At 52.1% G+C, this 69,830-nt stretch overlaps 3 protein-coding genes across 6 annotated transcripts in view; 1 reads left to right on the forward strand and 2 right to left on the reverse strand.

Annotated features, from left to right (window-relative positions):
- The first annotated feature begins 22,895 nt into the window (after positions 1-22,895).
- On the forward strand, positions 22,896-32,227 carry Ninj1 (ninjurin 1). Its single transcript, XM_055595274.1, has 4 exons — positions 22,896-23,037; positions 29,416-29,644; positions 30,851-31,014; positions 31,554-32,227. Exons 1-3 carry the CDS (start codon positions 22,963-22,965, stop codon positions 31,003-31,005), a joined length of 459 nt encoding a protein of 152 aa, XP_055451249.1. The 5' UTR covers positions 22,896-22,962; the 3' UTR covers positions 31,006-31,014; positions 31,554-32,227.
- Positions 32,228-39,643: 7,416 nt separating this feature from the next.
- Card19 (caspase recruitment domain family member 19) lies at positions 39,644-50,681 on the reverse strand. 3 transcript variants are annotated; one of them, XM_055595261.1, is made up of 6 exons: positions 50,554-50,681; positions 44,524-44,666; positions 41,922-42,075; positions 40,659-40,718; positions 40,432-40,503; positions 39,644-39,872 (listed from the first exon to the last, which is right to left on the reverse strand). In XM_055595261.1, the coding sequence occupies exons 1-6, from the start codon at positions 50,558-50,560 to the stop codon at positions 39,784-39,786; spliced, it is 525 nt and encodes a 174-aa protein (XP_055451236.1). In that variant the 5' UTR covers positions 50,561-50,681; the 3' UTR covers positions 39,644-39,783. The 3 variants fall into 3 exon arrangements, with proteins under 3 accessions (XP_055451236.1, XP_055451235.1, XP_055451237.1); XM_055595260.1 differs by having other exon boundaries at positions 39,644-39,933; positions 50,554-50,677; XM_055595262.1 differs by lacking the exon at positions 40,659-40,718 and having other exon boundaries at positions 39,644-39,933; positions 50,554-50,677.
- Positions 50,682-65,538: 14,857 nt separating this feature from the next.
- The window catches only part of Susd3 (sushi domain containing 3), an 11,472-nt gene continuing 7,180 nt past the window's right edge, over positions 65,539-69,830 (reverse strand). For both annotated transcript variants that reach the window (XM_055595217.1, XM_055595218.1), the window contains exon 5: positions 65,539-66,068. In XM_055595217.1, coding sequence (XP_055451192.1) covers positions 65,873-66,068 — 196 coding nt within the window. In that variant the 3' untranslated portion in view covers positions 65,539-65,872. The remainder of the gene's footprint in view (positions 66,069-69,830) is intronic.

Below are 69,830 nucleotides of genomic sequence, written 5' to 3' on the forward strand. Positions count from 1 at the left end.
CCAGGTCAGACAGAGCACCTAACCCCAGATACTTGGGCCAACTACAGGCAAATCATTCTAGCTCCATCTTCCTGGGTCTCAGATACGTGGAGACCTGCCTGGCTCTTCAGATGGCCTCTGAGTCTCAGCCAAGGCCAATCCCTCCCTCTGAGCCCAGTGGACTAGATTCAAGCCCTATCTCAGGGCCAGGCCCAGCTTAATTGCACCTGATTAAAAAAGAGATGATATGAAGCCTCAGTTTAACCTCTGAAAACAGAGCCTGGGATCTGCTCACACACAAAGAACAAGACAATGCCTGCAGAACTTGAGGCGAGCAACTCAGGCGAGGCTGTAGCCTCAGCCACAGTGTCTCCATGGAGCCAGGACTCCAATTCCCCAAGTCTTCTCCTTCTGTACCCAGACAGTGAGAACATGAACTGTGTTGACCTCTCTTTCCTTCCTTGTTCTCTGGGCCATAGTGACAGAGGATGGCTTGGTGGCCTCTCAGTCCCCATTGGCCATAGCTCTACTTTACTGGCTACCAGGCACTCTCCAAGGGGTCCAACTTTAGGCAGCAGGGGACCCAACCCTGCCTGCATCCATCCCCATGTTCCTCAAGGCCAGCACTCGAGGCCACACGTTCTCTTATCTCATGGACCAATGAGTACACACAGGGCCAGGTACTCTCACAGTATCTCAAGGCTCCATGGGTGCTGGGGGCCAGCCAGGAGGCATGATGCAATACACAACAATTCCCAAAACACATGGTCTGCAACTATCTTCTCGTGGTGACCTTAAGAGCAGGTGGAGGGGGGCAAGGATAAGAGGGGCAGGCAGTATTGTCCCATAGGAGATGAGCAGCTAGCTGTTTTAGATAGTACCAAGGGACAAGGAGGCATCTGTTAAAGTGTGAGCTTGGGGGCTGGGGAGATGGCTGGGCTTATAAAGCGTTTGCCATGCAAGCATGAGGACCTGGGTTCAATCCCCCAGACCTCAAGTGAAAAAGCCAGGCATGGAGGTGTGCCCTTGTAAATCCCAGCCCTGGGGAGGCAGATCCAGGTCCCTGGAGCTCATTGGCCAGCCAGCCTCATTGAATCAGTGACCCTCAGACACAATGAAAAGGTGGTGGCTCCCGAGGAAGGACACCTAGGGTTGGCCTCTGCATGCCTGGACACAGGTGCACCAGCCCACGCAATAAGCACCACGGCCCCTGAGCAAGGATGATGCACAAATTCATGAAGTGTTCTATGCTTTTAGGCAACAAGAGAAAATATTTCAAAAAAAGGTTATCTGACCCAAAAGAAGAAAAAGAAAATATTTCCCCCTCCTACCCCAGGATCCAGTATATTGCTTTACCAGGTCCCCCCACTCCTAGCTATGTATACCTGGGTTTGTCTTCTGCAAGCCTAGTCACTAAGCCCATGCTTGGCAAACCCTGGTCCCATAGAGGGGCTCAAGCTCTGTCTGAGGACCTGAAGGAGGCATGAGGTGGGGGCGGGGGGAGCAGACAAGGAATACTCACAGCTCAGTTACCCTAAGCAGCTGCCTGCTCACGCAGCCCAGCTGTGTCCCCGTCCTGCTGACTGACCACATCACAGCTTCTAGAGTGAAGTGGGAGGCCTGAGCCAGCCCTGCACTTACACCTGCTATCGATGGGGAGGTCTCACCTACCACAACGGGAGACCCCCTCCACGCCTGCAAAGCAGGGCCTGAGAGAATGAAAGAAACGGAGACAGAGAGGATGGAAGGGAGGGATTGGAATAGCATGAGTGACACACTGAGCTACACTGGGGACCAAGGCAAGATGCCGGCAACTTCTCCCATCTCCTACCGCCATCTGGGAGGTGGGAACTGCCCTCGCTCCAGCCCTGGCACACCTTTACGACAATGCTGTCTTCATGGCCCTGGTCCCGGGACTAGTCTTCACAGGCCTCCCTCTGCTCTGGAGAGGGTCATGCCAGCAAGTGGTGAGGCAAAACCCAGCAGAGCTGCTGAAGGCTGGCACCTTGGGTGGGCCTGCAGAAGGGCAGGCTGCACCACCGGCCTCCATTCCTTTCTGGGTTGTTTTTTCTGCCAGCCTTCATGCACGCATGTGGACTCGGCCACGGAGCCCCCACCCCAGGCTGTCACGCAGTGGGACACATTCATAATCCGAGGCGTGCTCTGCAACTTTGGACTTCTAAGAACCTGCCCATGTTGGGCTGAGGAGAGGGCTCAGGGGGTGGAAGAACTTTCCGTGAGAGTGTGAGGACCTGAATGTGAATCCCCAGAAGTGTGCAAAAGCTGGATGCAGAAGCGAGTATCTGTGATCCAAGCACCCACGCATAGGAACGTTAGGCAAAAGCAGGAGAATCCCTGAAGTGCCAGGGCCTGAAGTACACAGCACAGCAGCCAAACAAGCCAAGAGACCCTGCTTCAAGCAAGGCAGAAGGGGATTGTCCTCTCATAGGCACAAGTATGCCTGGACATGCATGTCTACCCCTCCCCAACATACATACACACAGAGAACATGCCCACGTCCTGTGAGCGTGGTGGGGTCTATCCTCTAACAGGTGTGTGAGGCCGTTCCCCAGACCCTAACACACAGCTGCCCAGATGATCTTCTCACGTGACTATCCCACATCACAGCCCTGAGACAGGAAACAACCCCATCCCAGCCACCCTGTCAGCACCTGGCTGCAGCCTCAGAACACTGCAAAGGAAAACAGGCTTTGGAAGGGAAGAGGGACATGTCTGGAAACTGGGCAGAAACGCTGACCATCGGAGTGGGGTTTCCAGATGTCCAGTGTGGCCAGGAGATGAGCCAGCGTGCTCTCACGTTAAACAAGTCTTTTTAGGACTGTGACACAATTCAGACATCATAAAATCTACCTGACAACAGTAAGGGCTTGCTATGTAGGCCAGGCTGACCTCTAAATCAAAATCCTCTTGTCTCAGCCTCCCAAACCCCGGGATTTCGGACAAGCACCTCCACACCTGGCAGACTGTCTTTCAGAGAAAGTAGTTTGCCAGGTTGTATGACATTCACAAGGATGAGCAACCATCACCACTATGTAAGACCAAAGCATGCCACTAGCCTAAAGGAAGACCCTGTAATCATCAGCTCTCACCCCTCCCCCTTCTCTGGGCCTCTGACAGCCACTACCCTGCTTCCTTTCTGAACGGAACCCCAGTTCTGAACATTTCCTATAAATAGACCACACAACATAGGATGTTTATGTTGTTGGTGTTTGTTTGCTTGCTTCTGGTTTCTGTTAGGGCTCACACCCAGGACAAATGGCTAACTCAGGTGCCTGTTAACATGTCAAATCAGACGCTGGCCACCAGGTTCTCCCAGCATCCCTCGGCCCCTGCCTGTTACAGGGCATGGCTGGCATACCTGCCCCAATCCCAGCGTCTCCAGCCCAGGGCCCTGGCTGCCCTCCCCCTCTGCCCTTCTCTGTGTAATCCAGCTGTTACGGTTACCTGGCTTTTCTTGTCTCCCCTTCCTCAGCTCCTCTCTCTCCCCTCACTCTCTGCACATGGCTTGGCTCAGGGTCCTTTCACTCTAAACTCTCCAGCTGTCTCTGCCTCTGGCTATGCTTTTTTTTTTTTTTTTTAATCTACAACCTTCTCTTCCACCATGCCTAGGGCAATCATGTCCTTCCTCTTTCTTTTTTTTTTTTCATTCAGTTTCTTTCAGCTCATGTGGTTTCAAGACTCATCCATATTCAGCAAAACAAAAAAAAAAAATCAGAATTTCAGTGCTTTCATGGCTGAACAATTCTAAGACTGCACATACCACATTTTAAGCATCCATTCACCAAGATGATAATGATTTAAGTTGTTTCTATTTTTTTTTTGATGCCTTATGAATAAAACTGTGATAATTTTTGTTTTGTTTTTCAAGACAGGGTTTCTCTGTGTGGTCCTGGCTGTCCTAGAACTCACTCTGTAGATCAGGCTGGACTCAAACTCAGAGAGGCACCTGCCTCTGCCTCCTGGGTGCTGGGATTAGAGGCATGTACCACCACTGCCCGGCTGCAATAAATATTTTCATTCCTTATTTTTGTGTAAACTTAAGAAGATATTTTTACATTTAACCCTCTGAGGACCTCCCAGGCTGTATTAAATACTGTGAGGCCACTCCATTTTACGCTCAGCAATGCCAAGGGTTCCGTTTCTCTGCACTCTCACCAGCACTTGCTTTTTATTTACCTTTTTATTCTGGCTGTTCTGCCCTCTGTGAAGTGGTAGCATTGTGGTTTTGAGTTTGTTCTGTGAGTAATAAAGCCCAGCTTCTTCCCCACATCCCAACCCAAGCTGAGTAATTTGCATATCTTTCTTAGAGCCTTGTTTATTCAGATCCTCTGTCCACAAGTGGATTTGGTTCTTGAGGGGGGGGGGGGGTGTATGTGCGTGCCTCTTCCCTTCTCTCATCCCCCGTGCTCAGGCTTGCATCATTAGCTTAGACAGCATCAGTTTATTGTAAGAGAGAATTACTTACATGATGGGAATTACTTACATGATGAAAGATTTCAGAAAGTCAGCAGAATGAGCAGTTTCTTAGGATGCCGTTTCAACAGTGACCTCTGCCTGCGTACTGTCCAATAATATCCCCAGCTCTAAATGAGAACCATTCCTCATAGGGCCGGCCACACGGCTCAGCAGGTAAAGGTGCTTTCTGCCAAACGTGAAGACCAAAGTTTGAAACCCAGGACTCACACAGTGGAAGGCGTGAGTCGGCTCCTGCGAATTGTCTTCTGACTTTCACATGTGAATCCAGTGCCATTCAATGCGCCCCCTTGACCCCCCCAAAAAAACCAAAAACAAACAAACAAACAAACAAACAAACAAAAAACGCCCTTTAGAAATGCTCTGACGCCTCTCTCCCGGGAGAACTTTGGTTGGCTGTCACGCTGACAGGGAAGCTTGCTCCACCTTTCCTTTGAGGCTGCTCCGCCATTACAATGTTGCTTTTGCTGCTTCCCTGAAGACGTCCCTCCGAATCACAAAGCCCCCTTGCCTACAGTTTCTGCTGCACTCTTTTCAACCAATCCTGCGCCAGACAGTGAAGAAACTTTGTAACCAACTCCGGCCGCCCCTCCACGCTGCTGCCCCGCCCTTGCCCAGAGACACCTGCGGCCCAGGAGTCCAGGCGCGCAGGTGTGGAGCTTTCTGAGCTCCTTGGAAACCGGGCTGCGAGTCCCTTATCAGGTTTTAGATTTGCAAATACTGTCTCCCCTCTGTGGGTTTCTTTTTCAGACTTTTTAAATTTCAACCGAGTCCAGTTTGTCCCCCTTCCCCTTTGATTGCCTGTGCCTGACAAGCCTTTGGCCTGATTTCCCTGCCCCTGCGGTGGGGTCCTCCGCCCTCCCTCCTTTTCAGCTTACGCTGAGCCGGCCCTCGAGTCCGCAGAGCCCGGTGCGCTGCGACCCCTGCCGGCAGCCACAGGTATCGCAGACCCTGCTGCTCATCCTTGGAGGTGGGGCCTGGCCTCCTGCCCCTGCCTGACTGTCGCAGGGCTGCCTAGCTCAAGGCCGTTCAGGTTAGGACTTGACAGAGAGGCCTCTGTGTTCTCAGATGGGAAAGAAAAAAAGCAGTGGCCCCGCGGCCACTCCCCAGGCCGTTTCACATAGAAACCTGATCTCACCCTGACTACTCGTAAAGATTTATGCCCCCATTCTACAGAGGAAGAAGCTAAAGGCTCAGGAAAGTTAAATGTCTAAGGTTCCAGAAGTACTAAATTCAGTTCAGTGAGCAGGGGCCAGCCAGGTGGCCCTGTTAAACAGACTTAGGCCCGCAGGAAGGGTGCAAAATTAAGGAGTGTGCGAAAGGCCTTCCCTCGGTCCGTGCACATGGAAAGAACATTTCTCCGTGTGTTTGAGTCACACATTTGAACAGAGAGGCTCAGGAAGAAATAGACCTGAATACAAAAATAAGAGCTGTGAATGGGGGAGGGGCGGGCTGAGCAGGCGGAGTCAGTTCAGAATCCGAACAGTCACTTGATATGGCCATTCCAAAAACAAAATTGAAAGGGAGGCTGCTGAGCACATCCTGCTACTGGTGACAGACACAGCTCGGTGGAACGCCGGAAGCCGTTAACACGGACGCTCCGCATAGGCGGACTGTGTGCCGTGGGAATTCCACTTGGCTATTAGAGAAAAAGGAAGAGGTGGGAGCATGGCTCAGTGGAGAGCACCTAAAAGCCCCAGGGAAGAGCTGGGTTGCCTTGGCAACAGCATCTGCTTAGACACACCCACTGAGGAGCTGCAGTGTAGTTCCGGGGTAAAGCACCTGCCAAGAATCACCCAATGTTTTAGCAGAGCAGAGGCCTTGCCTAGTATTCAGGAAGTCCCGGGTCCCCAATAGTGCAAGGACAAAAAACAGTAGAGAGGGGGGAAGGAAAAGAGATAAAGAATGGAGAGAAGGGAGTGGAGGAAAACTCAGTTGGGCTGAGTGTTGTTTCCTGGGACAGTTGAGGCAGATGCATTGAGCAGTGGATCTCCCTGCTGTGATGGGGACAGGGACCTGCAGAGGATGGTTCTCTTGACCCCGTATTGAACAGGGCTCTCAAGTGTCAGTCAGTGCGGGGCTCCTGGAGAACATGGCTGAGCACACACCAAGCTTTCCATATCTGAAGTTTTGGGGGAGAACACATCTTAAACATGCTCCCAATGACGGTATCCCTAGAATTGCTTTGTGACCCATTGCCCTCCACAGCCTCTGGGTGCACTGGGGACCTTAGGAACGAGGAGACAATTTCACAATATACCACAAAATTCCATGCTGTATAATTGCACTATAACATATGTGTAAGAATATATACATACATGTATGTGTGTGTGTGTGTGTATATATATATATATATATATATATATATATATATATATATATATATATTCTGAGCTTCAGCAGTTACTAGAACTTGTTAAAAAAAAAAAAAAGATCCACATCATAGAGATGGTTCTACAGCTTTCCCCCATCTCATTCTTCCCAAGACATAGAAAATCTAAACTTCAGTTGAAAATGTGACTGTAATAGAAACCACATCTCCCAAATTCTCCTGTACCTAAGTGGAGAAACGGGGGATGGCCTGGCCATTGAATGTAAGTAAAGGCATCTAGACAGTTCCATGAGGCTCCAAGAGTGGGAGTGTGCCCTTCTTTCCCTCTTTCCTTCCTGCTGGCTGGGATGAAAGCTTGATGGCTGGAACAGAAGCAGCTATGTGGGGGCAGGAGGTGGCGGGTATATATTGAGCCTAGCCAAGCAGGAAGAAAGGAAAGTGGGTTCCTGAGGATGTGGCATTCCCACCCCCGGCCTGTCCTGAACTTCAGCATGGCTTTTATGTCAAGGAAGAAATGTCTGTCTTCTTAAGAACAGTTCTGTGGCACTCACAGTCACACTTGGCTCTGAGCTGCAAAATGTATGCAGTCCCTGGTCTGGGTCCTGGCTTGTCTAGTGTGCCCACTGAGCATCTGACCAAGTCACTCAGCTAGGGCTGGGGGGAGCTGGGTCTCAGCTGCATCTCTGGGACTCCTGTGAGCCAGGGAAACAGTGATGAGGAAACATAAGATCCCACACAGTCCCCGCTGCAGCCCAGGCCCTGTGGGGTCATGGGCTATCGACCTTCAAAGGCCATGCTGCACACACAATGACCATCCCAGCTGGCACGGGGCATCCCCTAACAAGATGCCATGTGTCAGCCACACGCCTCTCTGGCCACACAGTCTGCCAGTTACATTCGTTTTTTTTCCTCTGGGTGATGCGCATACCAGCCTTCTTTTCCTGGCCATCTGCTCTTTGGGTGGCAGGCAAGCCCTTTGGGTGCCAACAGAACGGCAGCCAGTGACGGGAACAGCTCCACAGGAAAATGGGCTTTGCGTGGGAGGCCCAGAGTCAGATTGCAGCCTCCAGGGTGGACAGGGTACCAGGGGCGGGGGGCTAGAGTCCCCAGCTTCCCAGCCCAGGGTCTGAGCCTCAGTCTCCGGCTCTCAGAGTGAGCACTTTGTTAGTTTATGAGTGAATCAAGAATGGAGAGACATTTGAGAGGTGGGGTGGGAGCACGGAGCCAGGAAGGCAGTGAACATCCTTGAGCACTGAAGACTTGGGAAAGGTCCCAATCAACAGCCCTCCAAAGCCCAGAGGAACCCAGCGTCCCGCAGCACCCTCTGCTGGTCGAGCCTGGCGAAGCGCTCAGCGGGAAGGATATCTCCAACCAGCAACCAGAAGAAACCCAGCAAACAGCAACAAACAGCAAGGGTAGCAGGAGCAAAGAGGAGCCGTGGCTGTGGCCCCGTGGCCGTGGCGTGGCGGCAGCAGTGGCGGCAGCAGTGGCGGCAGCAGCAGCAAGGAGAACGGAAGCTGCCAAAAGGTCTCAGGGCTCTAGCATGTTTATACCTTCTCAAGAGTCCCCAGAATTCTAAATGTAAACTATCTGCAGCTGGCAGAATCACGCCCCTGCTACTACACAAAGCAAATCATAGTCAGCTGCTGTGGACAGTCTGAAGCAGCCCTCTATCCCACACCTGGGATTAAAACAAAAATATTCACGTAACATTTCTTTCTTTCTTCTTCTTTTTTGTTTGTTTGTTTGTTTTTTGAGACAGCGTTTTTCTGTGTAGCCTTGGCTGTCCTGGACTCACTTGGTAGACCAGGCTGGCCTCAAACTCACAGAGATCCGCCTGCCTCTGCCTCCCAGAGTGCTGAGATTACAGGCGTGCACCACCGCACCGTAACATTTCTATATTTTAAAACAAAACAAAACAAAACAAAATTCTCACTACAAAGAGCAGCTGCAGCAGCTGTAAAGAAGAGCTAACAGGGGCTGAGAGATGGCTCGGGGGTTAAGAGCACTGGCCGATCTTCCAGAGAACGCAGGTACAAATTCCCAGTGCCCACATGTCAGCTATAACTCCAGATCCAGGGGGTCCAATGCCCTCTTCTGGGCTCTGCAGAAGCCAGGGGTATATGTATTGCAAAGACTTAGACACAGACAAAACACCCAGACATCACTAGACTGGTGTCATCTCCCATCAAGGAAGTAATGGTACTTCCTTGTTGTTTCCTCATGCCAACATTCTAAGGCGATGTCAATGCTATGTAGAGCAATGCAGAGACTTCTTCCTTCATGCTTTGCAGTGGGGTAGCCACTTTGGAAAAAGGCCTGACAATTTTCTTTTCTTTTCTTTTCTTTTCTTTTCTTTTCTTTTCTTTTCTCTTCTTTTCTTTTCTTTTTACAAAACTAAAGAAAAGTTTCTCATTTAACCTAGAAATGTTACTCCATTTACACATTTACCCGGGAGAAATGGAAACCTATGTGCTGTGACTGAAATGCCCCCATGGCTCATGTGGTGCTGCTCTGAAAGGTCATGGAGCCTTTAGGCAGTGAAAGAAGTGTCACCAGGACCAGGCCTTAAGGTGTGATAGCCAGGCCTCACTTCCTGTCCATCCTCTATTTGTCACCATGCTGCCCAGCCATGATGGACCGTAGCCTTAACCTGGAGGTTGGAATTAACCCGTCCTCATTTGAGTTGTTTCTCCAGGTATTTGTTCACAGTAACAAAAGTAACTAATATACTGCTGGAGTATGCATTTACATATAGCTGTCTTAAAACATGACGTTAGGACCGAGGACATGGTTCTGTCAGCTAAGTGCTTGCCTTGCATGCATGATGGCTGGAGTTTGGTTCCCAGCATCCACGTAAAAATCTTGGCACGGCAGCACACTCTTGTTCACATGGAGGTATGAGCAAGAATGGCAGCTGTCTCCCAGGAAGTCACTGGAGCCCAGGCTCCTTCCACCTTGTTGCTCTGCCTCCTAACACACGGCGTCTATCTCGTTGTCCAAGATGGCTGCCTCTGCTCCTGCCATGCCAATGCATCTCACTAGCAGTCAGAAGGAAGAGCAAAGGAGAAATGAAGGTTGCACATTGTTTCTGATCACGTGTTAGCAGAATTTGCTCACACGGGCATGCCTGGGTGCAAAAGAGGCATGTAATCTGAATTTGGGGCAACCATCAACACAAATACAATTTTAGAATTCAGTTATTAAAATCAAGAAGGGAAAATGACCAAGCCAGGTGTGGTGGCACATGCCTGTAATCCCAGCACTCAGGGAGGCAGAGGCAGGTGGATCTCTGTGAGTTCAAGGCCAGCCTGGTCTACAAAGCAAGTCCAGGACAGCTAAGGCTACACAGAGAAACCCTGTCTCAAAAAAAAGGAAGATGACCAAAGGGGAGCCACCCCCAGCCCATCTCTGTGGAGGGCAATGGACCAGTCCTAGAGGTGAACACTGCTCTACAGAGCAATGGGACCTTCCCTGAGGAGGAGGTGACCTAGACCCGCCTGTCCTTTCCTCCTTCCTCCTCCCTTTTCCCACTCCACATTTCCTCGTTTTCTTCTCCCTCATAAAAGCCTTACAGCTCTGTTTTCTTGGACCAGCAAGATGGCTCAGTGGGTAGAGATGCTTGTCACCAAGCCTGATGTTCTGAGTTCAATCTCCAGCACCTACGTGATGGCAGGGGAAGACTGACTCCACAAAGCTGTCTCCTGACTTCCATACCCATGCCATCGTATGAGCATGTGCACACATATGCGCACACACACACACACACACACACACACACACGCACGCACGCACACACACACACACACACACACAAATAAATGGAACAGACTAAAGATTGTCTTAGTGTCCTTGACAGAAAATGCTGGTAGGTAGTGGCAGAGGTGGTAAAGACAGGCGTGGGGGGGGGCACTTCTATACCTACCAGCAGTAAAAGGGTCCAGGCCCCAGCTAAAGGCCCTGAGCAGGCCACCCTCTGTCCCAAGCTTCCACTGCAGATGGGAGCAAATTCAGACGGTGGCTGCACAGTCCCCAGGCTGCATCTGATCCTCTCCTCAGCTGCCCTGGCAGAGCTGCTAGCTGGCAAGGGCAGATTTTTCACCCCTGCTTATCTCTTTGAGTCCTTCACATGGTACTACAATGGCCAGAGTTCCACCAGACCTACAGTCACAGGGTACTGAAGGAACACACATATCCAAGTCATAAGGTTGAGCAAGGAAGCCCTCTCACCCACGCCCACAGACCACGTGGATCTTGCTGTCTCAGCAACAAAGAGTCTAGAGTTGCGGGCACTCCAGCTGGCTTGGTTTCCTTCCTCTCAAACACCCACCGCATTCATTATCTTCCACTGCACGCTCTAAAACCGTAATCAATTACCACCTTTGACCCTTCCTGTGGGTTGAGAGTTTCATTCAGTCCATTGGCTTTGGCTGGAGTCCCACGGAGGCAGCAGGCAGACGGCATTGGGCTGAGCCTCTGCCTCCGAGGTGACGCTTGCTCAGGATATGCTAGTGCTGCTGTTGGCTCCTGCCCGGTCCCATGGGTGCCTCCTCAGGACTGCTTGAGTCTCTTCCCAATATGGCTGCCCGGTCCACATGGGTGCCTCCTCAGGACTGCTTGAGTCTCTTCCCAATATGGTGGCTCATCCTGCCAGCACCAGTGACTCAGGCGCGGAGAGCAGACACTGTAGTGCCCTTCATAGCCCAGCCTCATCATCACCTCTGCTGCGACCTGTTAGCCCCACCAACCAGCCCCACTTTACTCCAAGGGGAGATGCCACTGGGGAGTGAACACAGGAGCAAGGGCCACTGACCACAAAGTCAAAATTCTGCTTTTTGAAATCAATTCTTAAATCAGCTAAGGAAGTATATAAAGACTTAGCTACCAGAGGAAGATGGGCCTACATCGTTTTTAGAAGACAAACGAGATAGAAAGAGACACTAACAATGACAATCAGGTTAGAAAAGCCAAAGAATGGCCATAAAATGGAGTCATTTGTGGTTGTATGTCACAAAAAGATTTTTTGACTGGGGAGGTCACCATGGTGCCTGTATTCCCAGCATCCACCTGAGAGGGTAAAGCCAGGGGAGTTGGCTCTTGAGTTTGAAGTCAGCTGTGGCTGCATAGTGAGATCCTGTCTCAACAAAACGAATGCTATGGCTTGGGAAGATGCAGCGGATGAAGCAGTTTAGGGAAAGAGTGGCACCTCTGAAAGGATTCTGGACCCTCGTAGGGAGGCTTCGGAATCCAGGCTCGATAGCCGATCAGCGGTGCCCATACCCTGCCCTTTGCCCTGTGGGGGAGGGCTTTCTCAGCTCACTTTTCTCAGCTGAAAGTGCGCAGCAGTATTTGTGGCTATGACCACGTACATGCCACCCTCGCGTTTCTGGGTGCTTCTGTTACCCACTGTGGGAGGACCACGTCCGGGATGTATGGTCCCAGGAGCAGGGGGACCCTCTGAGAGCAGTGGCCAACTGAGCAGCAGCGGGGCCTGTGCACCAGGGTCAGCCCCATGCTGGCCAAGTGACAAGTGTGGGAGTCAGACATAAACACCGGCGAGGCTGCTCTGAGGCCAGGCGGTACTTTCCGAATGAGGACATTTGTTAGTTCTGGGCAGGAGTATTCTTTCTTTTTCCCCCTTCATTCACTTTTGTTTTCTAAGTGTTCTACGGAGAACCTGCTTTTGTAATAAGAACAAAATTTAAGAATACACATATTTAAGCCAAGCTCTGGGGGCGTGTCAGCTCGGGCTTTTTAAACTCTACTTTATTTGGGGTTCCTTAAGCCTCTACCTCCCTTCCAACCCCCCAACCCTAGGCAGGAGGGAAAGGAGGTTAGAAGGGAAAGGGGATGAGATCTCTTTAGACTCAGTTCCAGCTGGTTAGGGTGGTCAGATTCTCAGGATATCTAGCAGTCCAGCAACAGCAAATGGCCAAGCAGCAGGGCGAACAAGCAGCCTCCTTCCTCCTCCATCCAGCTGTCTCCTTAAAGCCCCTTCCTCTCTCTGGGCTCTGGCACTTATACTCTCCCAGAATCCTCAGAATCCCACTCACTCCAGCTGCCATAGGCCACACCCCTCCCCGAGCACATGAGGCTGTTATCAGCTCATGTGGATAAACTAAGGCAGTCCCATATCCCACACTTGGGATTAAAACAAAAACAAATAACATAGCTGAGTTTTTAAAGAAACCAAAACTCCCACTACAGGGAAGTTTATAAGGAAGACAAGGTGGGGGTGGGGAGCTGGGGAGAGAGCTCAGTGGACAAAGCGCTTGGCTCCCCAGTGTTTCGATCCCCAGAACCTGCTTATGGTCAGTGGGCTGTGGCTCACATCCATGATGCCAGTGTTCCTATGGCAAGATGGGGGGCAGAGATGAGAATCCCAGGGAGGTCAAGAAACAGCTAGCTGGATGTACATACGTGCAACAGACCACATCTCAAACAAGTCAGAAGACGAGGATCAACGATGCTCAGGGTTTTCCTCTCACATCCGCTTATGCTCTGTGGTATACGTGTGCCCCCAAACACACATACACACACACACACACACACACACACACACACACACACACCTACATTGTATACATATTACAAACAGAAAGAAAAAGAAAAAGAAAACTTGGCCTGGTTTGGTGGTGAAAAGCTGAGACGGGAGGATGGTAAGTTTGAAGCCAGCCTAGGCTGTATGCGATCCCATCTCAAAACAAGTAGATTGTAGATAGATAACATATTGATAGGCAGATAATAGATGTTTGGATAGAATACCTATATAGATGATAGGCAGATAATAGGTGACAGATAGGTAGATGACAGATAGATAGATAGATAGATAGATAGATAGATAGATAGATAGATAGACAGATAGATATTTGGTAAAAGACAGGCAGACAGACAGATAGAGAGAGAGAGAGAGAGATTAAGTAAAAGACAGGCAGACAGACAGACAGACAGACAGATGATATATTGAAAACGAAACCTTGTCCTGTTCATTCCCAGCCTCATACAGACATTCTGTAACCCAGCAATAATCACAGGTGCTCAGCTAGCCTGTCTTTTCTCTGGCTTCTTTTGTAAACACTCATCTCTGTTGGTGCCTGGTCTCAGTGGCCAGCGTTTACAGTGACTGTCACAACATCCCACTGAGTAAATAGAATATATAATTCAGTGTGCTTATGTCACTCCCACTCTTGGAAACCGAAATTAGTCCTTGGTTGTTGTACCCGAGGCTACCTTGAGGGCAGAAGTTAGACAAAAGCAGAGAGAAGAGACCCAAATCTGAGACATGCCATATTACAAACCTTTGTTTGTGTTGAAGAAAAAGAGTTTAGGTTTTCAATCTCTGCTTGTAACAGCTCAGTAATTTATTAATCTCTCCAAGACATTTTATCAGCAATTTAACACACATGTGCCATAGACTTCCTAACGGATGGACTACATGGTTCGCCTATGGCTGGAATGTGTTTCTGGGCTGCCTGTGTTGAGATCTAATTGTCATTGTGAGGTACAATTGGAAAGGAGCCTGGGAACAGAGCTCAGGTGGTAAGTGCTTACTTTGCAAGATCCAGGACCCAAGTTTGGTCCCCAAACCCGAGATGGCTCAGAGGTTAAGAGCACTGGCTGCTCTCCCAGAGGTCCTGAGTTCAATTCCCAACAACCACATGGTGGATCACAACCATCTATAATGAGATCTGGTGCCCTCTTCTGATGTGAAGGCATATATTCAGATATTGTATACATAATAAATAAATAAAATTAAAAAAAAAAAAAAAAGAAAGCCAGGGAAAGTGACATGGACTCCTGTCACTGGGAGGCAGAGACGAGTGGATCCCTGGGCTCAATGGCTGGCTAGCAGGGCCTCCTCAGCAAGATCCAGGCAGGTGAGAGATCTGTCTCAAAATAACAACAACAACAATAATAATATAATAACAACAGCTCCCGAGCAATAACACATGAATGTGACCTCTGGCATGCATCTGCATTAATATGTAGAGGATGGAAACTCAATCCAACCATTGTGGCTAGAGGCAGGGCTTTTGGGAAGTGATGATCATTCTGAAAGTTCATCCGAGTGGAGTTCCCCTCTCCCTCCCCTGACTAATCTTGGTAACTTTCTAACAAGGGAGACAAAGGACACACACACACATACACACACACACACACACACACACACACACACACACACACACACACAGAGTCTGCTTCCTGCCTCCACTGATGTAATATCCCAGCCATCTCAGAACTCACTAGCAAGGCCTTGACCTTGAACCAGAACTTGAACCCATATCTTATCCACTTTCCAAGCCCGTGGCATTCTGTTACCAACAGATAGCATCTAAGGGAATATCATTCTTGTTTGTTTCGAGACAGGGTTTCTCTGTGTAGCCCCAGCTACACAGCTATTCTGACTGTCCTGGAATTCACTCTGTAGACCAGGCTGGCTTTGAACTCCTGCCTGCCTTTGCCTCCTTAGAGTTGGGATTAAAGGCATGCACCACCACTGCCCAGCTGGGAACATCATTCTTTTTGGATGTGCTCAGAGGGACAGTAAGCTTAAAAGAAATAACACAGGCAAAGCTGACTGTCTAGGGAAGCTGGCACAATCAGGGACTCAGAAGCCACACCCGAGTGTGAGACACTAGCTCTCAGCTTGGTGAAAGAAGAGGTGAATCAGGGCAGTCCCTCCGTCATGACCAGATTGAAGTGATTTGTGTCATGAGGAACCACAGCCTCTCAGCAGAGGTTGTGACTGAGTATCCATCTCTCTCCCCTCCCCTTCTCTCATTTCTTCCCTCTATTCCTCCCCTCATCTCAGCAGATGGTGTGAGGGAGTCCCCTGCCCAGGGCCAGGTATCTCACGAGTGACCCCAGAGAGGTTGTTCAATTTGAAGAAGGAGCTGGAAATCTGGTCCTGTGCAGGGCAGGCGAGCCCAGCCCTACTGGAGCCCTGTGAAAAGCTATTTCTGTCCTCCCCGTGTTCACATGGAGACGTGCCATCCCTGTCCATAAATGCCCCTTTGTGTTAGGAGGTTCTTATCCACTCAGGAGATGCCCAGCAACAGGCCTGCTGGGCCAGGCTCTCTGCCAGCCGACGCCATCTGAGCCAAGGACAGGAAACATGGCCTTTGGGGAGCCGCCCCAGAGCAGCCTTGCAGAGCACAGGCAACACCCACAGGCTGGACGGGCAGTGTGTCCCACTCAGGCCCTCTCTGGACCCTCCGGAGCTGCAGGCCTTCTCTCTGAGAACCCTTCCTTTTAAGGCCTGAGGCCACAAAGCCTCCAAATCCACTTTTTCAGAGTGCATCATCAACTCCCTAGCCTTCGGCTAGCCTGGGGGTGAGGGAAAGAAAAGAAACAGCAACTACCAAACTATGACCATTCAGGCTATAGCGAGCAGGCCAGTTGTGACACCAAGGTCATAGGACAAAGGGCACATTACAGATCAAACTGCCTGTTCCTCACCTGGCAGTTATGTCATCAATCTGTACGGTGACAAAGGACTGCCTATTGACAAGGCTTAATGTCCCACCATCCTGAGACTCGGCACGGCCACAGACTTACACCAGCCTGCATTTGAGGGGATCAGCCAACCTGTGTAGCTTGGGGTGAAGGCCTCTCTGTGGGCTTTTCCCCACCTCAGATTCTATGCAGTAAGGGAATCAAAGATGGCACTTTCATGGCTATTTACCTGGCACAGGCCACACCCACAAACTCTGACTGTCCACCATAGAGAGATGCCTGCCCCCTTCAAATCGTCAGACAGGGATGGTTGGCTGCACCAAACACAGCCCTACCTATAGGTGTAAAGCCAGAGGTAGCCCCTCCCCCACCATGTCCCTGAACCAAATCTACAGCCTGGGCCCGCCTCCACTTTGGGGCTGCTGAAGCTGGGCACTGGCTCAGAGTGGAAGCTCCATCCAGTCCTAAACTGAGCAGGATGCTGGGCTGGGCCTGGCATGTTGTCCCCATCCCTGGTCTTCTGCTTCTGATGTGTGTCTGAGTTTAAAAACCAGAGACCAAATCAGAGGCAGGTTAAGAAAGACACGCCCTGCAGGCAAAGGGCTGCCAGTGTTCCCATGGTGCGTAAAACACACAGCTGGCCCCTATCTTGTCCCTGCGAAGCACACGGGCAGAAGGTGGCAGTTGGGATTCACAGGCTTGGCTCAAAGCTCTATCTAACTGGGGGCACTGTGGGAGCATGAAACTGCTCATCCTCATCCTCAGGGCTGAGGTGAGGATCAGTTCATCATTGGAGGCAGAAAGAACTGTGGATCTGAGCAACTGAAAGGTAGGCAGGGGATGCCCAGGATAGGCTGAAGCCATTGGGTTCAACCTCAGTTCTCAAATCTCAGTTCCCTGCTTCTTTCTGGGGACAGCACTAGAGACAGGATTTCTCTGTATAGGCTTGGCTGTTCTGGAACTCACCTTGTAAACCAAGCTGGACTCGAACTCATGGCGAGCTGCTTGTCTCTGCCTCCCTGAGTGTGGGATTAAAGGTGTTAGCCATTGCTGCCTGGTTAGTTTCCCCCTTTCTGTAGGCATGACCATCCCAAACCTGGATCTGACTTTGTGTCCATCCCAAGCCCGCATGGTGATGGACTCAGGCCAGGCCTGGACCTCTCAGCTATGGGTACTCAGTGCCCAGTGGGAAATGCTGCTTCCTTTAACTCTTTGGGAGAAAAGCCATTACAGTATGGACTCTCCATGGCTGCAGCTGGGCAAAAACATGTCCCTTCGTCCTTCTGCATCATCTGTAGAAGAGGTCTCAGTGACATAGGGTTGAGAGAAAGATGGGTGCTTTAGGTCCTCGAGGAGCTGGATTTGGCTAAAGCCCAGCTCGACCTGCACCAGGGAAGTGGGAGATACAGGGAGAGATGACCTGCCTGCACATATTTCTTTGCCAAGCCACAAGCCACCTTCCCCCGCCAGCCTGCCGCCCTCAGTCCACCTCTCTGACCAGTGGCTTGCTGACCCAAGTATGGTCCATGTTGGGGCCAAGAATAAAGAGCCCAGGCAGCCCCTGTCATTAGTGGTTTGCTGATCACAGCCTGGGCCAAGGGACACCTGGCACCATGCCTAGGGGCTGGTTGGAGGAGGTAGCCAGGCCATGCCCCAGGCAGATACCAGGCAGTGGACGGTCAGCACCTGAGCTCTAAGATGCCCTTCCCTTCCAGGCTGACTGTGGCCAGAGGCTGGTCAGGATGGGACACACACAGCACTTGTACAAACACAAATCAGTGTTTTCAGGCTCATGCCCAGGTGCAGGGAGGTCCCCAGGGAACAGGTGCATGGCCATCAAGTGACAGGCAGCTATTGGAGACTGGCCTTCAGGTTGAAAGGTCTCAAAGGAACAAAAGGAAGAGCGGAGCAGAGGCAGGGTGTATTCACAGGCATAGGAGGGCCGTCCCAGCAAGGCTTCAGAAGTTTTTGATTTTGTTTTGTTTGGTTTGGTTTGGTTTTTTTAAGACAAGAACTTATGTATCCCAGACTGGCCTTTATAATACTCCTGCCTGCACCTTCTCTCCTGGGATTGCAGGCATGCACCAGCACTCCTGGTTTTATTTGATGTAAGAATCAAACCTAAGGCCTTGTGCATGCTAAGCGAGGACTCTGTCACCCCAGCCAGCATGAAGATTTTAAAACCAGGGCTGAGTTCAGCTGATGGGTGTCAGAAGAAGACCAAATTACAGCAGTTTCAAAACAAGATGATTTGTTTCCCGTACATTAGGAAGTCCAGAGAGGGGCCGCCCAGCCAGAGCCAGCACTCCAGTTGTCAGGAACACAGGCTGCTTCTGTCTTTGGCTCTGCTAGGCAAGACTCCCTTGATCAAGATCTCCCTGAGGTCCAATACAATTGTTATGACATTCACTTCCCAGTTGTCAGGAAAGAAGAATTAACTAGCTAAACTCAGGAGTGTGAAGCTGAAGGCCAAGCAACACTACTCTCCTGCCTCTGTGCCCTGACAGCCTTAGCAGGGGCAGGGACAGTGCCACTAGGACATGCCACAACCACTCCTGACCTCATTCTCTCCCTCTGTGAGATGGACTGGCACCTCAGCCTTGAGGCCTCTTGGGGACAGGAACGTGCCGGGGAGGAGGAGAGTGGTTGCTTCCAAGACTGCTTGTGAAGACACGGTCCATCCCACAGGTGTCTAGCCACTAAAGGTCTTCACTGTGTCCACATTAGTCAAGCCACACCTCTGTGCTGCATGGGGGCTCAGAACACAGTATTTTGCCCAGGTTCCTGGGGCCCATGCATAAGAGGGAAGGCCACAACTTTCCCTGTAAAGGCCTGTTGGTCTCTGGATCACCAAGGATAACAGCTACACTCTTTCCACAGGGAAGTGTCACGGTGTTCATTGTGATAATGCCTGTGCCTATCCTCTGCCCTGCTAAGACTCAGGTGTCGGCAACCTTCTCTCTCTCTCTCTCTCTCTCTCTCTCTCTCTCTCTCTCTCTTCAGGATTTCTCAATGGCCTAGAACTCAGCAAGTAGGTTAGACTGGTGGGCGTCTCAGGGAGCCCCAGGAATCTGCTTGTCCCCACATCTCCAATGTTGAGATTACAAGCGCAAACCACTGTACTCAGATTTTACAAGGTGGACTGTAGGGAATGAAATCAGGTCCTTATGTTGTCAAGGTGAGCCTTTTACTGACTGAACCAATACCGAAGTCCAGAGACACTCCCCACTTTTCAGCTGGGAGGGCAGAGCTGCTTGCTGGAGGTAGTACCATTGGGAGAGATGGAAACAGAACTCAGGGCCCACACATGCCTTCTTAGAGAACTCTTGTTTTGCCGGCTAAGGAACAACCCCAAGCCCCACAGTTCAGGGGCAGGGATGTGAACTGTTTTCAGCACAGCCCATCCTGCTTCTATCAGCCGTGAGTGATGAGAGTCTCCCAGCGCTGAGGATATAGCCCGAGACAATGGCCTTGAGCTAATTGGCAAAGACCCATTGCCCTCACGAAAACAAATGCAGACATGTTTGTGTGGGCTGCGTACACACAGGGATCAGCCACACTTCTCTGGGTCCTTTCTGTCCTGATTCTCGTCTGAGGTCACTTCCATATGAACCATCTGCTCAGGGCCAGGATGTAGGAGAGGGCTGTGTATGTATGTCTTGCCCACTCAGCATTTCCTGAAGACCTTGAGAGCAGATGGGGAGCAGGGATACAGGAGCTGCTGTCCCTTTAAGACTTGTCCTGGGTCAGATCCAGCAGAGAAAAGTCTGGTAAACAAAACACCCCTGAGCCCAGAGGGAAGAGGGACATGTCATAGGCAAGAAGGGACGACACAGCAGACTGGAAACCCCTCTGCAGGCTCATTTAGAAGGGCAGCCAGCTAGCAAAGCCGTGCGTGTCTCAGCCTTACCTTTGTCTCACTGATGGAGGAGGAAACTGAGGCTGGAGGAGACGCCCTGCCTGAGGCCATGGGTGGGACACTGAGTGGTTTGCTCAAACAGAGTGTGATTGCTCAACTGCTCCACCACAGTCCTCCTGTAGTCCTCTGAAACAGCACTAAGGGCCCGCAGCTGGAGTTTCCTGGGGGCTCTAAGGACAGACAGATTCCAACGGTGCCTTGGGGCCTGCCTGCAGCCTGCCAGAATTCACACACTCCCTACCTGCCTCCTGGAGCCCCGCCCCCATGGACAGTGCTGCCCACAAGGGTGGGAAGGGGCCAAGAACTGGGGATGGCTGCTAATGGCTGGCGTCCACATTACAGATCTGGATTTCCAGCAGGGCTGGCAAGGTAGCCCAATGGCAGAGCACTTACCTAACTTACACAAGGCTTCGGGTTTGATCCGCAGCAAGTACAAGTGCATGCCTACACACACACACACACACACACACACACACACACACACACATTGGAGATTTCCAGTGCTGGCACACAGTCAGTGAGGCATCAGTTACCTCAGCGGTGAACAGTGACTATCACTGAAACAGGCCTAGTGTCAGACCTTGCCCGAGAGAACACCTCAGGCAACACACTGGCTGGGATAATCTCTCTGGGCCTTAATCAGCAGATTCATAATCTGGGGGTGTTGCCTGGAGGTGGCAGAAATGACATGAGGCCTACTGAGAGGAGGTGGGTGCTCCCCTCCTGCTCCAGGGTGAGGTCCAGCCCGATGGGGACTCGGTAGGCTGAACCCTGTAGTTAGTATAAGATCCACTTGCCTCCCTTAATGTATGTATATATGTCCAGCATCCTGTCAGGTTTGGGTGTTTCCTCAAGGGCTGCATGCAGAACTCTCAGGTGTTCCGGCCTAAACCTCAAAGACTGCAAAAGCTATGGCTGCACTCTCCTAGCCACAGATGGACTCACAGACCCTGGACAGCAAGCAATCAGCCTGCTCTTCCTGGACATGGCCAACATTCCAGCTTTCTGCGCTCCCGCCCCCTCATATCAGCCGGAAGCAGTCATGGTCTAATACGCCATCTCTTATTCAACAAAAGCCTGGGATGTCTGGCTTCAGGTATCCCTAGGTCCTCTCTGCTGCAGGGCATGGCTGGCACGCCCCACCCTCTGCCCTGAATCTCCTAGCCGAGGAGGGTGGGGCTTCTTTTCTCCCAGAGGCCCTTCACTCTATGATCCAGATGTTTTGGTACCCCCACCCCCGTTCTCCTCTCTCTTTCTGCATCTCTCCCCTTCTCCTTCTCTCTCCCTCCCTCTGTGTGGTAGCCGAGAGCCACGTCCAATAAACCTGTGCTTGCATACTTTAACTTCGCCTTGCAATTAGCTCATTCTGCCATTTCCATCAGAAGCCAGGAGAGAATGTCAGATCCCTTGGAACCAGAGCTAGAGATGATTGTGAGCTGCCATGTGGGAGCAGCCAGCGCTCTTAACTACTAAGCCATTTCTCCAGCCCAGATACCATTTCATGTCTTTCTTTTCATTCATTCTTGTTCTGTTTTTCTAGACAGGGTTTCTCAGTGAAGCCCTGGCTGTCCTGAAACTTGCTCTAGACCAGGCTGGCCTCAAATTCAGAGATACACCTGCTTCTGCCTCCAAATGCTGGGATTAAAGGCCTGTACCATCACCACCACCAGGGCAGGCACCATTTCTTAACCTCTTTAATCCTCTTCCTTCTGGAAGGGAGCAGCAGACAGAGGGACAGAGACCTATGCAGAGACACATGGTCAGCCACTCGGCCACAGAGCAAGTCGTTCTGGGTCCCAGCTAATCTTTTTAAGAGTCTCACAGTGTGCTCACTCCCTCTGAGGCGCAGGAGACACCAGGAGGGAATGCTCCAGGGTGGCACGGCACCCCTGAGGCGATGCAGAGAAGAGGGGCCTGAGAGTGGAGGCGGAGGAAGGAGGGCTGCCGCCCTTTACTCTCAACTCCTGCACATTCCATCCCTTCACACTCCACCTGGCTTCTTAGGCCAGGAGCGCTCCCAGGACACGCTGCTGAGACACAGAAGTCCTTGGAGGCAAAGCCTGCAGGCTCTGTGCTCAGACCCCTGGAGCACAGAGTGCCAGGTCCAAGCTGGGCCGTGATGCCAGCTCCTCCTGAGCACTGAGCTGCTCCATTAGCGATCCCCTCTGCTTCCCTCCGGCCTCTAGTCTGTGCTGGAAGGTCCTCAAGTAGTATCTCCATTCTCCAGGCAAAACAGCTGAGGGCCCTAGAGCGGAAAGCCACAAGCCAAGGTGGCTCAGAGAAACTGTCGACACCCTTTTCCTGGGCTGAGTGCTTAGCAGGCACCGAGCTGAATGGATTTACAGCCTCAGGGCGCGCCCTGTCCAAGGGAAAAACTTCACCAAGAGGCATCAACGCGCACGCCCTCCACCTCACTTTAATAATTAGATTAGGTGCTCACGTTCAAAGCTCAGAACCCTCCCTCCCCAGCGCGCGCGTCTAATCAGTGACTTTGAGACAGGGTCCTCGGGAACCTTCCGTTGCCACCGCGAGGACACGACCCAGCCATCCTGAAGGACCCTGGGAATTGGGGACATCAAGGTCCGAGAGGGGCTACCGTCCAGCGCCATTCCAGCAGCTGGCGTCTAGGCCCGGGCCCCGCCCAGGGTGGAGGCGGAGTCTGGGGGCGGCCCCGCGCGGGGGGCGTGTCGGGGCCGGGCCGGGGGCGGGCGCACAGCGGTAGCCCGCGGCGGAGGCGCCGGCGCGCTTTGGCCGTGTGCTAGGCGGCCCGGGCGGCCGTACCATGGAGCCGGGCACCGAGGAATACGAGCTCAACGGCGATCTGCGCCCGGGCTCTCCCGGTTCCCCCGACGCCTCGGTAAGACCTCAACACCTCCTGCCGCGGCTGCTGTGTGACCTTGGCCGGCGCCGCCCTCTCTGGGCCCTGCTCGGCAGCGGACACCTGTGGGCGGCGGGCCCTGTACGCGCGGCGACCGCACTGCGGGGTGGTGATGGTGGTGGTGGTGGTGGTAGTGGTGGCCGCTGCTTCCGGGCAAAGTGGTGCTTGAACTGTCCTGAGCGCAAGTAGTGGTCCCATAGGTCTGGGGCCAGCACGGCAGGTGGGCAGAGGCGCCGGGTGCTCTAGCGTGCTGCCGTCGCCCCACTGTGCAGAGCCCTCGTCGGGCTGGCACCGCTCCTCGGGTGGAGGAGGCTGGCATCCCGCTCCCCGGGACTCTCCTGCTTCCCACACCGCCCTCCAACTTCCAGTGCCTCCGAGCTGTCTCCTCCTGCGTGCCCTGCGGTGGGCGGGAGAGAAGCCACCGCCTCCTGGTTGGAGGCCAGCACCAGACAGACAGCTACGTCACACTCAGTGACCACACAGTCGCATGCGGCAGTGGTAGGGGAAACCCGAGGCTGGATACCCTGCTGCGGCCACGGCCTGTGAAACACAGAGCGTCACCCTCTCGGTCTTCAGGGCTTCCACTCTAGGACTGCCAAGACCTGTCTGGAGTTTGCTCTGCCTAGCCTGCCAAGGCCATGGCAGTGGTCGGAGGTCCATGTTGAGGGAACTGTCCTTCCTGACCGCTCACCTCGTAGTAGTCTACCTCCAGGGCCAGGCCTGAGCACGCCAGGGCCCAGCCTTCACTGGTACCACCCTGCATGGCCCTCTGGCCCTCTGTGACTTGTTGACTTTGGACATTCCTTCTTTTTCCGACCCCCCAGGGATGGGGGTGGGGAATTACACCCGGCTGGGATTTTCCACAAGTCTCCGAGGTGCAAAATAGACTGAAACGGAGACCTTCTGCCCAGATTCAGGCCCATAGCCTGGGAACAGGGTTGTTCAGGGCAGAGGAACCAGAGGAGCAAGAGGTGGGAGGACAGATGTCTGTCCCTAGATAAGAGGAGAAAACAGCACCAGAGGCTTGGGACCTGTTCATGTGTTCCAGCTGAGACCTGGACCCTGCCAAAAAATGCATGAACACTCTGGAGATCAGTGGGCCAGGGACACTGTGGGAGAGCTGTGTTCCTTCCGGAGGATCCTCCATCTCTCTGGGTCTTTTGTATGTGGTTCTAAAAGGAAGAAGCAATGATCTCTCTCTGTCTTTAAGGACAAGGGTTTCGAATCAGGAGCAGGTGGACCGGTGGTTTAGAAGCTAGTTTGAAGGAGTTCGTTGCCTGTCTCTGACCCTTGGCCTTGCCTCACTGTGCCTTCCCTTCAGTCCTATGTCTGTTCCGCTCTCCAGACAGCTGGGTGAGCTGTGCCTCACAAGGGCAGTCTGAGCACATACATAGGAGATATTGGGTTGGGTGCCCAGAGGTCTGTCTTGGCTCTGAGACAGAGATACCCCACCCCCACTATCATCCCTCCCCCTCCCTTGCACAATTTCTTTGAAGAGCCCAGGTAGGAGAGTGAAAGCAACTATGTCAGCTTCTCAAGGGTATGCTGCGTTGCCTGCCATGGTGGTTGGTAGGGAGCATGGGGTCAGGGAAGGGTCTCTGTGTGGTGGAGTTGTTCAAGTTGTCTTGCTGGAGGGACACAGATCTGGCCCTCTGGTGGGAGTGGAAGAGGACCCAGGCCAGAGGGAACAGGTCAAATGGAGACCAGAGGCTGGGTTTCTGAGAACATGCAGGGCTAGGCAGGAGGGTCTGCCTAGGGTCACTGGGGACAGGATGATTCTCTGAGGTGTGGCCAGCCTTGAAGGCTGCCCTGCTCAGTGCCCTGTCCCCCTTCCCAACCTCAGGATCCTACCTCCAACTTTCTAGGCCATGTCATGCCTCCTCATAGATAAACTGAGGCGTTTGTCATCTATGAGGTGGCATGGTAGTGTTTCCTCGAGGTGAAAACCGTGTGGCTCATGTAAAGGAAAAGCTTGTAGCAGAATGCAGTGCATGATGGCATTCACTGTGGAGACACTCCACAGTGTGGGAAGGATAGGACTGCTCCCAGGATGAGGACTCCAAGGGACCTCCAGTTCCCCTGTGAAAAAAGGAGCACCAGTACCTCCCAGGGGGGCTAAGGCTCAGCAGAGCTGCCCTGGTTGGTCCCCTCAAGTACATCAGTAGGGAAGCTGTGCCCATGCCCATGCTGGATGCCCAAAGCCAGTTACCCTGAGGCCGTGTTAGTATTCACAGACTAAGCCAGTTTTTGTAAATTAGCTCATTTTTACCTGGCAGCTGAGAAACAGTTAACACCAGTTTAGTGTGGAAGTGCCCATGGCTGCTTCGTGTTAGACACTGCAGGAGGGGTGTGGCTGGGACGGAGCTGGGCTGTAGCCCTGTTGTGCCTGCCCTGCTTTCCTGGCCCTCCCTGAACCCAGGCTGAGGGAGCTATGGCCCTGTGTCAGGTCTCCTGAAACATTCTGTCCTGCACGCTGGTCTTCCTTCTGCCTGGCCTCAGCTGTTAGAAGCTTCCTATTTTCCTCGTTTCTGCTTGCCTGGCAGATCCTGGGACAGTCAGGATCTTAGCCAAGTTCTAAAGGCCACCCTAGTGGGCCTCTCGGTCACTCCTGCTCAGTTCTGAGCCACAGGAAGTGAGTCTGCCCAGCCCGTGGCCCAGTTGCTGTGGGGACACCGCCTTCCGTGCTTCCTGCTGTCTCACTGGGGCTTCCTGCCTGGAATGTGTATGTGGAAGTAGCAGACACTGTGGTCTCCTGGGTATGGGCAGGGCAGGCTAGGTGGCAGGAGGCTGGGACAGGTGGCTTCCCACCATATCTGGCGAAAGTGTGGGCACGCAGCTCCTGTCCCTATGCCACAGTAACCCCCAGCATCTACTGGTGTGTGACAGGGCCTCTGAGCAGCCCAGGTTGGGGTTATTTAGAATCTATCTAGACTTGGACCACTGGGTCACCTAGGACAACATTTTGGCCTCTTGGAAGACCTGTGTCTGGCCTGGCCTTTTCTCTTTCTGGTGTCTGTGTTCACCTGCTGGTATTGCTCACTGACTGAAGTAAAGTCACTGGGGAGAGCCAGACACTGAGGAAAGGAACGTCCTAGCCAAGCTGCTTGATGCAGTGTGTCCCAGCAGGTCAGAGGCCTCGGAGCCCCACCTTAAGAAACCCCCTGCATTTTCTTGTTTGCCTGTTTCGCTGATAAGCAGTCATCCTACTGGCCCTTGGTGTGGTGAGACTGGGAATGGCGGGTGTGTGTGTGTGTGTAAAGGGTGGCACCCTGCTCTGTGGGTCAGGCTGATGGGCACAGATCCCCATAGTGCTATGCTAAGCCAGCCCTTAGGTGCCCACTCCCCTCCCACCTCAGCCGCAGACAATCAGGTGGCCCTGGGCTTTATGATGAGACCCTCACCAGTGCAGCCCCCTGTACGGGCTGACTAACCCACAGTGATCCTTCCTAGTGTTCAAAGGAAAACAGCCCACTTTGTGCCAGTTCCCAGCTGCTGCTGAGGTTTCGGGGAATTCCTGCCATCCCTGGCACACATTAACCAGTGTGTTTTCTCCCTGATTTGCCCAGGTCACTGGCACAGGCCTGGAAGGGTTTCCTAGCATGCTCAGGCAGCTAGTTAAGCCCACAGGACTCCCTGGTCTGACTGAGGGGCCCAGCCACCCTTAGATCTAGCCTACTGTGCGTCCCAGGAGAGGCCTGTGTGGCAGTCACCCGCGTGGCTCAGGATCTGACCCCAGGAGGGGAACCCTGCCAGGGTGAGCACCAGTGGTGTGTGTGCGGCCCCAGGTGTGGAGCTCACATCCTAGAATTAAATTTGGGCCCCACCCCTCCCTGGAGGTAGCCTACAAGGTCCCCTGAGACCCCATATAGGGATCCCTAGAGGAGAGTAATGTGTCCTATTACTCAGTGGTAGACAGGATTCCCAGAGGGCAGCTCCAGATATGAAGGTGGGGTGACGTGGGGGGCAGAGAGCCAGGCTGTGAGGAGGTAGAGTTTAACACCATCCAGTGGCCTGCTTTGCCATTGGGCCTGTCCCTCAGCCTGAGGCCCCTATCATCACCTTACAGAGCGAGAGGGAGGCATGAGTTGAGGCCTCTGTTGGTCCTTAGAGCTCTGCGCCATCTAATGGTATTAAGTACACAAGTTCTGTGGCACAGCGAGACACTGAGGCTGAGCAAAACTGGCTGTCCTGAGCTAGAGACAGAGAGCTCCCTGAGAACTCAGTCCCCTCACGGTCACAGCTGCCAGGGCTCCGAGCTCACACTGGAGCCTGGCCCCTATGCACTGCGTGGCTTTGGGAAGGGCCTTCCTGTGCACAGCCTCAGCTTGGGGCTCAAGTGAGCAAGGCCAGCAGGGGAACTCAGTTTGGGACTGAGAATGCTGAGAGCAGAGGTTGAGGGTAGGGATGTGAAGGAGCTCATTCATGTATCTCTGTTCCTTGTGACCTTGTTGCCACAAAGTATTTAAATGGTTCAGAATGGAAAGAAATTCTCCCCACTGCCCAGTGACCAGCAAGCTTAGTCTGGGGCTGTTTACTTCCAGTTCTTTGCTTCATCAACTATCAAAGGTTCTGCTTTCTGTGTTTGTGTATGCATACATGTATAGGCGTGTTTATCTGTATGTGCATATGTGTTATTTGTATGGGTTGTGTGACACATGCCCATACCCATATGTCACACACACACACGTAGGCACATTACTGCGCACATATGCATACCTGAGTACTTCCATGCATGTGTAAACTTCAATAGATCCAACTGCGTATACGCATGAAATTATATACAAGTACCCATACACAGCCAGGCATAGTGGTGCATGCCTTAATCCCAGCACTCAGGGAGGCAGGATCTCTTGAGTTCGAGGCCAGCCTGGTCTACAGAGCAAGTTCCAGGACAGCCAGGGCTATACCACAGAGAAACTCTGTATCAAAAAAAAAAAAAAAAAAAAAGAAAGAAAGAAAGAAAGAAAAAGAAAAAGAAAAAAAAAAGCCAAAAAACAACAAATACCTATACCCACACACCCACACAGAAGAAATAACAGGTTAAAGATACACACTCTAAGTGAAGTGGTCCTGTGCTCTGTTAGCTCAGCACCTGCCTTGGGCTTTGCAGCCTGCAGAGCACAGTAGCTGCCTGCCCACAGCCTGCAGGATTCCTCCATCCCCTGCATCTTTCATGAGTCTAGAAACAGGATCTGCCAGGGTGGCCCCAGGGGGCTGGCTGCCAACAGCAGGCCCTGGCCACCTCTTTCAGCTCCATGCCCACTCTCTGGAGGCTACCGTGCGGGGCTTTGATGGCTGAGGGGCACCAGTGGACAATGGGCTAAGCCTAGGTGTGGTGAGATCTCCCTAGGTAGCTGAGAAGGGGCCCTAGCAGGGCAGCTTGAGAGAACTGACTGACTCAGTGTAAAGAGGAAGCCAGCCACTTAAAGGTGCCTTAGAATGAAGCAGGTTGGCCAGAGAGGTGACCTCTCCCGAGAGGAGAGGGCCAGGCCCCACACCAAGGGAGTCAGGGGCCTCCAGGGAGAATGGAGCATGGGGGTGTCTGGTGGGTAGAGAGAGACCTACAGGGCCTCGTATGAGAGGTGGGAGGTGACCTGGGAAATGACCTCCAGGGAGTGGCGGGGAGTAGCTCTAAAAGCACAGAGGATGCCACCAAGGGCTGTGTACCCTTAAAGGAGCTCTGAACTGTATCTCTGTCAATTCTATGAAGACGGGCACCCCGCTCCACTGCATGCAGGGTGCTGGGGCATCTGCTGAGCACCTGCTGTGTGTTCTTGGCACCACATATCCACAAGTAGCTAGCTGTAACTGAACAGGGTGACCAGACCATCCTCCCGTAGGATGATGTTGAAGCTAAGGGTGTCGTCTGTGTGTGTGGGCTCGCACTGAGGTGCGTGAGGCTGATGCTGGGAGGTGAACCAAGGCAGGATTGACCAGACATTTGGGCACAGCCCAGGAAGGATAAATTCAAGCTGAGGCCAGCATGCTGGGACCTGTCTGCTCCCTCCTCAATTCTCTTCCTGGTACCCTGGGAGTTGTGGGGGAGTCCTAGGGTTCTTAGCAAGGAGGAGTACCTGCTGCAGAGGATAGTGAAGGCCATGGTCTTTCCCAGCTGGAGACCAGTGTGTGTGCTGAGGTTGGTGTTCTGGTTTCCTTCTCTCCAGAACCTTACTCCAGGGACTTTCCTTAGAGTAACGAGCACTTGCCAGGGTTGGGCAACAGAAGCCTTCCCTGCAAGGGCTTTGGCAACTTGCTACAGCCCCAGGGAGGCCCGGAACCCCGGAACCCCGTCCCGACCTCTCCCTGTAGCTCTCTCCAGAGCCCCAAGTTGACCCTGTCGTGCCTTGCTCCCCACAGCCAGCCCGTGGGGCTTGGAGGAACCGGCCCATCAATGTAAACCATTACGCCAACAAGAAGAGCGCCGCGGAGAGCATGCTGGACATCGCGCTGCTCATGGCCAACGCGTCGCAGCTGAAGGCTGTGGTGGAGCAGGGCCATGACTTCGCCTTCTTCGTGCCCCTTGTGGTCCTTATCTCCATCTCTCTTGTGCTGCAGATTGGAGTGGGAGTGCTGCTTATCTTCCTGGGTAGGGCCCATGGCTGCTCGCACAGCCCCGGGGATAGGTAGAGGGGCGCGGGGGTGGGGGAGGGTGGAGGCGGTTTGCACCAGTTGGCCCTCGGGTAGCCAGCCAGGCTTGTGGTCCAGGCTGCAGCTCGACACCCTCCCCCGCAACCCCACTTCCATCTGACCCTCGTCTTTGAAAGCCGAGTGAGGTTAGGGTCCTCAGGGTCTGCACGGTGAGGTCGAACAGGCGCAGGTTGCGTTCCTGCGGATGACTCACTGCCACAAGATAGCTTCTCCTAGCCGGGGGGCCTGGGCAGACCAGCTCAGGCCTGACTCTGCTGTCTGTGTCCAGTGCCAAAGAGCAGCCAAGTTATGCAAGAGACAGAGAAGAGACCCTTACCTAGGAAGCAAGGAAGAGACCTTGGGTCAAGATGTGATGAGGGACTCTGGCTTGGGAGGTGAAGAGGGGATCCTGGGGCAGGAGGTAAGGAGGTGACTCGAGTAGAAAATGAAGAGAGTCATTGTCTGGAGACAAGATGATTCTGGGCCCAGAGGTGACCATGGACCTGAATCACTGTCTCCATGGACAGGATGCCCAAGTCTTCTTTCTGGTCCAGGGTCTAACCACTAATTCCCAAACTTAAATCACTGACCATCCCCTCAGCACATGCTTCCTCTCATAGGCACAGATAGCTAGCTCCCAAACACAATCATGAATGTCCCCTCCACAGGTGACCGTAGGCATAGGAGGATAGCTGACAGGAAAGTGGGCACCAGGGCGACCTTGGTTCCTGTCCAGAGCTGAAGATGTCATCAGAAACAGCAAGAGCCCCCCATTTACTGGCAATATGACTTTGGACCAGTGAGGGGACCTTCTGGGACTTCACAGTTTGTACTTGTGAAATGGATATAGTGGCAGAGTTTAAGGTATATCAGAGGGTCCATAGACTAAGGCTCATGAGGAGTTTAGTGGTCTTGTCTTTGAAAAAAAAAAAAAAAAAAAAGCCTGGCCTGGCCTGGCATCCAGAAGCGACACCCTTAACCTGCCTGGGTTTGTTTTCCTCATGGAGAAAATGGGGAACATAGTAGGTAGGGACATCCATGCCTAATTTTAGCAAAACAGGCAGTTTTTCAGTAAGGTACAAAGCCCTGAATATGGCCAAGAGCCCTAGCCACTTTCATCCAGGTCAGGCTTCCCTGGACAGCATCGACTCCCTCTCCCCCACAGTCAAGTATGACCTCAACAACCCAGCCAAGCACGCCAAGCTGGACTTCCTTAACAACCTGGCCACGGGACTGGTATTCATCATTGTGGTGGTCAACATCTTCATCACAGCCTTTGGGGTCCAGAAGCCTGTAGTGGACGTGGCACCCCGGCAGTAGGACACCCAGGTGAGTTGGGAGGAGAGGCTGAGACCTGCTGCTGCCACTGCCATGGAGGTGTGCAGAGTGCGGTGGGTCCTGGGCCAGCCATGCCCTCACATTCACCTGAACACAGTCCTTGATGCTCCATGGGGATGTAGGTCATCTGGCCAGGAAGAGGGCACCAGGCCTGTGGGACCGTAGCCCCTGTCCTCCTGGCCTCTACTCTTTGTGGATGTCTCCAGAGACATCAAGCTCTTGGTGACTGCATGGCCTGCTGCTGCTAACAGCCAGTAGTGGCTTTTTGCTAGGTGGGTAGCCATGGTCACTACTGACTGGCTCTTGTCACTATGACGGGTGTGGCCTTTAAGTCCTGACAGGGACAAGGAACAGTGTACTCACTGCGGAAAGGGCTGCAGCACTTTTGTCCATGGTGGGCAGACCATTACCCAAGGCTGAGAGGTCCTGATGCCCACAAGCTGGTCACCAGCATGGACTCAGCGCCCCTCCAGCCCGGGGCACTGTTAGCTGGCCTAGCCACACACAGGCCTCTCTTTTTGTCTTTCCAGAATCCTTAGAGGTACCTGACCAGCAGCCCAGCTGTCCAGAGCCCTGCAACTGCCGTGCCCTCAAGGCATCCCTCTCCTCGTGTGCAGCACTCCCCTAAGCCACCAGAGCCCAAGCCGGCCACCACTGGACCGTGGTCAGGGATAGACTTCCATCCAGCTGTGACTGCTGTGTGGGCGGCCACCCTAGGCATGTGGGAACTGGACACAAGGCCATGAAGATCAGAACTGGACAGTCCCACGGAAACCAATGCTCAGAGAATAGTCACTGCCCACCCAAGGACATGCAGCAAGTCTGTGACCGGGCTTGATGAGGAGCCAGCACTGGCCTCTGTCTCAGGACATTCCAGAAGGACCAGGATATACCCCTCCCTTTGCTGATACCCAGTGTCCCCACATCCCATGGAGCCTGCACAGGTCACCCTGGAGACGGCTGCCTCTGCCGTTCCCCAGCCCAGGGACCTTGGACAACCATCAGTACCTGTCGGTTCCAGTAGTGGCCACTGGGTCCAGCCGCAGTGCCTGGGCTTGGCTGGCATCAAGAGGCAGCTGTGCCCCTGGGGGCTGCAGGTCATGCTGGTACCTTCTACCAGTGACCTGCGAAGAGCCCCAGCTCCCTACTGGGAGTTGGCCCCATTTTTTCTAATCAGGAATGACAATAAAGCTATGTGCTTCCCTGCTGGGTTCCATGTGCCACTCTGTCCTGGGACACCATCCTCCACTGCCAGACAGTCCCTCCCTGTGGGGCCCTCAGCATACTCCAGCCAGGGTATCCTCTCTGGCATGCTTGGTTGGACTCTTAGCCTTCTTCCTGTCTGGAGCTAGGTTTTGAGACAGAAGTTGGGATCTGAGGCTCAAAAGCCCTTACACTGAACACAGAGAAGTTTCTTTTTTTCTTTTAAGTTTGATTGATTATGTATAGTGTTCTGTCTGCATGTACACCTGCATGCCAGAAGAGGGCACCAGATCTCGTTATAGATGGTTGTGAGCCACCATGTGGTTGCTGGGAATTGAACTCAGGACCTTTGGAAGGGCAGCTAGTGCTCTTAACCTCTGAGCCACCTCTCCAGTGACACTCTCCCCCGCCCCAATCAAGAAGTTTCAAGAGGGGCTGGCAAGATGGCTCAGTGGCAAAGTGCACAAACATGTGGACCCACGTAAAAACCCAGGTGCAGTGGCATGTGCTGAGGTGGAAGGTGAGGCAGCCAGCCACGCAGTGAACTCCAGCTTCAGCAACCTCTGGTCTCAAAAACTAAGGTGGTGAGTGAGAGAAGATAACACCTGATTTTGACCTCCGGCCTCTGCACACGTGTGCCACACTATGCCCTAAGTATATACATCGCTCACACACACCCACGTACGCTCTGCAAAGATAGTTCATGGAATTCCCCCACGCAGTGAACATCCTACCAGGCATATTCTCTGCTGGTCTGGAGCCTGTCCTGCTGGACTTCTCAAGATTCGGGAGGAACACAGGTGCCTAGGTCCCAACTGCTACATGGTCAGAGATTGGAGTCTGCCAGTCTCCTGGGTGCAAGGCCCGAAAGACGCTGCAACTCTCTGCGCTTTGCCTGCTGACTTTGCATGCCAAGCGCTAGAAACAGTCTTTGCTGACCTTCCCAGAGAGCCTGCTTGATGCCCTCAGCGACATGTACACGGCAGACCACATGCCCGGGGCCTGTGTTATTTGTAGCAAAGTAAGACTAAGCCTGCTCAGGTTTCCACATGCCCCTTACTAGCTGTAACACTAACAGTGTCACCAGCCCCTCTGAGCTCTCGAGGTGGCTCTCAGGCCTGCTCAAGTGAAGGAGCTCAAGGATGGAGGCTGCCCAGAGCACCTGTTAACTGGCGTCTTTGAGGCTCTCTGGCTGCCCTGTACTGGGGAAAGGCGGCTTGTGTGAGCCTGGGAAACGGCCGTGTTCTTGTCTCCAGTTACCGACTGTGGCCTGGGTGGGCTCCCGTGCGTGCTCTCTGCCCCTCCAGCACACACTGTTTGATGGTGGCCCACCTTGAGCTGGCACGTGGGCACATCTCTGCGCTGACTGTTGGACACTTCCTCCAAGGTGGCTCAACCCTGCCCATGGCCAGCAGGGACCCTCTGCTCGGGAGGGGGTGGCCTGAGAGCCTGTCTCCTATCTTACCTAGAGGTGTCCCTCACCTGCAGAAGTTGGCTTCCAGGCCCTCCTCTCCTCTGCTCCGTTCTAACCGCTCTACCTCCCAGCCCCAGCCCTTCATCTGTCCCACTTCCCTCATATTGGCGATGTATCTGAGGCCTAAGACCCACCCATGCCTGATCCCCCCCGCCTCTGCGCCCCAGCCAGCTTCTGCCCTCCCTAAGCATCCTTCCCAAGTCAGAGTGAGAGACCAGGGCTTCCCTTCAAACCCCCACTCCCTATCTAGCCTTCACTAGAGGGCAGGAAGTCCCTTTAGAAACTGGGGCCTAAGACGTCACAGAAGCCCCTACAACCTTGGGTGTGGCTGACCAGTCAGGTATCCAAAGTTATGGACAAAAGAAAGCACTTGTGGGAGAAATGGTCAAATCCCTCTGAAATATCCAGGGGAAACAGTGTTAGGATGCATGCCTGTGATTCCACTCAGTGGAAGCAGGAAGATCAGACATTCGAGGTCATCCTCAGCTACCCAGTAAGCTCGAGGTTATCTTGGACTACAGGAAACCCTGTCTTTAAAAAAAAAAAAACAAAGTTCCCAGGGAAAAGCTGAGTGCAGGGGTACACACTTCTGTGGTCCTAGCTACTCAAGAAGCTGAGGCAAGAGTATTGATTGAGCCCAGAACTCAAACTCAGAACTGTGGGGTGCACACAGTAAGAGGCAGGATAGAGAAAGACTGCAAAAGAGCTGCAGACACCAGAGACCTGTGCAGCATCTGACCAGACCTGGCTTGAGACCACACCTCCTGGCCCTGTGTGCCCAGTGTGGCCCCCAACATGTGAGCTGGCCAGCAGCCACCTGCATGCCCGGGCTCAGCAGCCGGATGTTGGCCAACACAGGGCTCAGTTCCTTCTTCATCAAAAGAGGAAACTCCTGGATGGGAATAGGGGGCCTCCGTAGTGTCTCACTGAGGCTAGCCTGTTACCCAGGACAGATTCCCTGGTTGGGGTGGCTCAGAGTGAGCATGTAGCTCTCCGCCAGGGACCTTGATGCCCATGGTGAGCCGAGGACCCCTCACAGCTTGATCCGATGGGCATGTCCATATTCTCCACAGCCCCTCCCCCTTTGGTGTGTTCTTCCTGCTCCCCACGGCCCTGTCCTTGGACGACTCCCCCACACTCAGACATCTTTGCCAGCTGCCCCCACCAGCACTTAGCCTGATGCAGGGCCAACACTGGTACCCAGAGAATAGGAGTTACACCTGCTGGGTCTCCTCAGGGATTCTGCTGGAGCTGGGAGAAAGGGTATATTCCGTTCTAGGCTTTTTACTCTCCATGCATGTATGTGTGGCTGTGTGTGTGTGTGTGTGTGTGTGTGTGTGTGTGTGTGTGTGTGTGTGGCGGTGACAAATGTCCACATCAGGTGTCTTCCTCAACCACTCTCCACCTTAGTTTTTGAGGCAGAGTTTCTCAGTGACCCCAGGACTCACTGGGGCCAGCCAGCAAGCTCCAGGGGTCCTCCTGTCTCCACTTCTCCAGCACTGGAATTCCAGGCATGCACTGCCATGCCAAGCTTTGAACGGAGGTTTTGGGGTTCAGATCCCCCTGCTTGCCCAGCTGAGCATCTCCCCAGCTCCCTTGCTTCCCTTGTGGTGAGGCCTTGGTCTGGCCCAGTCCTCCCCCCGGGTCCCCCACAGCCTGTGGCAATCCTGGCTGTGCTTAGCATTGCTAGTTTTACAGCATTTCTGTCTTCACCATGCGTGTCCTTTAAGAATCTCCGAGGGCAGCGGGTCTGGGCTGGGAGGAGGGCCCATTCGGACATGCTGAGGGGGTCCTGAATAGCTGGACTACAGGTGTTTCCTTCTCCCCACACCTGTCACACTCAGTCACCCTCTCCTTACCTCCCCAAGCTCCAATTTCCCACATGCCTTCTCCTCCCTCCTGATGGCACTGGGGCCGTAATTCCATTTTCCTGCCTCACTGCTTTCATGACTTTCTGTTGTTCCTTCCCAGATACTTAATTTTGGGAAAGCACTGACTCCTGTGCCACTAATCTGGAAGGGGCTCCCGGAGGACCCCAGCTGTCGCCTTCTGCACTCTAGCCTGCTGCCTTCTGCCACCACCCACTCTCAAGCCAAGGTGACCCCTCCCTCACACCCATGGTACCTGCCAGGTCCAGTGCAAAACGGGACATGAGGATCCCTGAGACACAACCTTGCTCATTGCCCTGATGCCTCGGAGCCTCAGCAAGGTAGTACCAGGATCTTGTTATCAAATTAAGATTAAAGGGAAGCTGGATATGGTGGCGAGCACCTTTAATCCCAGTACTTGTGAGGCAGAGGCAGGCAGATCTCTGTGAGTTCAAGGCCAGCCTGGTCTACATAGCAAATTACAGGCCAGGCAGGGCTACACAGTGAGACCTTGTCTCAAAATACAAAAACAAACAAACAAAAACAGAAACTGACTTGGGAGAGGGCCCTGTATTGACTTCATCAGTGCCTCTCCAGGCTAGGCCATGCCATGCTACCCTCCTGTTGTCTAAATGGGGTCTCTATTCTCTCACCCACTGTACAAATGAGAGGCAGAGAATTGGGCAGTGATGGGACCGAACAGTGTCCCTCAGCTCGCCATCTCCCTGAGTGCCCTTCTGAGGCCAGTGGGAAGTACAACAGGCCCACCTGTCCCAGATCCTCATCTGGTCTGGAAGAGGGTCGGTGTCCAGGAGCCACTGGAATGAGCATGGTGGTGTGTGGCTGATTGGTGGTGGAGAGGGGACCTTGGCAGGGGAGCCATCTGCAAGGGAGAGATGGCCCAGCGGCAGGTGCTGACCCAGCAGGAACTAGAAGTAATGACACCACACAAAAGCAGAGTCAGAGCACCCCCAAATCATCAGCCTAGGTTGGGCAAGAGGCAGATGCACTTCCGGGCTCTAACCTCACACGTGCCCCGTGTCCTCACTGACCCATGTGCAGCCTGCACGGCACCCCATCACGTTCTAGCCACTCCACTCCAGAAGCCCCTCCACTGTCTCCCTCCCCTCAAGCGCCCTGTGCTGGGAGGGCTCCTCCATTCTGCTCTACCCCACCAGCCTTTTGCCTTCTGGGAACACTGCCCAAAATGCAGACCCTGTTCTCACCCGAGTGAGTGTCCAAGACAGCCTCAAGGAGTCAGGGACATCTTCCCCGGGACCCGAAGGATGTGTGGGGGACAGATGACACCGAGTACCCACAGGGGGAACGGCTTATTCCTTTCGGGACCCTCTGGCACTGTACTGCGATGGCTCGAGATCTCAGTTGTCTTGTTCTGCAAGGGGCATCAGTGAACGAGTGTCCAGTGGAGACCCTTGCTGAACTCATGGCCTGAACTCATTTTATGTCACACACACCAGGTGGCTGGAAGGAAGGGCAGGGTCTGAGGGGGACGCTGAGGCCTAAGCAAGAGGTTTCCTTACTGTCAGATTCAGCTTGAGGGAGAAGTCCTGTGGAGAGCCAGCCCAGCAGAAAGCAGCAGCTGAAGTCCAGGATGTTGAAAGCCTCAGGCTTTGAGACTAGCTGTGGAACTGGGGCCCAAGTGGCTGGGACACTCTTGGAGGGGCACCCAGGGACAGCCTGTGTTTGGGAGCTGGCAGGCTGACGCCCTAGGGTAGGCCTTTAGAAGGTCATGGGTAGGAGAGAGTCAGAATCCCGGGAGGCTGAGTGCTCAGTCTACCCTGTGGCCTTGGTTCTCTCAAAAGGGCTCGGTCCGAGGAGCTGTGCTCGTAAGGGGGGCACAGAGTAGGGCTCCTGTGTTAGAGGGGTTCAAACTGAGGCTTGGCGATTAGCAAGTATGTTTCCTGCTCCTGCACCTCTGAGGTGGGCCAGGGAGATGGTAACTAGGCACCTTCCCCAAACCCATTCTCAGTGGGCACAGCGTGTCCTGGCAGATGGGTAGGCACCGAAGAAACAGCCTTCCTTCACCTTCGCCTGCAGTTCTCCGACGGAGCAGAAAGGAGCATGTGCGTCATACCTGCAGGGCACCAGCCTAAGGGCTTGGGCGGGCTACTCTGCACGGCTGTGAGCAGAGCTCTCTCCCTAGCGTTTGCTGCTCTCAAACAGCAAATGGAAGTCCTCCCTAGGGGCCTAATACCATACCCGCCTCCCTGCATGTTTGGGCTGTCTCAGTCTGAACATGCCTGGGTACTTTCCAAGACATACACGTGTGACTCCGGAAACTCAGTGGAAAACACAGAATCATGATGACTCTGCCAATTGACAATGTTGTGTTTCCTCTAAAAAGGCTGATGGGGAGGAACTGGCAGGGGAAACGCTCAAGAGCGAACTTTTCATGCACCCTGACCCAGGCCCATTGGTGTCCTGACTCAAGTTCCATGGCTGATGTCTGATGTGAGTGTTCATGCAAACCGACCTGCGTACGGGCGCATTTGGCATACGTGGGCGTGAGCATGTACACGCATATAGAACGAGTGTGGAGGTACAGTGCACATGTATGTAAGTTTGTGTGCATGCTGCCATACGGGACTACCTTCTGCGCCAAACTGCCACCATCTTCAGTAGTTTGGCTGCTCACAAAAGCTCATAGGGCTGGGCTTCTTGGCTGCTGACTTCCCTCAGAGAGGGGAGGGTCATTGAACCGGGCTCTGAGTATACAGCTACCCCTCCCAATCAGATATATGCAATCCTGCCTAAATGCTTGTGGTCACAGGATCTAGGTGTCGGGTGCATGCGTGGGGAAGGAAGCACCATCTCTGTGTCCACGGGGGAGCCATGCTTGCTTGCTGCTGACCTTCCAGTGCAGCTGACATATCGGCCCCTCCCCTCCTGCCCATCACTCCTCACCCAGAGGTGCAGCCAAAGGCAGAGCACCCAGCTGTCAGCTTTGTGTGCTCACCCTCCTGGCATCCACAGGGACTTTTCTAGGACAGATCCTCAGACAGGATGGACATAATTCCTCAGTCAAAGGAACTAGACAGACAGAGACCCTGAATCTAGGATGCCTGAACAGCTGGATAAGATCCCAGAGAGGTGTGTGAAGAACCAGTGGGGAGGACTTCAAATACACCATGATTTTTTTTTTTTCATCTCTAAAGGATCTAGAAGGTTCTATGAACTGCTTGCTCTGTCTAGATGCTCTCCCACCTGGTCAGGGTGTCCCTTGCAGGTCAGTGGCAAGGACTGTTTCCTAGAACATCGCACACAGCCTGGGCCTGGTCTCTGGCCACACCCAGCCCATCTATGGCCACACTGACCCCGTCGCCACACTTGATATTGGATAGCAACCGGGTTCAAGGGCCCAGCTCCTTTGGAACTTTACTTTCCAGGGCATAGTAGATGAACAAGGCATGGTGGAGGAGCTGAGACTTGGTGACAGGACAGTGACCACCAGGCAGAGGGCAGGGACCCAGGGAGGTGGGTAGGACTGCGAGTCTTCCTTAGCCCATCTCCCTTTTTCCTGTGGCTCACTTCCTTGAGGGGAAAGTGAGGATAAAGCTCCACGACTTCTCAGGCTTTCAGGGGAACCAGTGTTTCTGAGTGTTCCCGCTCCCGGACTCTTGTCATCTACTGCTGTCCCAACTACCAGTGGCGAGGCCTGGGATTCAGTCAGTAACAGGGAGGGACTGCCATTCTCCCCATATTGGCCTGTGGGCTAGATCGCAAGGCCAGCTGACGGGGGCACCGAGGACACCCAGGCAGGAAGAACCGGGAAGGCTAAGATGCAGCAAGGCAGGGGGTGTGGGAACAAATGTGGTTAGGGGTGGATGGTGTGAGGTGTGGTAAAGGGGACAGGGACTGTATGGCATATCTTGAGAAGATGATGGCTGTCTGAAGAAAGAGGAAATGGGACGGGTAGGGGTACCTGAGGAGGCATGTCTCGGGGTCAAGGCTGGACTCAAAGCCTGGAGCACCTGGGCCAGTCCTGGGTGAGCAGCCATTGCTAAAACATTAGCTAACACACACACACACACTCAAGAAGGGGACACAAGACAGGCAGAGGCAGTCAGAACATTTAATATTAAGCACCTTGTAGAGTAAAGGTGATGTGTTCTCATAGAAATTATAAATAATGAAAAATAAGTATTTAGAAAAAAAAAGTACAGGCTCCGTGGTGGGCGGCCAGGGATTCTTTGGTTAAGCAGCAGGGAAGGCCCAGGGTCTGGGTTCGTCAGAGCCCTCCGAGGTCATCTGCCAGGAAGGCCAGCAGGTAGCGGCTGACATGCCTGTCAATGATGACGGGTGAGAAGGCAAGGATTCGGCGGGTCCCGGGCAGCACTTTGGGGTCTGGAAGACAAAGGGGAGAAATGGCAATCCAAGGACCAGCCATGAAGGGGAAGTCCGTCCTGGATGCCTCTGAGGGGAAGCAGGCTGGACAATGGCTCTGCCCCTACCTCCTACTCACACGTAGTCTTCGAATTTGGGTTCAAAGATCAGAGCCCATAAGCTCCTGCCTGGATGACTCTCAGGCCCTTCCTTGTACAAGGCTGTATAAGGCCATACCTGGCCCTATCCCCAAAGGCCTTCCCAGGACAGGGGAGGTAGAGCAGGTGAGGGTGGCTGCAAGCTTCAGGCCTCAATGGGGTTGGGCTTTTAAGGCCTCTAAGGTCTCCACACAGGTGGGGAGATCAAGTCTCAACAGGGGAGATAACCCCAAGATGACAGATGTGCCAGGGCTCTCCGACTTTCTACTCCGCTGGCTGTCTGTTACCCTGATGAGCTAGCCGCCTGTCACTCTCCAATCCCCATCACATGCTTAGGGGCTTGGGAGCAGCCTGGACTCACCTGGCGGGCAGCAGTAGAGGAGGAGGGCCAGGCCAGCTGCTAAGCCTAGGCCTGCCAGGAAGCTCATGGGTCCTGGGGAGAAAGGAGTGTGAGTGGCCTGTACCAGTTGGTGAGCACTATAGGGGCCTGTCCCCTAACACAAAACCCGATGTGGGGTGGAGAAGACCCCGGGACAGACAGAGCCCTGAGGGAAAAGGGAAAAAGAAAGGAGGTGGCGGGGCTGTTACCCCTGTCACTCAGCTCGCGGCTCTCCATGCCCCAGTCCAGCTCTCTGCAATCTGAGTTTTCTGGAAACAAAATTACAAAGTGTGATTAGTGCAGGGCTGGGCTGGGGGTGGGGTTGTCCCCCAGGGAGACCCAAGGCATCCTCTGCCTCCTGAGGGTGATGGGCCCACTCATATTTCATCATGGTTACTGCACTGGGTACCCTGGGCAGGCCTAGTTGGTGAAACAGTGACGTCAGCTCTCCAGAGAACACTGCATAAGTTTGGGTTGCCTTTGGTCCAGTTTCTGTGACATCATGGGTGTGGAGAAGGCCAGTGTGTTGTGCTTGCCACAAGTCATCAAGTGCAGGACAAATGTCCACTCTCAAAAACCAGCTGCTGGCACCGTAGGGGCTGCCGTAGCAGGTGCAGCAGGCCAGAGCTTTCCCTTAGACTTCCTGGCAGGTTAGCAGGCAGATGATATCCGTGCCGGTCAGGCCCTGGGCCCCTAGGAACCTGCTCACTCAGTCCTCAATGTCCACCCTGTGTCATGTGAGGTCTGCCAGAGACCCCTCGAGTTCAGAGACACCAGCCCAGAGTCCCAGCTGCGCTCATGCTCACGGGCAGAGTCACCTCATCTTTCTGCCTGGAATGGCAACGCCCCTCCCCAGGTCCCCAAGCAGAGAACCTTGGAGCTGAGCCGGCACACTGGTCCTGCTGGGAACAGCCAGGTCCCGGTGGCTCCAGTGACCCCCAGACCTTTGGGACCTACAGACCACCCAGCGCTTTGCCATCACATCACCCTCACCTGCCACGAACACCTATACCCAAGGATGCTCTACAAGACCCCCCCCCCCCCCGCATGAACAGACTGGAGGCTATAAAAGGTGCACACAGACGGGGTCTGCTGTGAGCTTGGTATCTCCCTGCTGAGATGGCCAAGGAGCAGCACAGGGACGTGAGAGTGAGGCTGCTATGAACTTGGAAATAAAGACACAGTCGTAGTACACAAGGGGAGGCAGACCGAATACACGAAGCCACTGCTTCTGGGTGAAAACTGGCGTGGGGGAGGGGAATGTCAGGGAGAAGGAAAGAGGGCGAGGGCGGGACAGACTGCCGGACCAGCCTGGGCTATGCTCCCTGGGTGGTGTCTGAGGAAGGACGGGGGAGGGGACGGGAGGGTAGAGAGGGCCAGTCTGGGCGGCTGCCGACTCTTGGCTGGTGCCCTACCCAGAGTGTGGCGCGCTGCGGGAGGACGCGGGGGCGGGGCTCGGGGGCGGGACTTACGAGGAGTGTAGCGGCTGGGCAGGTGGCTGTGCAGGGGCTGGGCATGGATGTACAGGGCTCGGTAGAATTCCTGACAGTGTCGCTCCCCGCGCTGCTGTAGATGGCTCAGGAGGTCACAGAGCCGCACACGCAGCGACGCCTTGGGGTTCCGGAACTGGGGGCAGAAGAACGGGGGGGGGGGGGGGGGGCTGGGGGGGCAGCTGCGAGGCGGGCGCTCGGTGCCACAGGCTTCGCAACCCTCATGATGCCTCAGACCGCCCTCGCGGCACCCAACACTGGAGCAGCCGGTTGCGGGCTAAGTCTTTCCAGTGCGACGGGCTGGGAGAGGTCATCAAGAAAGCAGGCTGTGGGGTACATCACCCTAAGCCTGCTTAGGTAGTTCTTACTGTAGTAGAGACTTACTGTAGTTCTTCCCCACGGGGCCTCCCTGAGTCACTCCAACTGAGGCTGGTTTTGTAAAAAGCAAGTAATCTCACGCGGCGGGGTGGGTACAGAGAACGAGTAGTGACATACGTGGCAATTGCTTAGTTTTCAGTTTGTAGGAACACTGAGTCTCGCATTTCAAAAACCGGCTGAGAAAGAACAGTTCCTTCTGACGTGGTTGTGAAGGTCAGTGGACAGACCTTTCGGCTCCAGAACCAGGAGGCTGTGGTCTGCTGCTGCCCCCTGGTGGCTACAGCTAAAAATTGACCAGCGCTAACAGGAGTCTGCAGGGCCTTTGAGAAGGGACCTCCCACTTTGAAGCTCACGTACTCCAATGAGAAGAATCTGAGCCTGTCACTTTTAAAACTCACAGTGTGTCTCACACTGTGTTTGAGTTGACAGCCAACCTGAGCTGACCCACTTTTGTCACGCCCAACTTTGCCTGCCTTGAGGCGACCTCCCAGGAAGGGACTTGTCTGTGGTTGGCTACCCAGAAGGGGTGACCAGGACCTGGAATGGAGCCCCCAAAGGGGTCTAGTGGGTCTTTGGCACTCACTGTCCTGTCCAGTTCCTCCAGCCTTGGTGACACTGCCAGGGCCTTGTGCTGAAACTTGGGGAGGACCAGGCCCAATTCTCAGCCCTTGTCCCCAGAACCTGGGGCTTTTCAGGATCCCCATCTCAGGCCTGAACAGATTAGAAAGAGTCAGCCTTTGTGACACAAAGCCCAGGGACTGCATCTGAAATTCCATCGCCAGCAGAGCCGTTATGGTACCTGCCGCTGTGAGGCCTGGAGCCTGAGGCCTCGGTAGCCCATTCTATAAAATGGGGGTGTGGGTGAGTTCAGCCATTTGTAGGGCTGTGGATGAGAATCAGGGATGGTCCAGAAAGAGTGTGCTTGGCAGCTATTCACCTGGCTCCGGTGGACCAGGCCACACCCCAGGCTCTGAGCCAAGTGGGGTATCATGCCTGTTTCACAGATGGGGTGCTGAAGCCCCCAGTGGGGCCAGCCTCCCTCAAGCCTGCCTAGAAGGGCAGGCCAAGCTTGGCTGTGGCTGAGGTCAGCCTCCACTGCCCACCTAACGCAGGCATTTTGGCCTTACAAACAGAAGGAAGAATGAGCAGGAAGAAGTGGTGAGTCATCACTGACTTTGTGGTCCCAGGGTTACAGCAGGCCCAGAATTCTGGTGTGTGCGTGTGTGTGTTCGAGTCCATGCATGCAAGTGTGTGTGCAAGTGGGGGATGCATGTGCCTGGGTGTGTGTGGGTGTGTGGAGGGGCCAGAGGCTGGTATCAGGGTGCCTCCCTCAATGGCTCTGCACCTTACTTTGCTAAGACAGAGTCTCACATTGAACCCAGAGTTCACCATTTTGGCTAAACTGTTTGGCTCTACCTGTCTCTATGTCTGCTGGGGCTATAGGGTCAGGGGTCTAAACTCACATGCTCGTGTTCAAACAGAAAGCATTTCACCAGCCCAGCCAGAAGCCCAACCCTAGGTCCAGACTTTTGATCCCTCCTTCCCCAGCCCCTCTTCTAATCTTATGTTGTTACATGTAATGGCTAATTTTATATCAACTTGACACAGGGTAGAGTCATCTGTGAGGAGGGAACCACAACAGAGAAAAAGGCTCCATAAGATTAGGCTGTGGACAAGCCTGTAGGTCAGGAATGTGGGAGGGACCAGACCATTGTGGGTGGAGCCATCCCTGGGCTGGTGATCCTAAGTTCTATAAGGAAGCAGGCTGAGCAAGCCATGAGGAGCAAACCAGTAAGCAGCACCAGCCCATGGCCTCTGCCTCAGCTGCTGCCTCCAGGTTCCTGCCCTGCTTGAGTTTCTGTCCTGACTTCCTTTGGTGACAGACTATGGATGTGGAAACATAAGCCAAATAAAACCTTTCCTCCCCAAACTGCTTTTGGTCATGGTGTTTTATCACAGCAATAGTGGCCTAAGGAAGATGCCACGTATCACCGCCTAGAAATTCTGGAAGGGGCAAGCAGCCACAAGAGCGTCTGAAGAGACTGAGGCATACAGATCTGATGATCTGAGACCACGTGGATCTGCCCAGACCCAGGCGTGCCTGCTGTACCATTCCTGAGAAGACAACTCAGGCCTGTGCCAATACTCTCAGCTCAGACAGGGGAGACGCCCGAGAGGCGCCCTGGTCCAGCTCACCCCTCAGCACCTTTTCTGCCTCCTTGTTGGTAAGGATTTGTGGGTAGTAACGGTTCAGCTGGAGGACGATCCTGTCCACTTGCTGCTCGCTCAGGCGACCCTGTCCTGTCAGGTAAGGTGTGTCCTGTACCAGCCGGTCACAGTAGGTCTGATCTGGAACACATGTGGATTGCATGGGGGTGAGCCAGCACAGCCTCAAGAGGGACCAAAGATGGCACCCTTGGTGTCCGCCACAGGACGTCTGCTGGAAGGGCAGCAGTGTCTCTGGAGGGACTGAAAATTGCATCTGCAATTTCCAGGTTAGCCACAAGAAGACAGCTATAGAATACACACAAAATAAACAAGAGAATCAAAGTGTTGCCACAAAAATTAGCTAAATACAAAGAAAATCAGTAAAGGTAAATATGAGGCTGAAAAAGCTAAAAGATCTACAAAACACAAATAGTAAAGATAAACCTTTCTTTTCAACAATTTCTTTAAATGCAAATAGTTTAAATATGTACTCAAAAGGCAAAGATGGGCAGAATGGCCTTAAAAACATGACCCAACTAAATCCTGATAAGCCACTCGATAAAGAGCTAAAGACACAAACAGGTTGAAAGTGAAAGGAGGGAAAGGCACGTGCAACCTTCTGACATCTGAATATGGCGGCCCTCATCCACAAACATTACGGAATGGTCTCGTGCTTTGAGTAACTTTATGGTTTTGTGTTGGGCTACATTCACAGCTGTCTTCAGTCACATCCAGCCACAGGTGGCCCACAGGTGGCAAACTGGACACACTTGGCTGTATTAGTAATAGACTAAATAGACTTTAAGTCAAAACTGCTACAAGAGAGTAAAACAAAATAACATGAGTCAATAAAAGGTTAATTGTCAGGAATATGTGGCAACTATAAACACACTGAGACTCAGAGCCCCCTGGTGGAGATGAGGGGGGGCAGCTCTACCATAGTTAGAGACTCTAACACATCATCTTTTTTGTTGTTGTTTTTCAAAACAGCGTTCATTTCTCTGTGTAGCCTTGGTTGTCCTGGACTCACTTTGTAGACCCAGCCTGCCTCGAACTCACAGAGATTGGACTGCCTCTGCCACCCTGAGTGCTGGGATTGCAGGCGTGTGGCACACGCCTGGCAAATACACCACTTTAAACAACGGGGACCAGACAACCAGCTAAAAGATCAATAAGGAAATGGAAGACTTGAACAATACTGTAAACTGTACCTAAAAGTCACACACAAAGCACACTACCCATATTCTAGCACAAAACAAGCAGATCTGGGGCCACACAGTAAGTCCTAATACATTTAAAAGCACTGAAAAACAAAGGCTTTTTTGCAATCATGCGACATAAAACTAGATGTCAATACCACCAGAGTTCACTGGCCTGTGGGGGTTAAACTAATAGGTCAAAATGGAACACACTGAAAACCTTGAGACAAAAACCTAGAGCCCTGGAGCCCACTCGACAGGGAGTCTAGCTGAACTAGTGAACTCTAGGGACCCTGGCTCAAAAGTGAAGATGGAGACAGAGGAATTCCCAGGAGCTCATGGGCCATCTAGCTTGGCATACACAGCAGTGAACAACAGAAGAGAGACCCTGTCTCAAAAAAGATAGGAGGTAAGGACCTATATCTGAGGCTGTCCCCTGACTTCTGTATGTGTGCTGTGGCATTTACTGGTGTGAGCACATACATACACGCACACACACACGCACACGCACACACACACACACACACACACACACACACACACCCCACAAGATGTGGGAGTAAGGATAAGCTAGGCAAAGAGAGAAGGACCCCAACCTCAAGGCCTGCTAGGGCAACTTAATGAGGCACTGTGTCAAAAGAAAAAAATCAAGATACAATCCAGTGGTGGAGAACCTGCCTAGCATGCACAAGGTCCTGGGTTGAGTCTTCAGTATTGCAGAGGATAAATAAACAGGCAACATGAAATGGTGTAGAGGAGCCTTGACTACAAAGGACTAAGTGAAAGAGCTTTTCTGAAAAAGCCCCATACGGTATGGCTCTAATTACACCACGCTGCAGAAAAGGCAATACCAAGGAGACAAAAAAATCAGTGGTTACCAGGCATGGCGGGGGATGAGTAAGCAGGGCACAGGGGAGTTTTGGGCAGTGAAACTATTCTGTATGGCGGCATAAAGCATTTATCAAAAGCCCACAGAATGTCCAACACGAGGAGGGAATGTCAATGCAAGTTCTGGGCTTCAACAATAATAGCAATTTGGTAGAAAATGGTAATGATACCGGGAAGGAAAGGGGAGTCCATTTGCTCAATCTTCAGTCCACTGTCCCCCAAATAAAGCCAAGAGCCTGGCAGTATATACCTGTAGTCCTAGCTACTGGAGAGGCTGAGGCAGCCAAGACAACAAAGACTTTGCCTCAAAATAAATGAAAAAAAAAAATAAGTAAAGTCTGTTATGAAAACTTATTTGGAAAATTCCACTGCTGATGTTTATTGAAAAACTGGGGCAGGAGTTTTGGAAGTTTTGCCCTGGAAGCAGGGCAACCCGGATACACTACTTGAGGAGGAGAACAAGGGATCTTCCTGAGTCTCAGAGACCTCTAGATGCGGATGCTAACGCCTACACAGGTGCAGGCGATCGTCAGAATGCATCCTTTAAAAGCAAGGGCGGCAGCTGGAGGGGTGGTTCAGTGGTTAAGAGCACACACAGCTCTTGGGAGAGAACATGGTGGCTCGCATTGTTCTACAGCTCTGTGACTTCTGACCTTCTTGGCACCAGACACACAGAGAGTGCACATACATGCACTCATGCAAAATACTCGCAGACAGAAAATAAATACAAAAGCAAGTGTATCTGCTTGCAACGACTAGATCTCTATAGGGCAGGTTGGGTTTTTACAAAACAGGGTCACCATGCTAGCAAAAGTGAGTCCTGTCCCTGGCGTCATCCTTGGGTATGGAATCAACAGGCTACCTTTCTCACATCTCCGTTCCTTTGCTACTTCCTCCTGGCTGGCTGTCTTCTGCCTCCTGCACCCTCTCATCCCTGAAGGTGACTTTGTAGGGTCCTGCCCAACCCAGGTGGGCACAGCCTATCAGCATGCCCACCTTATGCCAGGAGCTTGGGGGTGTCTTGCGGGAGCTCAGAGTGTAACATTGGGAGCTGCATTCACCAAGACCCCCATAAACACATCCTTGGCCCTTGAATCCCTGAGAACAGGGAGAGGGCTGTCCTGGTTGAAAGCCACTGCTCCCCTGAGGCCCACAGTTTAGCTCATGAGCCGTCCCATCCCTGACGGAGGCCATCAGCACCACCTCATCATGGCGCTGGGGACTGGGAACACTGGCTCAGCCCCTGACAGTCTATGTAGAAGACAGACTTACCTACAGCCCAGGGGCACCCGTGACTTGCCACATTCCCAGGTGCCTGTAGCATCTCACTAAAGAGTTCAGATGAACACTGACAACCCGCGGGTCAGACATTTTGTGGTTCTATTTATACCGACCTATAACCTCCATCCCCCCCACCAGCTCTGCAAACTGCCCCACTTGCAGAGAGGAAAAGGAAGGCACAGTGAGGTTACAAGATTGCCATCAGCCTGGAGGTAACCTAGCTACACGGGGGGCTGCCTGCTGACACTCTGCTTCTCCTATGGATCGGTGTCAGTTCAGGGGCTGCTCTCTTCCAGGCAGAAGCAGAACCAGGCTGTCTCCACGCTGCGCCACTGTGTACAGGGCTGCACACACAGTAGGCACTCACTTGTGGAATGCGTGGACTTCAGTCCAAGGTGCAAAGGCGCGCTCTTCTGGTGGACAGTGGCCAATGCCTCAGGGCGGCCTCCTCCCACCCTGAGTGCCGCTAGCCAAGATGGGCCTCTGCTGCCCACAAGCTATGAGTCATAGGAGCCCTGAGTCACCTGCCATGGGTGGCCCAGCCCAGGGCTGCGGCCAGCAGCTTCAGAGCAGTGTGCTTCCTGTGCTTCCTGTGGCCCTTGTAAGCTCTGCCACATAAGGCAGCCGCTGGGTATCACAGAGACTCAGGCAAGGCCCTGCCTGGGTACCAGGGGCTGGTAAACAAGGCCAGGAATGTCTTTATTAGATAAAGAAAGATGGATCACTCTGCAGGATCCATGAGCCTTTGCCTGTATGTTCCCTCCCTGCCAGCTGGTACCAGGAATATGGCCCTGGCAACTCATCTTGAACTTCTGCAGCCCAGACTAAGTTCCCATTCTGGTTCTTGGGACCCCGAAGCAGCTGATTGCACCTGTCCTTACTCTGCTCCTTAGAGTTGCAAAGTCTTCTGTCTGCAGCTCACAGCACAGAGTCAGGCCCCATGCAGCAGGCTGAGAATACGTGATTGGTTCATGCCCAGCTTAATCAGCCTCCTTCTAAGAATTCACCAGTCACTCTGCTGGGGTCCAGAACTTGGGAATCAACTCCCTTCTGAATCTCTCCGAGAAGCTCTTATTACAGCACTTGGTTGGACTAAGATCATTCATGCCATGGGACAGGACACTACCTATTCCATGGAAACACAACCTTCAGTGTTCTTTAGTCACCAACAAACACATACACACATACTACATACACACACAGAGAGAGACCGAGGCAGCAAAGACTAATGTGGATGAAAGACCCCCAGCTAGCACAGTGGGGCACTGAGCCAAGAACAGATCTGTGGCCTCAGGACTGCCCATCCAACCCTCAAATGGCTTCTGCCCCTCAGACTCCATCTCCCACCACAAAAAGTAAGGGCGGTGAGGAGTATCAAAAAGCCAGCAAGGAGATGGCAGAGAAAAAAAGAGTCAGGGCCTGCCTGTGTCCTCCCAGCTAAAAGGCCCCACCCCCACTGCCTGTTCTGGAGGTGGGATGCCTCATTCTCCATGGGCATCCTGTCTCTGCAATGCCAACACAGCCCAGACCTATCCCACACATCCTGATGAACTTACTGGAGGATCTGGGAAGCCAGAGGCAGGGCAGGCCTAGGCATGGACGCTGCCGAGGCAGGGCTTCCCTTCTCTCCTACCACTAGGCAGGAGAGTGGTCTGGGGGCACTTACCCAACCTGAGATTTTATCTCCCCATTCTTACGCAGGCGTGGTGCTATTCCTGTTTCCACACAGCCATTCTAAACAGGAGTGCACAGTAGGGACTCGAGCAGAGGCCCGCACACAGTACTCAGAAACTGCAGCCTCAAACAAGAGGGGCCCGGAGGGCTGACAAAGGGAGAGCTGGGGTCTCCTCTAGCCTGGGAGTCACCGGGTTGGAGCTCACAAAGTCTTATTTTTGTGCAACACCAATGCCGACTCAGGGGTACTTCTGGGGCTACCCTGACTCTCTGGGACATCCCAGCTGACCTCTGGCACATGAAGTCTAAGAGCGAGACTCCCAGAAACAGGGCGGCATCTGGAAGCCACATTTGCCCGGGCTCTCTGCCAGCCGAGATCCCTCACTAACTCATCCTTACGGCATTCTTTCACAAGGAAAACTCAGCACAGCAATGTTACCGCGTCCCGCTAGGATCAGGAAAAAGTTGGTAGAGTCCCCAGAGCAGAGGGTGGGGCTGGGTTTACCAAGCCTGGAGAACAGGGATCCAGCTGTTGGCTCCGAATTCCCCAGACCCGTCTAGAGTAAGAGGTGTGGCTAGAGTCTCGAAGGCCCCCACCCCCAGCAAGCGGGAAGCTCAGGCTTCTCTCTGGTACTACAAGCTGCCCAGGTTCGCAGCGCCGCTCCCGCCTCTGTGGGGATGGATGCACACGCCGCCCTAGGGTCTCAGCAGGCTGGCGGTGAGCACCATTTCCCTCTCGCCGATCCATCCCGCCCTGAGACTCCGCCCCGCTCCGCAGGTGCAGCGCACCGCGTGGGCGCTCATCTGCCTCTCTGCCTCCCAGACCCGCGACGGCCCCCACTCCGCACCCGGGACCCCTGGCGCCCCGGGACAGCCGCGCAGAGCCCGGGACACCCCGCCACCGCACACCGCTACGCCCGCGTCGCGGGCGCCAGCTGACGCCAAGGTCGACTAGGCTCCCGTCGCCCAACTGGCCCTGCGCCCACCTGTCATGGCGGAGGACACGGTGCCGCCCCGCTGTCCTCGGCTGTCCGCCGCCCGGTCCGACGGCTCCGGTGACCGCCGCCCGCAGGCCGGGCCCCAAGACCCGCCTCTTCCCTATAGGTCCCGCCCAACGACCGCAACTACGTCTCCAGCCCCAGGCCCCTCCCTGCCATCAACCACGCCCCCTCTCCGTACAGCGTCCTGGGAGAGCGCCCCAGGCTCTAAACAACTTTCCTTACTCTAAACCACGCCCCTCGCCGAACCCCACCCCCTGGCATCCCTGGCTCAGGCGGCCCCGGGAAGCTCTAAACCACGTGGCCCAGCGAGCCCCGCCCCTGAGGAGGTTTAGCTGTAGCGGTGTCTGGAGTCCCGGCCCAGCCAGCTTTAGTGACCTAGCCGTGGGGTGCCTGGGTCCCTGTCCCGACCAGAGAACTGAAGCCCGGCTCCCCGCTCAAAGCTCACACCACGCACAGTCTCTCCAATAGCTTTTGGGGTCCGCGCCCCTTCGTTTATGCCCTGCCCCTCCTCCGGGCTCCGTGCCTGCTGTTTGCTGAGGCTCGGAGGTAGTAGGTGTGTGTGCGCGGCTCAGTTTTCTGCAGCTGCGCCCTGGCCACCCCACCCTCTCGTCCTGGATAAGAAACAAGAGTCTTAAAAGAGACCAGAATTACCCAAGGTCACATAGAAGGTCAGGGTGGAGAAAAAAAAAAAGGCTGGTGGGCGTTCACTGGCACCCAGGGATCACCAAAGTCGACGGGGCCTCCACAGTGACAAATTGAGACTTAACAGTGAGCTAGGTGGGTCCTAAGTCTATCAAGTCCTCCCGCTTACAAAATGGGACAAGCGTCTGGTGTTGCATCCTAATTAGGGAAGTCATTTAGTGTGATTGAACCCCTGTTTCCCTAATTATAAAATGTGTGGCCTCAGGCCGATCTTTCCATCTTGTTTCCCTTCTGTTGTAGGTAGGCCTGGCCCTTCCAGCTCTGATGCCCTCCACAGGAAGCCCCCCAGCTAGGAAATGGAGATCTGTGGGGTTGGGGAAGGCAGGCCCCTTAGCCTGCAATGGTAGCAGGCACCAGATTTTGCCTGTCTCTGCTGATGCTGCTACTGCAGCGCGCTTTAGAGCTGTAACTTGAGATACTGGAACCAGACCAGAGCCAAGACCAGGAATGGGGGGCCCCCAGGTCGGGATGCACTTCCCGGACAGTTCAGACATCCCCTGGGTCCCTGAGCCCTCCATGTCTGTCTCAGTTCTCCACAGTGCTGCAACCTCTCCTCAAGGGGGTGGGAGGCTGGAGATTGGCTTGCAAGGTCACTTAGAACTCCCAACTCTTGGACTCGCTGGCTGTGATCAATACACTCCAGCCCCTTGCTAAACACTACGGAAAGCCAGGTTTGCTCAGGTTTCCCACAGGCCAGGCAGATGGAGAGACAGCAGGCAGCCGCTCAGCACCAGTCTGTGCAGGCAGAGGGACAGACAGCATGGACAGACCTTGTTCCAGGGCCGGGGATAATGTACAACTGAGCCACATGTGTGCCTGGGCAAGTCTGGGCTAGATTCAGGGCCTACCTCTTGCAGGAGCCCCCACACAGACCGCATTTGGACCATTCTGAAGGGCCTCCGGGGTACAGCTTGACCCCAATTGTGGGGTGAGACTGAGGGCCCCCTGTACCACCCATTTTTAGGCATCGCTTCCCAGACTCATCATCAGGAAGGCCAGCATTCCACTTTTATGTCTCCTGCACCCGAGGACCTTACTTGGTCCCATGAGGAAAAACGAGGCCTGGAGCAAGTCCCGCACCCCAGGTCTAGTAGCCTGATGTGGACTCCCAAAGGCAGGCTACTTGCTCCTTGGCACTGCAGAGTTTGTACAACATTTGGTTCAAGGACCCCACCCCAGATCTACATCCTAAACCATACAGGAGCATCCCGCCCCCAAAGCTTGCAGGAACAGGAGTCTATGACAGGACAGCTAAAGGAACATAAGAGGCTACTAACCACACTGATGTCAGACCTGGCATCTACAAAAGGGGCATGGTACTCTAGGGTCTAGGGATAGGCCCTGGGTATTCCCTCCTCTTCTCAAGGGTAGGGAAGGTGAGGGGGAACACAGGCTGCGGCTTCCCTGCTGGAAGGAGCTGTTTACTTAAGATGTTTGGGTGTGGAATATTCAAATATCTTAAGTAAGATCAAATATCTAGAAGGTTGTGCAGACTTCTAGAGTGCCCGCTGGCCTTGCCCTCACCTCCTGCAAAGCAGCTGGAAGCCCTTTTCCTTAGATGCACTCAAAGGCAGCCAGCTGGTCAGAAGTCACAGCCTGAGAGCAGACTCAGGACCGCTGTAGTAGGGAGAAAGCGCAAAAGCTAGGCTCAGAAGATAACTCGGCTCTATTCTGAAATCAGTAAGAACAGTGTGGGGTTTATAGCCAAGGAACAGGCGCTGATGGCCTTGCAGACACAAAGTTGAGAGACCCCAAGAGGCCAGGGCTGTAGTGGTGGAGTGCTTGCTTGCCTGGCATACTGGAAGCCCTGGGTCAGAGCTCCAGCACCAAATAAACCCAGCGTGGCAGTGCACACCTGCAGTCCCAGTACGCAGGAGGCAGAGGCAGGTAGATCAGAAGTTCAAAGCCATCCTTCGCTACACTGGTTAAGGTTAGCTGGGATAGAACAGACTCTCAAAAAAAATAAAAGAAAAAGAAAGGCAACATCTGGAGTAGTGGGATTGGCCACATGGGATTGGTCAGCCCGTCCCACAGCATGAAGACCCGAGTTCAGATCCAGAGCATCCGTGTACAGATCTGTAATGTGAATTCTGGTCTCCACACGCACCCATGCACACATGTTGTACAGACACCAGCATGCTCACACACGAACATGCAAAGTGTAAGGGAGACTCTGGCTAACCCAACTTCGAGGGTTTGAATTTCACAGCTCAGACCCGCCCAGTTTAGTCCATACTGAGAGGTGAGGCCAGGCTGGACTGCCAGGTGATTAAGGCTCTGCCCTCTCAGATGGATCCTCCCATCTGTGAGCTAACGGATTAGGGGATTAGTGCCTTGTGGGGAATGGCTTTGCAGTGAAGGAAAGCTTGCTCTCACTGTCCTCCACTGAGCCTCCCGGTAGGAGACCCTTGCAGGTGTCTTGGAGGTGCTGATGCCGTGTGCCAGACGTGGACTCCAGCTATCCTGTCTGTGGTATACAGTTACATCAAGAGAAAGTGAGCTGGGACAGTGACCTGCCGCATTCTTGCTGAGGGCGGGCGAGGGTGATCAGACAGCACGGTGGGGGGATGGTGGGGGATGAGGCACTCCATTGTATGGGTACTAAACTGACTTTTCAGGCATGTTAGCGCAATCTAAATTTAACAAGGATGCATAGTCGGGCTAGGAGCCCGACTGAATTTTGGTCAAGTAAAGAATCATTGTCAAGATCTCATCCCGACAGTCCCAGTTTTCACCATGGCAAGGATCCGAGAATAAGCATGATCCCAGAACCCAGGAAGCTGAGGCAGGAAGAGCGCGGGTCGGAGGGCAGTCTGGTCTATGAGAGCGAGAAATGCATTCTCTTTAGGGCAATCTGTACTGGAAAGGTGAGGTGTGTTTCTGATTTTCACCAGCCTAGTCCCCTCCTTGTACCTAACCTGTCCTTTCTTCATGTGTCAGCTCTCCCTGCCAGATACACCACATACCCAGCCCATTCCGACCTCTATGCTCACCGTCTCGTTTCTATCCCGGATGATAGCAGCTACCTCCTCACCCTGTCCCCACAGCTGGCTCCACAAGGCAGCCACAGGAGCGGTGGCCATAAGGTGGACTGTCCCCTGGGGTTCATAGTCTCCCTGTTCCTTCAGTGGCTACCTCTCTTTTCCAGGCCTTTATGTGTCTGTGCCCTTGCTACTCCTCTCAGCTCCCCCCTGGGGATCAGGAACTGGGGGAAGTGGTGACAGAGCCCATGCAGAATCCCGGAAATTGGACTCTGAAGGCCAGACTCAAAGGTGCAGATCTAACTTTCTTGTCCAGTGTAAAGGCCTTGAGAGGACTGAAAGGCCAATCAGACCATCCCACAGCAGCCTCAAGCACTAGTAACAATCAACTAGATTGGTGCAACTATAAGGAAAAGTAGGAGATGGGGGGGGGTCAAGGTCACCTTAGGAGACGTCCATAAAGAAGGGGAAAGCAGTCACCACCCTAGCCTTGGATCCACTCTGAGACTTCACTAGTGTGCCAGGAGTCCCTGGTGAGTCAACACCACCACTCGCAGCTCCACCGTGAGTCGTAGGAGTCGCTGACACTTCACTCGCCATTCCCCATGGGCCTCCAAAAGGCTTGCCTCGCCATTCCCCGTGTCTGCGCCTCCTTCCCATGCGCCTCTTTCCAGTCTTCACCGGACATCCTCCCTACCTTGGGCTTGGTCTCAGCCCCAACGTCACCACCTCGGTGACCTCCGAGGCCATCTCACATGCCACTGTGCTCCCAGCTCCAGCGCACTGTCACTCCTGAGGGTGATTCCCTACTGGCCACCCTATGTGCTGAAACGTACACACCACGTGGCCAGCGTGCAAGTGGTAGTCATTTAATGAATGTGTAGGAATAATACCACTTACAGCTGAGGTGAGGGGCAGAAAGGCAAGATAACGTGTGACAGGGTTGTTGGGTCTTGAGGCTGAAGCTGGACAAAGTGTCCCCAAGCTAGAGGTAGGGTATATGATCCTCATGTATGGGAGGCCTGTGTGTAAAATTATGGGTTTTCTATGTGCACTCTTGCTCCCAAACAATGACACTGAGACCATCATATTTATGAATAATAGCTTTAGGCACTATAGCTAGGCAGATTCCCTACTAGCTCGATCTAAATTAATCTGACCAATCCTGACACTGGCCTACTGTCCAGTCACGTGGCCCTTTACCTACCATCTTAGTCTTGCCCTGGCTGCTCCTGCTCCATCCATGTCCTCATGGTGATTCCCTCATAGCAAGGCTCTCACTGCTCTTCATCTGGGAAGCCCTCACTGGGATCATAAGTCCCGCCTTGTCCCTTTCCAGCCCAGCTATTGGCTGTTCAGCTCTTTATTAACCAATCAAAAAAAAAAAAAGTGATGGAGAACAATTATTACAAAACATTGAGAAAGGAGATGCTTTATAGAAATGCCAATGCCAATGTCGGACTGCAACCAGATCTCTGGGTACAGAAATCAGCAGTGGAATGCACAGTGCACAGAACAACCTCCGACACCTGCTGGCTGAAGCCCATCATGACTGTATGAAGAGGCAATGGTGGATGATGAGGGGCCTTCATGCTCAGCAGAAGATACGGCATCCTGCGCATTCTCATGTGAGCAGAAGATACCACCTATCCATTTATCTAGTAATTTTTTCCATAAAAATCTCCTAAATGCTCAAGTCAGAACTGGAACACAAGGAAGACCACCCACCCCCGCCCCCAAATGGGAGGTTAAGGACACGCATCTGTCTAGGTGCTATAAAGAACAGTCAAAGCAAGAGGCAGAAAACGCTGCGGGAGGTTGTCAGCGTGCAAGATGGCTCCACCAAGCCTCGTGGTGTGGCCATAATAGTGTTTAGCTTCCTTCGGTGAAACCAGATGGTCGGTCCGTGTGACACATGCATAGCTTGGGGCATAGTGTGTGACTTCTCCAGCTTGAGTAGTTTGGGGTGTAGTGTTTGGAGAAGCAGCTGCAGCTATAAGGTTTTAAAGAAGCCCTTGGGTCTCCAGCACCAGCTCTGGTGAGTGTCACCAGGGACCTTCAGATGACATTACCTAGCCAGCTGACAATCGACTGGAACATGAAATCTTGAGCCAGAAGTGCTCAGCGCAGCCCAAACCCCTGATCCCCACTGTTAGGTCCAAAGGAAATTCCAATTCCCCAAACTCCAAAAAGCATCGCAGTGTAAAGCGTGAAATTTAAAGTTTGGTGGTTTTTCTCTAATCCAGCTAGCCCGCAACTAAACCAGACAGAGTCTTTAGTTTTATTCAACGTTTCTATGCTCAATAACTGAGCAATGTTAGTCTATATTAATCCTCTAAGCTAACCTAGCTACCTCCCAGCCAAAATCCCCAAGATACTTCCATTTTATGGCTTTGTCTGTTCCATCTGTTTCTCATCCTCCCTCCTAAACCTCACCTCATGGCTGAATCTCCTTTACCCCTTCCCTTGCTGGAAATGGAAGCCTGGCCCTATTCTCTCTTCAACTCAGTTATTGGCTGATCAGATTTATTGACAAATCAGAGAACACATGGGGAGCAATGTTTACACAAACTTTAGGCAGGAGATTCCTAGAATAAGCATTACAATGCCATACTCAGATATGGGGGCAGAGAAAGCAGCATTTGAATAACACAAGGATAATATTTACACAGTGCACAATAACTTTACACCAATACCAGAGAGTTCAGCCTGGACTATAAAAGGATTTCTGGTGCTTAGATAAAAGCCAACATTCCTCAGGAACTTGCAAAACGGGTTCCCATCTACCAAAAGGAGCCATTTCCCTTACCTCTGGTAGAAGAGACATATACTCTATGTAGTGAGAATTTTGGAATTTTGGTTTCTTTTTAAAAACACAGAAATATCATAAGAATATGTTTTTGTTTTAATTCCGGGGGGGGGGGGGCTGCTTCAAAGCAGCTGACTATGATTGTCTCATGCTCTGGCAGAGGCATGGTTTTGCAGATAGTTTGTGTAGTTGTGTGACATTTGGAATAATTCTGGGGACTTTTTAGAGGGTATATAAATACTAGGGCCCCAAGAGTTAGGGTGGGTTGTTATTTGGTTGTTGGTTGCTGTTGATTGTGGCTTATTAGTTAGTTGTGTGCAAAAAAAGAAATGAAGAAGAAATTAGATATCCTGTTTCTGCTGGCTTCTGCTCTTCACCGTATTCAACTCCAAATTTCAGAGTTTGCCTCTTCAGCTGCTTCTTCCCTCCACTTTCTCTTTCCTGGTGTCACCTTGGAGTTGCTTGTTTGGTCTCTTGTGTGGATCAGGAACTGGAGAAAGTGGGGTGAGTGGTGACAGAGCCCATGCAGAATCCCGGAAATCAGACTCTGGAGACCAGACTCAAAGGTGCAGATCTAACTTTCTTGTCCAGTGTAAAGGACTTTAAAGGACTGAAAGGCCAATCAGACCATCCCACAGCAGCCTCAAGCACCAGTAACAATCAGACAGGTTGGTGCAACTATAAGGAAAAGTGGGAGATGGGCGGGGGGGGGGGGAAGGCAAGGTCACCTTAGAAGACATCCGTGAAGAAGGGGGAAGCAGTCACCGCCCTAGCCTCGGATCTGTTCTGAGACGTCACTAGTGTGCCTAGTAGGTCAACATTGTGTGCAGTGGATCAGGAACCTTTGAGGAGTCATAGGAGTCGTTGATGCTTCACTGGACGTTCCCTATGGGCCTCCAAAAGCCTTATTCCCCGGTGGTCTCTGTCAGCTTCCAGAGGCTGCTGTTGCTACAGCAATTCCCCTGATGCTTCAGGAAGCTCCTTTCATCTTACTGAGCATCCATCATAAGGAAAAGGATGCCTCTCCTTTGTGATTTGGGACGTTTCTTTCTGACAGATCCCTTGGTCTGCTTGGGGATGCTCCAGATTGGAATTCTTGTCACTAGGACACTCACTCTTCTCTCCACTATCCTCCCCACCTGTTCTCAGTTCACTTCTGGAACTTGCTCAGTCTCTCTTGCCACCCCTCATTCTGTTTTCAGCTCCCTCCTAGAACCATGTTTCTAACCATGGCTAACCACTTGTTTCTCTTTACCTCCCCTAGCCCCACCCTGGAGCTGCCTGCTCCATCTCGGTCCCTCTCCTTGGCTACCTGGAGCCTGCTCTTTAAATCCTGCCTGTACATCAGGCAGCTTCATTATGCTCTCTCTCCTGGGTCTCTAGGATGTTGGAATCCTCCCTCTGGCAGAGTTCCTGTTTGTGACCCTTTTCCCTAAGCCTCACCTGCTGAAGTGATGTTTTTGTCAACTGTGTAAAGATTGTCCTTGTATTAAACAAATGCTGATTTCAGTACCCAGAGAGCTGAGGCTTTTGGATGAATTTTGGTATTGTTAAGCAGCGCCTGTCTGAATGTTTTGTGAACATTGTTCTCCCTCACCCTCTGATTGGTTAAATAAAGAGCTGAACAGCCAATAGCTGAGGCGAGAGAGGGAGGCACATACAGGGACTCTGGGAAGGAATCTCAGGCACAGCAGTCTGACACAGCAGCCTGACACAGAGGTACCAGCAGCAGGACTAGAAACTGCCCAGCTATAGTCCCATAAGTGTACAATAAATATAAAAGACCTCCTGTCGTCACTCCATCTGCTGGTGGTCTCAAAGAAAATCCCGTTTTACTCTCCCACCTCCTCTTCACTCTTCTAAAAGATGTCTTCTTTTCTGCTTGGTCCACTCTCAACTGGTTCCTGTCTCTAACCATGAGCTTTTTCCATTCAGAATGGTCTTCACCTGCCTTCTCTAATCTCTTTTCCTCATAGGACTCAGAGATTTCATTAAGCCTTGCTGTTCTACTGCAAATGGCTTGGCCTCACTACAGCTCAATGGCCAAAGATGGCACACAGATTTCCACATTCTCACAGATTGTAGCAACTTCTGCAAAAGTAAATGATCCCAAAGTTTCATATTTCTATATTTCTAAGCTCTCTCTCTCTCCATATATATATATATATATATATATATATATATATATAGTTGTTAAATTCAGTTCTAAAAAGATTCAAATGTCTTTAAGTTATGGGTAGCCTTCTTAAAATTTTGTTTTATGTTGTTTTACTCTATACAAAAGATGGCTCTGGAGCTGAGTTAGGCCTCCCCCTCTCTCCAGACTCAAGCATACTTGTTTAAAAGTTTCCTGTAGAATCTCTATCCTAGATCAGGTGGGTGACAGGGAGAACAAGACAGAACAGCCCAGGAAAAGACAGTATGTATTTAAAACAGCTAAAAAGAGAACTATTCCTAACAGGGATCATAGTTACTTATCTCCTTTTCTTGGTTTTGTCTAACTCTCTAAATACATCTCTCTTATAGCTCTTAAACTTTTGCTAAAGTATAAACTTTATCTCATGTTTTGTATGACTATTGTGTAAATTCTCTTTATATCAGGATTTGCAAATTAACTGTATGTGGATTAAAAAATCGGCATAAAAAAACAACTTAAAACTTGTAATAAAAAGTGTTGATAATTTTAAAATATAGACTGAAAAGTGCTTCCCATGGTGCTGAAAACATCTGTCATATACATATATATATATATTAAAATTCCTGTAAGCTTCAGGGAGTCATGACTTGAATCCACCTGTCACAGGTCAAACTGAGTCCAGATAAATACTCCTGTCAATCAACAGCTTACGCTTTCCCACCTACTGCCTATTCCTAAGGGTGGTCTCTTTCCCTGGTCTTGGGACCCTTTTCCGTACACCCAAAATAAAAATTTCCCCTACTCTCCTTAACCTCACCTTCAATCCCTAGTGTATCAGCTAATGGACACCATCCAGGAATCAACTGTGGCCTGCAACATGCCAGCTCCCAGTGTGAACTGACTAGCCCTGGATTTGATGAAAGCCTATGTAATCCAGTCCAGCCAGTGAGACTGCTTCCTGGCTCTTCAGGCTGGGTCAGGGAACCAGATGCTTCTGACAAATTCTCCCCCCTCCTTGGCCTGAATTCCTCCCCTCCCTGCGTTTGACTGTCTTTCCAGCCTTCCTGGGCCCTAAAAATGATGTCCTAATTTCAGCTGAGTAGTTACAAAAGAGATCACATTGCTCCTTTTCTTTCTTTCCTTTGATTTTTCAAGACAGGGTTTCTCCGTTCAGTCCTGGCTGTCCTGGACTCACTTTGTAGAACAGGCTGGCTTTGAACTCAGAGATTCACCTGCCTCTGCCTCTCCAAGTACTGGGATTACTGGTGTGTGCTACTGCGCCTGGCTACATTGCTCCTTTTCATTAACAAAAGGCTAGAATGTTAGGTCCAAAGGAAACTCCAATTCCCCTGACTCCAAAAGGCAGTTCAACGAGCTGTGCCTGGACTGTAGGAGGATTTCTGGCAGAGGAACTTGGGAAGCTGGTTCCCAGTCACCAAAGGGAGTCATTTCCCTTACCTCTGGCAGAGGAACATAGGCCTCTGGTGCCAATTGGCATATCAAAGCTCCTGCTGGCCTCCAGGCTCCCTCAGTATCACAAGTACCTTTTACACATTTCAAACTCCATGCCCTCCCTACTCATGTCCTACTCTATGAAGCCTCCTCCAGCTCACAGGCTTCCCTCCCTGCAGCTACTCATTCTCCTTATAGCTCTGCTGTTTCTCACTTCGTGAGCGCTCTGTCTCTCTCTGCCTCAACTCCTGCTTCTTCTGTTTTTTTCTATTCTCTCTCCCCTGCTATTCTCATTCTCCCCTCTCTCAGATAGCCCTGACCAGGTCGTCTGTTGGTCGTGTTCAATCTCTGCTCTGGACTCCCAGATGCCTCTAGCTGTTCTTTCTCTCGTATCTACAATCAAAGCCTCCTTCCCTTTAACTATCCCATAGAGTGGTCGTGTCACCAGCTTATACACCCACAAGCCAGTAGAGATGGTTGATGGTGAGTCTTGTCTCGTGTGTGCACGCAAAGATGGTGCTGAGGCTCAAACACTGGGCCTTGTGCAGACTCGCTGGGCAGCCAGAGTACAGAGCTGGCTGAAGTGAGGAGGCTACAGGGTAACCGGAGAAGGGTTCTATGGTATATGCAGGACCCAAGAGTGGTCCTTCTGTATTTGTGGGACAGCCAGTGTAGCTGGAATGAATGGACCAGCAATAGCAGTGATGTCAGAACTCACTGGCAGATCACGTAAGGGCGTGAAGGCCAGGAAGTTTTGAATTCGAAGTTTGAGGGACATGGTCTTGGAGTTAGGGTGGTCTGATGGTGATCTGCCCTTGATTATCAACAGTCTGGTAAAAAGAAAACATGGAAAGCCAAGTCTCAAAGAAAGATGGCCATGCCAGGGTGCACGGCAGCATCACATACAGTAACAGAGGCTGAGGCCAGGCACAGGTTGGCCAGTGGGTGAAAGATGCAGCAGAATGTGGCTTATCCAAATGGTGGGCTATTTGTCAGCCCTTTAAAGAAGCAGAGAGCTGAGGATGTGGCTTGTTACAGTGTCTGCCTAGAGAGACCCTGCTTTTGATCTCTAGCAATCAACTGGATAGGGGAGTGTGTGTCATTCAGTGCAGCACTTAGAATTAAAGACAGGAAGAACAGGTGTTCAGGGTTATCTTCAATTCACAGCTACCTGGGCTCCAGGAAACACAGTCTCAAAAAGAGGGCTGTGGTGTCAGAGCTGGGCTGTGTTGGTGCACAAGTAAGGTACGACCTGGTACTTTGCAGACCAAAGCAGAATCATCTCTTGAGCACACAATCAGAGGCCGCCCTAGCCAAGGCAGTAAGACCCCTGTCTCACAAACTAACCATCAAACTATAGAATCCCTGGTGACTTGGGATGAGCATATCAGCTTTTTGGGAAACTGAGGCAGGAATATTTGAATATAAGACTAGCCAACCACTTAGTGAAACAATGTCTCCAACAGAAAAGTAAAATGAGGCTGGGCCCAGAGGACTGGCTCAACAGTTACAGTAGGTGCTGCTCTCTCGGAGGACCTGGATTCAGTTCCTGGCAGCCACATGGTCTACAACTGTCTGTAAGTTCAACTCCAGGGAGGTCCAGCGCCCTCTTCTGATCTCTGTGGGTACCAGCACACATACTGTATACTCAAATACATGTAGACAAAACACTCATACACATAAAAAAAAATAACTAAATTTTAAAAATTAGGCGCCAAATTGTAGAGTCCCAGCCTCTGCAGTCTTGAGTATCACCAGGGGTCGGGGACCAGAACTTAGCAGAACCCAGAGCCTTTTGCTGCTCATCCAAACCCTGGTTTGTAGTGATAATTTTGGAATTTTTGGTTTCTTTAACAACACAGAAATATAAGAATGTTTTTGTTTTAATCCCAGGTATGAGGTCATGCCGCTGCTTCGCAGGAGCTCACAACGAAATACCTCGTGCTCTAGCAGAAGCCTGGTTTTGCCAGCTGCAGATGCTTTCTGCGACTGTGTGATGTTTGGAATTCTGGGGACTTTTCAGACAGTACATAAACTAGGACCCTGAGAGGTGTGGTGGGTGTTGGTTGCTGCTGGTTGCCCTTAGCAGCGGTTTGTTAAGCAGTTGTAATCCAAAAAGAAACAAGAAACTAGGCATCCCGACACTGAAGATCAAATTTGCCCTAAGGAGCTTGATGTCCCTAATTAGCAGGAGGTATTCTAATGGTAACGCTGACCTCTAACTTTACTCCGAGATCTCTTTCCTTTCCTCTCTATGCTTTTTGTCTCTGTATTTATCTAGTGTTAGAGGGTTGAAAGGGTTGAAAGAACCCACTAAGTAGCAAAACCCCAGCTACGTTGGTTGGTGGACTAAAGTTCTGAGAAAAGCTGCGCTGTTTCTGACTAGTTCCCAAATCCACTACACTAAATCTGACCTGACCTGGAGCTGAGGCCACAGGACCCTCAAAACACTGCTTTCCAGTCACCAAAGCAGTCACCAATAGCTCTTCAGGAGAGCTATTCTGAGCCTATCAGCCTATGTGCCACAGGCCTTGACTTCCAACCCTGGCAGTCTGCAGAACAGGAGGGCAGCAGGACAAAGGTGTCCACAGATGTGGCCCCAAGAATGTAAAGCACCCAGTGACTCTTTAGCGTTTTATATATGTTTACATATAAACAAATCTATCATGGTGTATTCATCACAGAACAGGACAGGGTTGCTTCTATCGGGTGGATGGTTATGATTTATGTAAGAAAATGTAACCATGGCCTCAGCAGGCAAGGGACATGCAGGTCTAAGGACAGCTGCCCCAGCTTCCTCCTACCCACTTCTTCAGGCCCTTCCTCACGGCTCCAACATGTTTTTCATAGCTCCAGGAAGAACGCAGGACATAGTTAACTTTTCCCAATGTATAGAGATGAGCCATATCCCAAATTGTGGGAGGCTCTAAGTGTGTATAATTTCTTAAATTGTGTGTGTGCTAGGCGGTGATGGTGCATGCCTTTAACCCCAGCACTCGGGAGGCAGAGGCCAGCTTGGTCTACAGAGCGAGTTCCAGGGCAGCCATGGCTACCCAGAGAAACCCTGTCTTGAAAATCAAAACCAAACCAAAACAAAAAGAGTGAATACTTCTCTTAGAGAGGATACATGTGGGGAGGCTCACTTCAGTTTCATGGAATATGTACATATTCACTGTCCTTTTTTCCTGGTTTTTCAAGACAGGGTTTCTCTGTGTAGCCCTGGCTGCCCTGGAACTCGCTCTGTAGACCAGGCTAGCCTGGAACTCACAGAGATCCACCTGCCTCTGCCTCCCGAGTGCTGGGGTTGAAGGCGTGCTCCACCACGGCCCACCTGCACCATCACTGAGCCATCTCTCCAGCCCCCTCCTGAGGGATAGAGGGTACACACATGTGCTATGGTGTGTGCATAAAGGTCAGAAGGGGACCTGCAGGAGTTGGTTCCTCTTTCTGCCATGTGGGTCCTGAAGGTTGAACTTAGGTCACCAGGCCCGGTGGCAAACATCCTTATCCACTGAGAAAAATCTCACTGGCATGGCAGGTATATTCCTAACTGGCCAAGACAATGAAAAACTGGGAGTTAGAGCTACAGCGAACTCAAAATTGATCATAAACAGTGCAAATATGAGAGGCATCTCTAAGCAGGTACACGCTGTGTGCGTGCACATAGAGCTTGTTGGACAAATCATTCCCTTCAGGGTGAGGCCCGAGGCCAGCGAGCAAGTTAGGGTCTGTTTTTGTTTCTCACTTATAATATTGTTTGAGACAGTCTTACCATGTAGATCAGGCCATGATCCTCCTGCCTCTGCCTTGTGGTTAATGCTAGGATTCTAAGAGTGGGCCACCTTACCAGACGGAGTCAGCTTTTTGATTTTCAGGGTCTTTCTACATAGCCCTAGCTATTCTGGAACTCAATTACGTAGACCACACTGGTCGCAAACTCAGAGAGCCACCTGCCTCTGCCTCCTGAGTGCTGGGATTAAAGGAGTGTGTCACCTCATCCAGCAGGGCCAGCTTTTATAAAACGGATTTGACAAGTTGCTGGCTTTGGTGGTTTCAACTTGGGAGAGTGAACTCCCAACCTTGCGATACTAGGCAATGGCTCCCACTGAGCTGTGATGGGTTTTAGGCTTCACAGTTTGAGATGGGGGGAGGGTGTCTTGGTATGTAGTCCAGGCTAGCCTCTAACTCCCAGCTCCTAAGTGATTCTTCTGCCTCAGCCTCCTGAGTGGCTAGGGCTATGGCTGTAAACCCGCATTTGTGATGGTTTGAAGACAGGTCTGCCACCCCATGACAGTGAAGCCCAACTGAGGATAGAGCTTCCTAACGAATAGGATATGGAAGGAGGGACAGAGTGACTTTCAAGACAGAAGGCAAACACCTCACCTTGGAAATCAGCTATAAGGAAACCGTGGGGAACGCTCCCTCTACGGCTTCAGAAGGTCACAACTGACTGCCAGCAGCAAACCCCGATCTGTGAGTCACTCAAAATGACTCCCACGTAGCCAGCACTTGCCAGTCATGAAAACTCTAGTAAAATTTTCAACAAGTTCAGAGCTACAGGGAGGGGCAACTGGGACAGTAGTTTTTACCTTAAAGTTATTTATAATTTACTTAGACAGGGCACCTCCTGTGTAGCTCAGGCTGGCCTTGTGGTTGAATATGAAATTCAGATCCTCCTCCTTTTACTTCCTGAGCGCTTGGGTTGTAGGTGCAAGCTACTGTGCCTAGTTTGTGTGGCACTGGGGGGCTGAAGCAATGTTCTGATGCTAACGAGCATTCTGCCAATTGAGCTGCACCCCAACCCCCCTGAGTTTTTATACAAAGAAAACGCATTTATTTTCCTCATCTGCAATTTACAGATAAAGTTCTGAGGGTCTCTGCTTCCACACAGCACGTCCATGCCCCAGAAGATGAGGTAGCTTAAAGTATTAAAGTATTTTATTAATATTTTTATATTCTATTATGCAAAACTATATCTGCTTAAAATGTCTCAGTCTCTTTAAAAGAACCCCGGTTGTAGCATGGCTTCTTCAGGACTTCATCTCCAGAGCAGTTCAATAACCAAGTCCTGTAACAGCCACAGAGGAGGGCTCCTCCAAAACAGGCTGAACCCAGCCTTTGACATCAGCTGGGCTCCCTAGGGTGCCCTGTACCTGGAGGTGGTTGCCCTGGGCCATCTCCAGCTGGGCGAGTGTTGAGATGCAGACCCTCTGGCTGGTGGGGTCATCCCGGAAGGTACACTTTGGACTTCACGGGCATTCCAGGGGCAGGCCCTGCAGAGTTCATTGAGTGAACCATCACGTAGGTGCACAGAGAGCTGGAGGAGCCACCAGGGCTCGGAGCACCCATCCTGAATGCCCAGGGGTCTTTGTCCATGCTGCAGGGCACACCAGCCTGCCCTCTGATGTCACTGGGGTCCCTGTGGGAAGAAGACACATGAGCTGGGGGGGTGTTGTTTCTGGGGTCACCCAGGGCCTTAGTGGACTCAGGCTAAACTACACTGCCCAAGGGCCATGACCTTCTGCTAGAAGTTAGAAGTGCCTGCCTACCCTGAGCCCTCCCACAGGAGTCATTTCTTCCTGGATCTCAGTTCTCTCATGCCCAGCTCCAGAGAAAAGAAATTTTCTGGAGATGTTTCAGAGTATGTGAGAACCACAGGAGCCCAGCTGCCTGGCCAGGACTTGGGGATGTCCCACATAGAAAAAAGATGTCACCTCCTCTCCTTCTGCAGCTGAGTCAACCACCTTCTATAACCCCAGTCCCCTTCAGCTCCCTCATTCCCCAAACACAAGCCAATTCTCTAGGCTGAGGAGACCTGGCCCTGCCCACCTGGTGGTGATCCTGTTCCCACCTCCAGCTACTAGACTCCTAGACTCGAGGCCTCTGTACCCAGTCTCTGCGACTTTGAAGGCTCTTCTTTTTCCCACCCTTTTTTCCTGCCCCCCCCTTCACTAATTCAAATAGAGGAGAAACAGGATACAGGGGACAAAAAAATTAGGAAAAGCCCCAAATCTAAATTCTTTCTTTTTGTGTCTTCTTTGACCCCAGCAATAAGCAAACTGCAATCAACTTCCCTAAAAACCAACAACCAGCGGCTCTGCCTAATGGGGCTCTAGCATTTGTACACCCTCTGAAAAGGTCCCAGAATTCCAAATGTCACACAATTGCAGTCAGCTGCTGTGGACCGTCTGAGCAGCCCCATATTCCCATACCTGTGATAAAAATGAAAACACATTCTTATACTAATTCTGTGCTTTTAAAGAAACCAAAATTCCAAAATTGTCACTACGGGTCTCTGCTCTCTTCACGACGCTTGGGTGACCCCTCTGTTCACATATGGCTCTTTCCTAAGGTGCTACCTCGGTCTCCTCCCCACAGGTGGACTGTCCTGAGCAGTTACTTCCAGCATTACCTAAGCAGAAACATCCCAGATCAATGCTTCCTTCTATTCCTCCCTATCAGAAACACTACAAGCAGCAGAAACCAAGCAATGATCTAGCTGCTGTGTAGGTAAACGACACAATGAATAAGTGCTAGGATTATTGGCATGTGACACCAGTCCAGCTTATGAAGTTGGGAATTGAACCCCAGCCTTCGTGTGAGCAAGGCAAGACCTCTGCCAGCTGAGCTATTATATGCCCGTTCTCTTCTTCTTTTGATGTTTTCTTTTGAGACAGTCTCTCTATGAAGCTCTGGCTATCCTGGAGCGAGATATGGAGGCCAGAGCGACTTCAAATTCAAATCCTCTTGCTTCCAGAGTGCTGGAATTAAAGGTGTGCACCTCAATGCACAGCTAGCGCTTTGTTTGTTTGCAATAATTGAGACAAATTCAGTAGCTTCACTTAGAAAGACAGCAAGCATCTGGAAGAATTTAGGATAGTATCACACATATTAGCAAAGCTGGCATAGAATATATACACCCACAGTAAGATCGGAGGGGCCAAGACCCAGGCAGTGTGGACCTTGCCTGAGGGGAACATGGCCCCTTTATTCCTGGGAAACCCAGGCTGGGGCTTTGAGGCTCTGGGCTATGAGCCTCCACCATGCTAGGCAGACCTGGGGAGCGACGGCCCTTTCTGAGGCCCCACCACAGGACTGAGAGCTCCCAGGAAGGCCTCAGCTGCCTCAGCATCATATCCTACTTAATCTGGCTCAGGGGGCCACCCTGCAAGTCAGCTCTAGTCGGTACAGCTTGGCATCCTCTATCTTGTGATGGCTCAATCCAGGTAGAGCACCATGTCACCCAGAGCTCTCCCACACCCCAGAAGAGTGTAGTGTAACAGTTTCCTCTGTGACTGAAACAGTCCATCCTGCAGGTTAGTGCCTTAAGAAGGAAAAACTCAAGGAACGTTCTGAAACTGACCAGAACTACCTGCCAGAGTAAACAATAGAAGCTTAGAGTCTTCCTCAGACAGAAGGAAGCTGAGCTGCAAAGACTCTGAGGAAAAAAAGTTTGAAAGACGATTTTAAGACCAGACCAGCTGCCTAGAAGCAGCAGAAAATCAGCTTAGCTGCCTGAAAGACTTAGATCAACTGAGTCACTAGAAAGGACTCTCTCCAACCCTCTGAAGCCCCTGCAGGCTGTGCAGTATGCTCCAGGTTTCCCAGCTCTAGTGAGCTGTCGCCACGTGGGCCTCGGTGATACAGCTATCTCGGAGTCCTATCTGTTCCTGTAAGTGACCTCTCACTTATATTTCTGAAAATAACCCAAAATAAAACTCATCAGTTCACCAAGTTGGACTTTGGTGGAATCTTTACTTTTGTCTGTTGCAAGAGCCTCATCTGGGGTGAGTGCTGTGTTCCCCAGGAAAAGTTTTGTCACAACACGGAATTGAATTCCCTAGTAGCTCTGTGTTGATCATGTACAGTAAAATCTCCAAGGTCTAACCAACAGCTGGAAGGAGGGACAGGTAGGCATGCGACCCCAGAAGCACCCTTCCTGGGCCTCACAGTTCAGCCAGTGAAGCTGCAGGAATCTTGTATAGGATGCCAGGTTGCCCCCAGAAACAGCATCTAACTTCTCCCATCCCATCTGACGATCTGGTCACAGCACTGTCATGCAGAGCCCTAGGGGAGGGAGCCCTTGGAAGCCAGCCTAGGCAACCTGACTAGACAAAAGGAAACGCATTAGCCAAAACAGTTTCAGCCAAAAGTCTCAACCAAACCACAAATTAGTTCCTGAGATCTATGTTCCTTGTAAGAACTGGCTGAACTAACGTGTGAGGAACTCTGGGACAAAGAAACCATTCAGACTACTCGACCTAAACAATCCACACCTAGGGTTATCCCAGAGGTGCTACCTAAGAAAGAAAGGCAGGCAGACACACATCTGTAGCCTAGCTACTCAGAAGGGTGAGACAAGAGGATCCCTTAAGCCTGGAAAATATTCATCAATCGATCAAGGATAAGACTCAAAGCCTTCAGACCTCCAGCAGGGCCAGTCAGCAAGCAGAAAGCCTGAACGCAGAGCCACTTTAAAACATGATATGACACAGGAAAATGGGTATTTATTTGAAAGCATCAGACTTGATACAACGAAGGTGACACAGAACCATATAGGCGACCACCTCCATGCCTCAGTTTCCTCTCCTACACAACGATCGAAGCAATGATGGCCAATATTCACTGAACTCTCAATTGAGCCCAGGGCAGAGTCACAGACCTCTACTTGGGTCATCTAAACAGCGTAGGATACAAGCACCTCTTGAGTTCTGCAGGGAAAACAAGGCAGCTGCTGTGTGGGGCAGCTGAGACCCCACAGGAAAGCCAAGAGTGCTAAGCAGAGGCTCTGCTGCCTCAGGTGAGCTAGTGGGACAAAAGGCAGCAGCAAGCCAGCCCAGAATGCAGATGAGCCCAAGCTCAAAGAACATCAGAAGTGCAGCCATGCATAGCTCCCGCTGCCGCCACCAAATAAGCCACCAGAGCCAAAGACAGTAAAGAGATGAGGAGGGCAGAGGGCAACCCTCCAGACATTTTGTGTACTTGTGAAATTTTCTTTCTGGGCATGGCGCCAAATGCCTATAATCCCTGAACTTGGGAGGTAGAAAGCGATGAATCCAGAGTTCAAGTTCATCATCATCCACATAGTGAGTTGGTAGGTAGCTTAAGCTGCATGAGTAAAAACTATCTTTTTTTTCTCAAAAAAGAACATGAGTTCACTATGAAACTAACAGAAAGAAGA

The sequence above is a fragment of the Psammomys obesus genome, unplaced genomic scaffold, assembly GCF_907164565.1.
Source record: "Psammomys obesus unplaced genomic scaffold, mPsaObe1.curated_primary_1811, whole genome shotgun sequence".
Lineage (NCBI taxonomy): Eukaryota > Metazoa > Chordata > Mammalia > Rodentia > Muridae > Psammomys > Psammomys obesus.

Excerpts from the sequence above, each read along its gene's own strand:
- Ninj1 (XM_055595274.1), top strand. The coding sequence starts at position 22,963 with ATGGAGCCGGGCACCGAGGAATACGAGCTCAACGGCGATCTGCGCCCG. Across the intron at positions 23,038-29,415 it reads CCGGTTCCCCCGACGCCTCG|CCAGCCCGTGGGGCTTGGAG; the intron begins GTAAGACCTCAA and ends TGCTCCCCACAG. Across the intron at positions 29,645-30,850 it reads AGTGCTGCTTATCTTCCTGG|TCAAGTATGACCTCAACAAC; the intron begins GTAGGGCCCATG and ends TCTCCCCCACAG.
- Card19 (XM_055595260.1), bottom strand. Across the intron at positions 40,719-41,921 it reads GCCCAGCCGCTACACTCCTC|AAAACTCAGATTGCAGAGAG; the intron begins GTAAGTCCCGCC and ends TTTTGTTTCCAG. Across the intron at positions 39,934-40,431 it reads CCTCTACTGCTGCCCGCCAG|ACCCCAAAGTGCTGCCCGGG; the intron begins GTGAGTCCAGGC and ends TTTGTCTTCCAG.